The 71,659-nt window shown below is 44.9% G+C and overlaps 2 protein-coding genes across 2 annotated transcripts; both read right to left on the bottom strand.

Annotated features, from left to right (window-relative positions):
- Nucleotides 1–19,728: 19,728 nt before the first annotated feature.
- LOC144328553 (phospholipase A2 inhibitor gamma subunit B-like) lies at nucleotides 19,729–30,366 on the bottom strand. Its single transcript, XM_077932513.1, has 5 exons — nucleotides 30,345–30,366; nucleotides 29,008–29,130; nucleotides 26,133–26,285; nucleotides 20,835–20,981; nucleotides 19,729–19,934 (listed from the first exon to the last, which is right to left on the bottom strand). The coding sequence occupies exons 1-5, from the start codon at nucleotides 30,364–30,366 to the stop codon at nucleotides 19,729–19,731; spliced, it is 651 nt and encodes a 216-aa protein (XP_077788639.1).
- A 9,116-nt stretch (nucleotides 30,367–39,482) lies between these two features.
- LOC114602190 (phospholipase A2 inhibitor NAI-like) lies at nucleotides 39,483–46,443 on the bottom strand. Its single transcript, XM_077932512.1, has 5 exons — nucleotides 46,395–46,443; nucleotides 45,235–45,357; nucleotides 41,810–41,962; nucleotides 40,160–40,306; nucleotides 39,483–39,661 (listed from the first exon to the last, which is right to left on the bottom strand). The coding sequence occupies exons 1-5, from the start codon at nucleotides 46,441–46,443 to the stop codon at nucleotides 39,483–39,485; spliced, it is 651 nt and encodes a 216-aa protein (XP_077788638.1).
- Nucleotides 46,444–71,659: the final 25,216 nt, after the last annotated feature.

Below are 71,659 nucleotides of genomic sequence, written 5' to 3'. Positions count from 1 at the left end.
CAGCTGGAAAGTTCTGAGAATACCCTGAAGTAAGGTCTTAACCTGAGGTACCACTGTATTATGTATATATTTGTGTAATATATAATGCTGCTATATAATTTAATGTAAGCTTAGATTCTTCACATTGTTTCTTCTAAGAAGAATGGGACTCCCAGATGTTGGTAATCACAATGGAGGGGGTGGGGAGAGTGACATTGGGCTCATGTCCTCTTCCTTCACCATCTTCTTCATATTATAAGAGGGAATTATTATAAGATGATGTACCGATGTTATTTCACTCTGAAGAGCTTAGATCGAATAAATAAGAATGTACCAAAAAAAGTTGGAAATGTAAGAATTGCATGGGACCATTCTGTCACATGTGGTAGACCTGTAGGAAGGCTAAGGTCTTTTGGGGCATGATATATAATGGTGGTGGTGGGGAATCAAACTGACTTTTCCAAGAGTCCAGAACCCTTCTGGCAGGAGATATTGGTCAGCAAAATTCCAAACTCTGTTTATGTATGCAGCGACAGTGGCAAGGGATCTTTATGCTCAGAGGTGAAAAGTTGTGAGAATACCCTGAAAGGAAGAATGGATGGTGAAAGCCTTAGAATATGCAGAGATGGCAAAGGTAAAGCAGGAGAGGCTGCTAAAACTGAGGCTCTTCCCCACATAATGCATTGCATCTGAGGGGCAAGCAGAGGGCAAAGTCTCCCAGGGCGGCATGGAGGGGGGAGTGCAAAGAGTCTAGATTTCCCTTCTACCCCAAAAATCTTTTATGTTTGTGTCTAATCTTGCCACTTTCTAAAATTTATTTATTGGTGCATGCTTTTCTCTCATAAATGTACCAAACATGAAATAAAATAAAACTGGGATTATGGGGTATTCTCAGGTGAGTGGAAGATGTACGTGCTGTGTCCTGTTCGTGATGTGGTTGTGGAACTTGCCATTCTTCTGATAGCAAATGCTGAATGGGGGCATGGGGTGGGGGACCAAAATGGGTGTGTGTCAGTTGTGGGGAGTGAGAAATGTCCATGTTTTCATCTGAGGCATGTTGGAGGGTGTGCAGTGGCTCTTGAACATCAATATGAAGCTGTTGGGAAGAGTCAATTGGAGTTTTGGAGTGAAACTCTGGATTGGTGCTTGGATGCCATGGTGCATGACAGCCAACAAACTGAGCTTGAACCGTGAAAAACTGGAGGCCTTATGAATGAATGATTTCTGGGTCAATTGCTTGGCAGCCTGGACACAGTGGTTCATGCACTGGTAACTTCAATACTTGATTATGCCAGCATGCAGTGGGACAGTGGGACTGTCTTTGTATCAGGTCCAGAAGCTGCAGCTATTGCAGAACACAACAGCCAGAGTGCTCATAGCAGCAGACTACTGCCTACGTGTCACTCTGTTGCTGAGACAGTGGCACTGGTTGCCAATTTGCTGCCACGTCACATTCAAAGTGCTTATGTTTATTTCCACTGATCCCTGAGCAATGTGAGCCAAAAGTGCCTTGAGGAATGCACTAACCCTTATGCTACACCTCAAGCACTGAGATCCTTTAACTGGGACAATTCTTGTAGCTCCCTACACACCTGAGGTTTAGTCAGCTTTCAATTCACAGGAAGCCTTTAGTGCAACAGGAGAGAGAAAAGCTTTTATTCCTTTCTCACACTACTAGAATTTGTGGGCAGCCAAGGACAGTGAATGTTGGAAGCTTTGAGAAAGATGGAAGAAAGTACAGTGGTACCTCTGGTTACGAATGGGATTTGTACCGGAGGCCTGGCCGTATCCCAAAATCTTCGTAACCTGAGGTGCCTGGTCTCCGCATGTGTGCAGCGCCGTGGAGCACTTCTGCGCATTTGTGAGGTGCGTAGAGCGCTTCTGCGTGAGCTTGAGTGGCAAACCCACTTCCTGGTTTGCTACGTCCTCAACCCAAAAGTAACGTAACCCGAGGGTCCACTGTACTGTTTGAAATAGCATATGGTTAAACTCTGGAATTTGCTCTCAGGAAGAAAAGATGGGCAACAACGTGGATGTGTTTGATTGAGGATTAGAAGAAACTGATGGAGGATAAGGCTATCAATGGCTACTAACCAAGTTGGCTATGTTCTTCCTCAAGTGTTGGAGACAGTATTCCTGTGAATGTCAGTTGGTGGGAATCAAAACCGGGGGACAGGATGGGACCAACTTGTGTTGCTGTCCAGTCCTGCTTTGAGGCTTTGCACAGGCATCTTGCTGGCCATTGGGACAACAGAGTTCTGGAACAGCTGGACTGGTTCAGCAGGCTGATGGAAGCTGTGCCAGTTGAAGCTTGTGAGAAATCTAACATTAGCCCAAATTTTGATTGCCTCAAAGTGGTGCTCACCCAGTGTACCTGCTGAAGACGAGGGGATTCGCAATGTACCTGCTGAAGAAACATGGTTTCACAATTTCTTTCTAAAATCGCCAAGCTGTTCATTTGGCTGAATAAGGGAAGCCAAAGGAGAATGAAAATCGGGAAACTCTGGAGGCCTTGAGTAATCTATACCAGGAGTGGGGAACCGCTGACCTGGGGGCCAAATGCAGCCACTGCGTGCCCCTCCACAGGGCCTATGGGGCGGGGGAGGTAGTACATCGTTCTTCTGTTTGGGATCACAAGGGGGACATCAGAAAATGTTTGCCTATATTGTGTGAAGACTAGCATTTATATTTTTGTAAGACTACATAGAATGCTTTGGTGGGGGTTGGCGAAATGGGATAGACCACTCTTGACAGCAAGCCAGCCCAAAGGCTGCCATTCTCCTCCGGTAGGGACTTTATCTTCCTTCCATTTCTTTTTTCTCCCCATTTTACCTTAAGTGGAGAAATGGGATGCACCACCCAAAGTCGACTAAAATTCATTGATTAAAATTGGACCTGAAAGTCCGGCCAGGGATTTCACCCCTCCCAGCTGCCAAAGCTATCTCCCATCCACAAGCACTATTATTTTGCCCAACAAATGTTGCTTTTGGTAAAATGATACAACACACATGATTTGCCATATATATTTATTTTGGGCATGATTCAATGACCTCATTTGTGCATGAAAGTCAAATACAGCCTGTCTTTGAGGAGGAGCTTCTAGACTACTGGAAAGAAAGCCTGGGAGTCCTCAGGCTGAGACCACCCCTGCTTCAACCCCTAGGCGAAACGGTGGTGTCTTCTGTGGCATCCTCGTCCATTGCTTCAGTGCAGTCTAATTGAGTGATCTCAATTCCTAATGATTCTAGATCAGTCTCCATCAACCCCTGTGTGTAGTCACACAAACTAGCTGTTCCACAGCCTCGGATAGCGCCCGGGATCCTGCTTCCCCCTGTTGGAAAAAACACACACATATATTTTTGGAATCCAAAACCCACTCCCTCAAACGGAAGGGTGGGCAACTTTTCTCAGACCAAGAGCCTTTTTCCAGTCTGGGTGACCTTCTGGGAGGTCCACATGCCATTGGAAACATATGTAAAATTCACCTTTACACGGCAGGCTATTTTATACATACATTCAAACTCCCCTTTCTGTACTCCCTCCAGGTAACCAAGATTCAGGGGCAACAATCAAGCCAGGCCAAACCATACAGGTAGGCTATGAAGTGAGGGCTTGTGAGGGGTGTGGCTATGGAGAGGAGGTGTGGCTAAGGTGGATCCGAAAGGCCAGAGAGAGAGAGTCCTAGAGGAATGCCTATGGTCCCTGGGCCTGTGGGTCTCCATCCTACCCCTCCCCCCCAATTTAAAGTGCAAATTTAAAGATGTATTTTTATTTAACAAAATCTATGCTTTAAATGTTTAGTACAGATGGGGCACTAGCTGCACTCCATCATGCAAGACTCACCGAAGTTCATGCGAGCCCCAATGTGGAAGCATTGATCCTCCTCATTTCTGCAGCTGACGTTCTTCCTGCCCTCACACTTGTCTGAAAAGATGGAGATGCAACTCGGGCACTGCAGCCCATTGGGCTCCCTTGTCTCACTCTCAGGCACTGGAAAACAATCACCACACCAACATTGCAGTTAGTCAATGTATTTCTTTTGCAGATGCAAACCACAACTTGCTGTATGTGAGGGGTGGGAATTGTACTCCTTCCAAGATGGATGCCTACCACCTTCTAGCACTTCTGCAAGTGGAGTGCTTCAGCCATGTTCCATTCATCCAGGGCTACATTAAGGCATGGTGCAAGAGATTTCTGACGGGGCCACATTCACAGCATACATTTCAAGCACAGGGATACCACTTTAAGCAATTGGGCTTAGCACTGAGCACCACTGGGGGACATTCTGAGAGACAAAATGGTAGCCACAGATGCACACAAATGATGATAAAATTCTACAAAATGGCCCTCTTTCAGAGAGCGGGAAAGAGAAAGAAAGCTCTTAGTAGTTTTATCCTTAAAAAACACTTCTGGGAAAACATGTGCTTAGTTTTGGTAAAATCATGCTTTCACCTAAGAAAAAATGCCAGCTAATAAGAGCTATTGTGTGGGGTTTGTTTGCTAATCTATAGCTCTGTGAGGGGAATACGGGTTTTCCAATTAACCCTCAGCACCTTTAAGAAACTACCACTCCCAGAATTCTTTGTCCTAGTGTTGTTATAGTGTTTACAAGAAAAGCTTACACTAGGGTGTTGGGAATGCTAAGGTGAACCACAAAATTGTGCCTCCTCCCACCAAGGAAGGAGTGGTGAGTGAAGATCTACATCAGGAACATGGGAATGTGAACATCTACATCAGGAACAAGGGTGGGAGGAGACCAGAGGTCAAATCTGTACTTGAGCCACAACACTTGCTGGGTGACCTGGGGCCAGATACTGCCCCTTAGCCTGACTTATTTTACATGGGTGTTTGAGGCTAAAATGGAGAGCATGAGGGCTCTTTGAAGGAAAGAGTAGGGTTGTAAATATCAGAAGCTGCTGCAGGAGAGGGACTGTGAGTAACATCATGTGAGGAATGTTTCTAGGACTAAGGTAGAACTGTGAAGCTTCCTTGTAATATTTGCTCATGAATGCTGCATGCTGTTCAAGTAATCTTGTTATTGATACATGGTTTTTGGTTTTGTTCTATCTGCAGTTTGTCTTTTACTATTCTATGTTGTTAAATAATGCAAATATCCTCTTAGAAAGCACTCTTCTGTTGGCGAAGGCAGGAGCCCATTTTGCGGATATTTGTAGAAGGCCTGGCCAATCCAGAGGTATCCTACTGCCTTCTCACTTGCTGGATTATCACCTTGTCATGGTGAGTGGGTTTGCACGCTATCAAAAATGATCTTGTGAAGCTCCTGTCAGAAGTCTCTGATGGTAATAATGAGTGACTCTCAACCCCCCAAATAAAGCTCACCAAAAACCAGCAGGCTGCTATTATAAGTGCTTATGCACCAACACTGGATGCCAATGAAGGCATTAAAGAAAAATTTTGCTCTCAGCTGGATACAGTCCTATCAGAAACGCTTAAGGAAAATAAACTTATCCTCCTGGGTGATTTTAACTTTTGACAATATGTGCAGCGCACAACCTTGTTATTACCAACACACTCTTTTGACAGAAAAATAAATTAAAAACTTCATGGTGGCATCCTTGATCAAACCACTGGCACCTCTTAGACTACGTCATCGTCTGTGCTAAAGATCGCTATGATGTGCTCCTTACCAGAGCGATGATGAGTGCCAACAACTGCTGGACAGATCACCGACTAATACGCTCCACGATGGCTATCAAATTTTACCTCAACGCCGGCTTCAAGGAAGGAAACCAAGGCGCAAAATGAACACTCAAGCCCTTCAAGATCCCATTAAGTGGGATTGGTTCCAAATGACTCTTAAGGACCATCTGCTTTCAGAATTCCCTGATAAGATCGAGGTACACTGGATCAAGCTAAAAACATTCATTATTGTAGCCTGTGAACAAACTATTGGATACCAAGCAAAGAGCAGGACTGGTGTGCTGTTACTCCTATCTTCCTCCGCACCTGAGGGTCTCAGTTTGCAATTCATGGTAGCTCACTAAGCCAGGCTCCAGCTCAGCGCAGCTTCCAGCTTTGGGGTTCTTGGTTCAAATCCCAACTCTAGCTTCTGGCTCTAGTTTGAAAAGGATGGTGATACAGGCCTGCGTCAGCAACTGGTGTACGCCAGGAGCCTAGCCGGGGCTTAAAGATGGAACCTTCATATTAATTGTTTCAGTGAGGGCCACATTTCCTTCAGTGAAAGCTTTTCAGGGCCACATGCCAGGCAGGGCCTGTTGCGAAAGTGAGTGGAGCAACAAATGTATTTTTTTTTTAAAAAAATATTCTTTGCACCACCTGGTTCTCCCCTTTGTGTAGATAGTGTTCCTCTATAGCTTAGTAATTAGGTGGCAGTGGAGCCCATTGCATCAACTATATCTTAGCATTTGCTTTAACCTGAAGGTATCAATTCCCTGAATGCAAACCTAAAAGAAATCAGTTCCTTCCCATACAAGAAGGACAGGGGCCTGTCCCACTAAAAATATCTCTGCAAATGCAAATGCATCAAAAAAATGGGTCACTCTAGGTTTGGGGGCCAGAACTCCGAGAAACCAAGGAACCAGTGAAGTGTAGTGGTTTGAGGGTTGGACTAGAATCTAGGAGACCAGGGTTCAAATTCCACTGTAGTCATGACACTTGCTGAGTGGCCTGGGGCCAGGAACCATCTCTCAGCTTAACCTATTTCACTGGATATTTTGAGGCTAAAAAGGTGAGCAGGAGCTCAAGCGTTTTGGAGGAAAGCATAGGATGTAAATACCAGAAGCTGCTACAGGAGAGGAACTGTGCGTAACATTATGGGAGGGGTGTTTCTAGCACTAAGGTAAAACTGTGATGCTCCCTTGTAATTTTTGCTAATAGATGCTGCATGTTGTTAAGGTAATCTTCTTATTGGGATTTTGGGTTTTGTTCTATTAGTTCCCACCACCCCCATACTATGGCTCCAATGCTTCCCTGCTTGTTCCATCTGTCAGTGGCTCCTCCCTGTCCCACCAGTCTGAATCAGGTTTGAAATCTTCTTTCCTAGTGTCACCCTCAGGCACCTCCTGGAGTGACTGGCTGCCACCACTCCTCCTTGTCTAGCCAGTCCCTGACATCAGGATACTGCCAAAAACTTGTTTGTCTTTCTTTGACCTCTCTCATTACTTGAGTTTTGTGAGACCAGCTTTCCTGATGATGATACTTACTTTCTGGAGGTCCGCTGTTGCACATATCTGTCTTGCAGCAGGAGACCTTGATCTGGGTGTACAGTGATGAGCTTACGGAGACACTGGCATAGTCTGCATCACACAACTCTGTATTGATGCAGGACTTGACAACAATTCTTGACCCAAAAAGTGCTATAAAAGAAAGAATTGGAATAGGAAATAACTAGACCTGGAGATAGGGCTGGCCCACCCATGAGGCAAGGATTGATGATCACCTTATGTGGCAGGATCCAGAGGGGCAGGGGATCGGACCAACAAGAAAAGCATCGCCTGATGCTGCTGCCTTTGAAGCTGTGGTGTGATCCTTGGAGGCAAGATCTGCCACCTCCTCGTCAGTTCCTCTCCCCCATTTGAGCCACCCCATGTCCCTGTTGTTCGTGACAGGGACCTTGGAGCTCCTTCCTTTTTCTTTTTTAATATAATGTTTATTAAAATTTCTTTTTTCCTTTATAACAACAAAATAAAATTTCTACATCACATATATGTTTGCTCAAATTGAGCATTGACTTCCTCCCATCCCCCTCCCTGACTTCCTTATGCAATCACTTTTATTTCGCATTTCTAAATCACCCTATTTACTTTATCTCCATACTCAAAAGACTTACTTCTAATATTTATAAACAGGTATCAAATCATAACCTAACAAAATATTTTAAATCAATCCTGCAAATGTTTTAAAATGTTTGCAATGTCTATTCATATATGGTTCAAATTTACTCCAGTCCTTTTCAAACAGTTCGTTTCGCTGGTTTCAGATTTCCCCCACCGCAAGTTTAAAAGGTAAAGGGACCCCTGACCATTAGGTCCAGTCGTGACCGACTCTGGGGTTGAAACGCTCATCTCGCTTTATTGGCCGAGGGAGCCGGCGTACAGCTTCTGGGTCATGTGCCAGCATGACTAAGCCACTTCTGGCGAACTAGAGTAGCGCACGGAAGCGCCATTTACCTTAACGCCAGAGCGGTACCTATTTATCTACTTGCACTTTGATTTGCTTTCGAACTGCCAGGTTGGCTGGAGAAGGGACCGAGCAACGGGAGCTCACCCCGCCACGGGGATCCGAACCACTGACATTCTGATTGGGAAGTCCTAGGCTCTGTGGTTTAACCCACAGCACCACCTGCCTCAAATACCACCTCGAAGCTCCTTTCTGAGGCTCCATCCGCCTCGCTGGTGCCCGTGCAGCACACTGCCTCTTTCTTTGTGGGGTGGTCATTCGCAAAGCGCAGGCTGCAAAGCCACCCTACCTGTGCCTTGCAGGGCTACCTGCACTGCGTGGCTGCCTTCGACTGGCAGAGTGGCTTCCGTCTTTCCTTCTGTGCTGAAAAAGCAGCCAGGTGGCAGCCAAGGCTGCCTCTCGCCAGAGCCTGCACTCCACCCAGGCTCTTGCAGCTGGAGAGGAGGAGCACTTTAACTGAGCCCCTGCCCCACTACTGGCTCATTTGGGGTTTCCGCAAAATTGCTTGGCTGAGGAGAGGGCAGCGGTGTGCTCTTAACCCAAGCAGTTTAAGGAGGGAGGGAGGAATAATCTTTCTAAGCCTTGTCATACAGCTTGTTTCTCCCACTGCCGGTAGGAAGGACAGAGCACGATGGTGATTTCACTCAGCGATATATCTTTCATGAAACTGCCACCCCTCCTGAGTCCCTCTGCCTCCAGCTCCAGGCTGCAGCTTGTTTTCTTTTTCCTCAGTGTGCTGGGTGCTGGAGGCAGAGGGAATCAGGATAAGGCGAGGTTTCCCCCACTGATTTACTGCTGAGTAAATCTGTCATCACGGTCTGCCCCTCATACCGGTCCTGGGGCGAAATATCAATAAATCGCCCAGGCCGAATCTTCAGTTCACCCTTTCTTCCCGGTCTGCGGGGTGGGGAACATTTTATGGTTTGCCTCAGGTATCCAATTGTCTTGAGCAGGCCCTGCTTGGAGCAGAAAGAGATTTCTCCAGTTTTATCTATTTGTTGAATGTGAGTCAGGAATGGAGAACATTTGGCTGTTTGGAGAACCCATTTAAGTTACATTATAGTCCAAAGGCTATCCTTATCAGGAAATAAGGATTTGTTTTAAGTTTTTCTTGTGTGCTATAACTCCCTCCAGGGACGCAGGTGGCACTGTGGGTAAAACCTCAGTGCCTAGGACTTGCTGATCGTATGGTCAGCGGTTCGAATCCCCACGGCGGGGTGAGCTCCCGTCGTTCAGTCCCAGCTCCTGCCCACCTAGCAGTTCGAAAGCACTCTTAAGTGCAAGTAGATAAATAGGTACCGCTTTATAGCGGGAAGGTAAATGGCGTTTCCATGTGCTGCGCTGGTGCTAGCTCACCAGCTGCAGCTTCGTCACGCTGGCCAGGTGACCCGGAAGTGACTGCGGAGGGCGCCGGCTCACAGCCTCTAGAGCGAGATGAGCACGTAACCCTAGAGTCGGACACGACTGGCCTGTACGGGCAGGGGTACCTTTACCTTTACCTTTATAACTCCCTCCAAGGTATTTCTTAAAAAATCATTTAACCACATCAGTTAAGAAACAAGGATACATATGCTATAATGTTATTGTTTTAGTTAAATAAATTGTTTAAATTGTTATTAATGAAATGATTATTTTTTCCTTCCAATAAAGTACAGCAGAAAAGAAGTCCAAATATAAACAGTTAATTTATTAAACCTCACAAAAATTTCATAATTATCTGTCAATGTATTTCTAATAGTATAACCAAATCAGTAATTTTGGATATAACTGTAAAAACCACTCTGAAAATTTATTATTCCAAAAACAAAACCTTCATCTCGCTGTAAATATTACGATTATTAAAAAAAATAATTAAATCAAGTCTTACTGACTTGTGATTTAAATTGTGATTGAAACCAAATCCACCCTGTAACTGGAGCAATGAGAGTCGATGCTGGAGCTCATAAAGGGAGCATGTACCACAGGCAATTAGGAAGGGGCAATATGTCAGTGTCAGTTTCTCTTGGTTTCTTATTTTAAATTCATTTCTCCACATTTTCATATCAGTTTCCAACTCCTCATCCTCACCATCAACATTTAGTGTGAATGTAATTTTTACTCTTAGGCCCTATCTGCAGGGTCATACTGATTTAAGCAGTCATGGTTTCCCCCTGGGGGGGGGGGGGGCAGGATGTTTGTTGACTATATTGGCTGTGAATCCTGGCAGACTAGCTCTCTCCCTTGCAGGTCATTTTTCACTTGGCCTGGGAGATGGGAACCTGACAGACTCCAACTACAAAAGCTGTTGTAGGTTATTGTATGCACACTTTACCCTAGTATGTGCATTTGTCTATTGATTACATGGCTGGACAACTGAATTGCAAAAATGGGAGAAGGGCAGATTCTGAAGGATGGCTTTGTTTTGCTCTGCCAATTGAGTAAACGCACCTTTAAATATGAACTGACTTGAATTTCTTCCCTGCTCCTACAGGAAATGCAGAACCTTTAACACTACTTTATGAAAAGTCATGTTCCGTGGCTTGTGGCTAAGATTAGAAAGTGAGTCTGGGGGTTTACGTTTTGGTAATCAAAGCGGTTGAAAATTCTTCTCACTTACACAGTTTGCCTTCTCCACTGGCAGACAAGCAGGACTGGTCACTGGAATCGTCACACTCCTCAGTGGAGGGATTTCTGCAATCTTTTCCTTGACCGAAACAAGACTCACATATCAGAGATGCCACTGCAGACAGGGGAAAAATGGGTTTGGAAAACTTTAGTAACTGTGTAGGAGGAATAGGTCTGCATCAAGGTACATGAACACAACACTTTCTGCTACAAACTTCATCTTACGAGAGGCAGCAAAGGCCACCGACTTGGATAGCTTCAAAAGCGAACTAGATGCATACATGGTTACCATCCTCAATTGATATATTTTTTCTGCAATATTGTAGGCACTATTTGTCTGAATACTAGTTACTGGAAACCACAGAAAGTGAGCTGTTGCACTCAGATCTTTCTTAGGGGCTTCCCATAGGACCCATGGCAAGAACAAGAGGCTAGACTAGATGGACCATTGTTCATCTACATAATGCTTTCTATTTATATTCCTTCTGTAGTTCTTAAACTCTGAATGGGGGTGGGAAATGAATAGACCAGAAATTGATTGTCCAAGATGGCTCCTGCAGTCTGAGGGAGAGGACCAGTAGAGAAGGTGTGGGGAAACCGTTAACCCTCCCAAAGTTGTTGTACTACAACTCCCATCAGCACCAGCAAACATGACAGACTCTGGTAAGCACATCTGGTACCCCTGTGACCTGACTCCACTCAGAGATTGGAGTGGCATTTAACACCAGGAAACTTAAAGTTTGCAGGGGGGGGGCAGGGTAATTCTGCTCCAAAATATGAGAAGAATAGTGCCTATACATTGTCTCCCATCATAAATTTCTACAAATGCAAGAAACTTACTCTTTGCTTTAAATATGAGCTAGGATTCTGGTTCATTGAAGAGTGAACTGCTGCCTTTCTCGCTCCCCCAATTTACTTGGGGATGCCACAGCTCTCTATCCGCATTTGGTTAAATAAAAATTGAATATTGGGAACAAAAACAATATATCATAGAGGATCCTTTGTAATCTGGCCTTGTGCTTTATTCCTCTCCCTTTCAAAGGAACCACAAGTTCTGGTTCCTTCCTTATCCTGCTTTAATGGCTGACCCCCACCCTGCTTCGTTCCTTCCTGGAAACATGATGAACAGCACAGCGGCTGTGGGTCTGCTCACCTGGAGGAAGCAGGGCCAAGAGGAGGCAGGAGATCAGGAGTGTCTTCATCATTCTAGAGAGCTGAAGAGCCAGGAAGGAGTTTGAGAACAGCACTGGGCCAAGCAAGGAACTGATGCATGAAGAGGCTTAGTTGGAGGAATTTATAGAGGATTGCAAGGAGTACTTTGCCAGCACCCAGGAACAATGGATTCAGGACAGTGTCATAAATTGCTAGAATTCTAATTATGCTATACCATAATGTAAAGCACAGTGTTGAAAACCAATGAAATCTCTTCCCCCTTCCAATAATTCCAAGGACACGTCCCTCCTAATCTGTTCCAGCCTCAATTTCTCAACCCTGGATGTGGGGAAACGGGTCCCATCAGGTTACAGCACTGAAATTGGATTAGGCTTCTGGAAGCCAAGGCAGTTTCCCTGAGAGTATGAACTTTTTTGAAAGGGGGACAAATGTCTGTCCACAGTTTCCTTTGTGGTACAGTAATAAAATGCACAGCGACCTGGATCCCCTCCCTCCCATTAAATGCACTTGTTTGGGGTAAAGAATTGGTCCACTTGCTCTTTAAAATAAGTTGGTTAGAGTTAAGAGAGTCCCATGGACTGCAAAAAGATCCTATCCATTCTGAAGAAATCAGCCCTGAGTGCTCACTGGAAGGACAGATCCTGAAGCTGAGGCTCCAATACTTTGGCCACCTCATGAGAAGAGAAGACTCCCTGGAAAAGACCCTGATGCTGGGAAAGACTGAGGGCAGGAGAAGGGTACGACAGAAGACGAGATTGTTGGACAGTGTTCTCGAAGCCATTAACATGAACTTGACCAAACTGTGGGAGGCAGTGGGTGACAGGAGTGCCTGGGGTGCTCTGGTCCAGGGGGTCATGAAGAGTCGGACACGACTAAACGACTAAACAACAACAGAGTTAAGAGCAGGTGGGGGGGGGTGGTTTCCAGGTCTGTGTCCAGAGGAGATTGCAGATTTAAGGGACTATCTTTTACTGGGGTTGGATATATGCAAGCACAGCTCCACGTCCTTTGCTTTGATTTCTCTTGTGATACTGATGAAAGTCAAAGACATCGAGAATGATGTGGATTTGGCATTTGGACAATGAGAGATAGAGAGTGGCAGCACCACAGATGTCCTGGGAGAGTTTTCTTGGTGCAATGTTAGTACAGTGGTACCTCGGGTTACAGATGCTTCAGGTTACAGGCTCTGCTAACTCAGAAATAGTACCTCGGGTTAAGAACTTTGCTTCAGGATGAGAAATCAGGCGGCGGCAGCCCGGTGGCAGCGGGAGGCCCCATTAGCTAATGTGGTGCCTCAGGTTAAGAACAGTTTCAGGTTAAGAACGGACCTCCGGAACGAATTAAGTTCTTAACCAGAGGTACTACTGTATACTATATCCAATTGCTGACACAGCTTAATTAACACAACTTAACAGCATCTGCTATACTGTTTCACAGCTACAGATAGGTAGCCGTGTTGGTCTGCCATAGTCAAAACAAAAAAAATTCCTTCCAGTAGCACCTTAAAGACCAACTAAGTTAGTTCTTGGTATGAGCTTTCGTGTGCATGCACACTTCTTCAGATACACAGTATCTGTGTATCTGAAGAAGTGTGCATGCACACGAAAGCTCATACCAAGAATTAACTTAGTTGGTCTTTACGGTGCTACTGGAAGGAATTTTTTTTTGTTTCACAGCTGTAAAACTAGGTCATGATATTTACTCTGGCCTTTAAAGAGATATACACCTTGTAAAACAATAATGAACCTTAATATTTAAATAAACCATTCAACACAAAGAGGTTAGATCAAATGTATAAGAATGTACCTAATAAGTGTTGGAAATGTAAATATTGCAAGGGGTCATTCTGCCACATTGGGTGGACCTGCAAGGAGGGTAAGGTCTTTTTGGACATGTTATATAATGATTTTTAAAAAATGAAAAAATCAGACTGACTTTTCCAAGAGTCCAGAACCCTTCTGGCTGGGGATATTGATCAGCAAAATTCCAAATCAAGGGATCTTTATGCTCACAGCTGGAAAATTGTGAGAATACCCTGAAATAAGTTTTTAACCTGAGGTACCACTGTATTATGTATATATTTGTGTAATATATAATGTTGCTATATAATTTACTGTAAGCTTAGATTCTTCAAATTGTTTCTTCTAAGAAGAATGGGACTCCGAGATGTTGGTAATCACAATGGAGGGGGTGGGGAGAGTGACATTGGGCTCATGTCCTCTTCCTTCACCATCTTCTTCTTCATATTATAAGAGGGAATTATTATAAGATGATGTACCAATTTTATTTAACTTTGAAGAGCTTAGATCGAATATATAAGAATGTACCAAAAAATGTTGGAAATGTAAGAATTGCAAGGGGTCATTCTGTCACATGTGGTATACCTGTAGGAAGGCTAAGCTCTTTTGGGGCATGATATATAATGGGGAGGCAGGAGAATCAAACTGACTTTTCCAGGAGTCCAGAACCTTTCTGGCAGGCGATATTGGTCAGCAAAATTCCAAACTCTGTTTATGTATGCAGCTACAGTGGCAAGGGATCTTTTCTTTATGCTCAGAGGTGGAAAGTTGTGAGAATACCCCGAAAGGAAAAATGGATTGTGAAAGCCTTAAAATATGCAGAGATGGCAAAGGTTACAGCAGGAGAGGCTGATAAAACTGAAGCTCTTCCCCACATAATGCATTGCATCTGAGGAGCAAGCAGAGGGCAAGGCCTCGTTGGGCGGCATGGAGGGGGGAGTGCAAAGAGTCTAGATTTCGCTTCTACCCAAAAAATCTTTTATGTTTGTGTCTAATGTTGCCACTTTCTAAAATTTATTTATTGGTGCATGCTTTTCTCTCGTAAATGAAATAAAATAAATAAAATAAAACTGGGATTATGTGGTATTCTCAGGTGAGTGGAGGATGTACGTGCTGTGTCCTGTTCATGATGTGGTTGTGGAACTTGCCATTCTTCTGATAGAAAATGCTGTGGGGGGCATGGGGTGGGGGACAAAAATGGGGGGAGTGTCAGTTGTGGGGATCAATCAAAACGTTTATTCGGCTTTACGCCCATCATAAAACAGAACACAACACAACAAATCAAATAAAACAGCGGACTTGTACAAACCACAAGTAGTATAACACAGTTCACAACTCACAAGGACAGATATTAGCCATTCATAAGAAAAATTTAAGGTTAAGATTAAAAATTTTTGGCACTCACTCAGTTGTGGGGAGTGAGAAATGTCCATGTTTTCATCTGAGGAATGTTGGGGGGTATGCAGTGCCAATTGCTTGGCAGCCTGGGCACAGTGTTTCATGCACTGGTAACTTCAAGACTTGATTATGGCACCATGCAGTCTTTGTATCAAGTCCAGAAGCTGCAGCTATTGCAGAACACAACAGCCAGAGTGCTCATAGCAGCAGGCTACTGCCTACGTGTCACTCTGTTGCTGAGACAGTGGCACTGGTTGCCAATTTGCTGCCACGTCACATTCAAGGTGCTTATGTTTATTTCCACTGATCCCTGAGCAATGTGAGCCAAAAGTGCCTTGAGGAATGCACAAACCCTTATGCTACACCTCAAGCACTGAGATCCTTTGACTGGGGCAATTCTTGTAGCTCCCTACACACCTGAGGTTTAGTCAGCTTTCAATTCAGAGGAAGCCTTTAGTGCAACAGGAGAGAGAAAAGCTTTTACAGTGGTACCTCGCAAGACGAATGCCTCGCAAGACAAAAAACTCGCTAGACGAAAGGGTTTTTTGTTTTTTGAACTGCTTCGCAAGACGATTTTCCCTATGGGCTTGCTTCGCAAGACGGAAACGTCTTGCAAGTTTGTTTCCTTTTTCTTAACACCGTTAATACAGTTGCGACTTGACTTCGAGGAGCAACTCATAGAACGCGGTGTGGTAGCCTTTTTTGAGGTGATTTTTGAAGCTTTTCCAAAACTTTTCCGACACCGTGCTTCGCAAGACGAAGAAAATCGCAAGACGACAAAACTCGCAGAACGAATTGATTTCGTCTTGCGAGGCACCACTGTATTCCTTTCTCACAGTACTGGAATTTGTGGGCAGCCAATGCGCTCGAGTGGCAAACCCACTTCCTGGTTTGCTACGTCTTCAACCCAAAAGTTATGTTACCCAAAGGTAACGTAACCTGAGGGTCCACTGTACTGTTTGAAATAGCATATGATTAAACTCTGGAATTTGCTCTCAGGAAGTAAAGATGGGCAGCAACGTGGATGTGTTTGATTGAGGATTAGAAGAAACTGATGGAGGATAAGGCTATCAATGGCTACTAACCAATTTGGCCATGTTCTTCCTCAAATGTTGGAGACAGTATTCCTGTGAATGTCAGTTGGTGGGAATCACAAGCGGGGGGACAGGATGGGACCAACTTGTGTTGCTGTCCAGTCCTGCTTTTAGGCTTTGCACAGGCATCTTGCTGGCCATTGGGACAACAGAGTTCTGGAACAGCTGGACTGGTTCAGCAGGCTGATGCAAGCTGTGCCAGTTGAAGCTGGTGGGAAATCTAACATTAGCCTAAATTTTGATTGCCTCAAAGTGGTGCTCACCCAGTGTACCTGCTGAAGACGAGGGGATTCACAATGTACCTGCTGAAGAAACATGGTTTCACAATTTCTTTCTAAAATCGCCAAGCTGTTCATTTGGCTGAGGAAGGGAAGCCAAAGGAGAATGCAAATTGGGAAACTCTGGAGGCCTTGAGTAATCTATACCAGGAGTGGGGAACCGCTGACCTGGGGGCCAAATGCAGCCACTGCATGCCCCTCCACAGGGCCTATTGGGGGGGGGGTAGTACATAGTTCTTCTGTTTGGGATCACAAGGGGGACATCAGAAAATGTTTGCCTATATTGTGTGAAGACTAGCATTTATATTTTTTTAAGACTACATAGAATGCCACGAGGCCTCTTCCTCCGTCTGCTTCCTCATCTGCTAACATGCCCCTGCCTACTTCTCCCCATGGATCTAGAGACGTGGCGCTGAGGTCCTGGTAAAAGATAGCGTGAGTGCTCAGGGTGAGAGGTGAATGAGAAGGTGGACTTTCCTTGCCTCTCCTGCGGGTGATGTGCTCCGCCTTCTGAGGGGACTGCCACCCACCTGTGAAGTGTGGGATATTTACCATGCAACCAAACCAACAGTGCATGTTTGCTAGATAGGCAAATGACAGGAGCTGAAGCCCTCTGAGTTTCTTCCTGTCAGTTTTCAAGAATGAACTCTCACTGTTATGTACTGAGTTGAGTATGATCCAAAATAAAGCAGTCTGATTGGTCCTAGAACAATAGGAACCAGAATGCAGCAGTCTGTTTGGTCCGCAGGAGCCACCCAATCCAGCTCCAGGTGGAAGTGAATCCGCAACCTGATTGGCCTACAGGAGAATCCCGGAATGTATATAAAGCAGACAGTTGGGGGGAACTTCCAGTCCTCGCTACTATGAGTTCAGGATGAGGTAGTGGTGGGAGAAGGCAGGAACTCCCAGACCTTCGTGGCCCAGGACCCAGTGTATGCAAAGAATTTGCAGGCAGGCCCGGGTCACTGGCCCCGTGTCGTACGAGGTGCTAACAGAGGGGGGGGGGACAATGCTGGCACTTCTACTGCAACCAGCTATGGCAACGATTCCTGGGAGAAAACCAGGAGGAGGACAGGTCAGAGGGGTCCCAAGGGAACAGTGGGACAGTGAGGCCCTTAGAGCAGGAGGGGTTGCAGGGAAGGCAGAATCAGTAAATACAGAGAGGACCCGCGAGGCTGAAAGGACACCGGAACCAGAGCCATGACTGAGCGAGCCGGTTGCGCCAGACCAAATGTCCCCATCACAGCCAGCATCCTCGGAACATGAGCCAGAACCCAAACCCCAGACCAGGAAACACCCTAGGCTGCAACGCATACATAGGTGGCTAGCATACGTTGAGGACTATGAATGCAACCTCCCGGGCAGTACTGGAACTTAGAGGGGAGGGGTGTTATGTACTGAGTTGAATAGGATCCAAAATAAAGCAGTCTGATTGGTCCTAGAACAATAGGATTCAGAATGCAGCAGTCTGATTGGTCCACAGGAGCCACCCAATCCAGCTCCAGGTGATAGTGAATCCACAACCTGATAGGCCTACAGGTGAATCCCGGAATAAGCCAATCATGTGGGGCCCATTGTGTAAATAATGTATATAAGGCAGACAGTTGGGGGGAACTTCCAGTCCTCGCTACTATGAGCTGAATAAAGAGCATGAAATCCACACTCGACTCCAAGTATATTTCACCCACTGTGCCCCATTTTGTTGAGGGTTTGGGCACTTTGCTCTCTCATCATTCTTCCAGCAATGTAGAACCATCTGTTTGTCTGAGCTCCAAAGCTCAGACTCCATCATAAGCTTGACCAAAGTATGTCTTTGTAACTGGATCACCATTTTAAGCCCCTCTGGACAAAGCTGCTGTATCGGTTACTCTTCAACAAGTATTCTGAATGAGTATATGTTATCTTTACCTTTTTCAAGCAAGAATCTGTGTGATTATTGTTTTAGGGGGGGGGGGGAGGAAAGACTTTTTAAGCAGCAAAGGGATACACTCTGCTGAACTTACAAACATGAGGGAGGGAGGATAATATCTAAAAACTACAACTTTTCCAAGCATCAATACACATCTCTACTTGAAGGGCAGCAGGTGATGGCCTGACGTGATGTCATACCATCATGTTGTGCTTGTGTGTGGTGGGCACCCACATACTGGGGCTCAGGTTGATGCCTCTGGTCACAGGTGTCTCCTCCTCCTCCTGCAACAGGCTACTCCCCATCTCCTCCCCCCCCAAAAAAAAACCCCTAGGAAGGGCATGAAAGGGGTAGAGGTGAGATCAGCTGCACACAGCTTCAGTCACGGAAAAAGCCCTGGAGAGGAGACTTAGACAGATGCGAGGTGTTTGGGGATCTTTCGTCTTGGTAACCGATTTCATGGAGTAAAACCCACAGGAAATGAGCTGTTGTATTCATTCGGCCTGGCACTCTGTGAAAATTGTGTTTTTACTAAGAAAGAGTTAACTCAAACTTTCGTGGAACCAGAAGAAACCCCCGAGTCCCCCTAAAAAATGGAGGCAAAGCTTGCTGGCTCTCTTTAACAGTGAGACCAAATTGTCTGCCTCAACATTCAGTCTGAGCTGTTACATGACTGAAATGTGTCCCAGTATAGGACTGTCATTGATTAATCTCCCCCAGGAACTTCAAAATGACACTTTAAGAAGTATCTGAATTTGTGCAAGAGGGACAGGCCACAACAAAAGTAAATACCTTAGAATATTTACATGATTTTGCAGAAGAGAATATGCTGTACTCATTGATTGATTCTTAAAGAAATTACTGAAGTATTAGCTTTGGTGGGGGTTGCGCAGCACATCTGCTGTGGCACTCCCCATTTTACCTCTAGTGGCGAAATGAGATAGACCACTCTTGACAGCAAGGCAGCCCAAAGGCTGCCATTCTCCTCTGGTAGGGACTTTATCTTCCTTCCATTTCTTTTTTCTCCCCATTTTACCTTAAGTGGAGAAATGGGATGCACCACCCAAAGTCGACTAAAATTCATTGATTAAAATTGGACCTGAAAGTCCGGCCAGGGATTTCACCCCTGCCCGCTGCCAAAGCTATCTCACATCTCCAAGCACTATTATTTTGCCCAACAAATGTTGCTTTTGGTAAAATGATACAACACACATGATTTGCCATATATATTTATTTTGGACATGATTCAATGACCTCATTTGTGCATGAAAGTCAAATACAGCCTGTCTTTCAGGAGGAGCTTCTAGACTTCTGGAAAGAAAGCCTGGGAGTCCTCAGGCTGAGACCACCCCTGCTTCAACCACTAGGCCGTCATAAATGGTGGTGTCTTCTGTGGAATCCTCGTCCATTGCTTCAGTGCACTCAAATTGAGTGATCTCAATTCCTAATGATTCAAGATCAGTCTCCAGCAATCCCTCATAGTAGTCACACAAACTAGCTGTTCCACAGCCTCGGATAGCGCCCATCAGGCTGCTTCCCCCTGTTGGGAAAAAGACACATATATTTTTGGAATCCAAAACCCTCTCCCTCAAAATGAAGGGTGGGCAACCTATTTCAGCCCAAGAGCCTTTTTCCAGTCTGGGTGACCTTCTGGGAGGTCCACATGCCAATGGAAACATATGTAGAATTCACCTTTACACGGCAGTCTATTTTATACATACATTCAAACACCCCTCTCTGTTCTCCCTCCTGGTTAAGAAGAGTTCAGGGGCAACAATCCAGCCAGGCCAAAGCATACAGGTAGGCTATGAAGTGGGGCTTGTGAGGGGCGTGGCCTAGGGAGAGGAGGTGTGGCTAAGTAGGATCTGAAGGGCCAGAGAGAAAGAGTCCAAGAGGAATGCCTTTGCCCCCTGGGCCTGTGGGTCTCCATCCTGCCCCCCCTCCAATTTAAAGTGCAAATTTTAAGATGTATTTTTATTGAACAAAATCTATATATTGCTTGATTGCAGTAAAAACTGCTAGGGGTTTACAAGAAATATTTATATTAGCAATAAAAGCAGTTAAAACTATTAAAACATTTTAAACTCATTGGAATGAACAGCAAAAGGGAATTGAGAATGTGCCTATCTGAATGGGCTTTTAAGGTGTTGCTGGGGAAAAAATTGATTCCAGACAAGAACCGCAGAAATCACTAGCCCCTTCCCTGTATTCTCCTCCTCCTCCCACATCCCTGCACACACATCCCTCCTCCTTGGGCTCCTGCCCATCCCAGACACTCTGTGAGGGCAACGTGGGTCTCCTAATAACTTTCAGCACCCTTAATAAACAAAGTATCCTAGCATCCTTTAGAGGAAGCCATGACTGCTCAAAGTGGCATGATACTGCTTTAACTGCCTAGTACAGATGGGGCTCTAGCTGCACTCCATCATACAAGACTCACCGAACTTCATGCGACCCCCAATGTAGAAGCATTGATCCTCCTCATTTCTGCAGCTGATGGTCTTCAAGCCCTCACATTTGTCTGACAAGATGTTGATGCAACTCGGGCACTTCAGCCCATTGGGCTCCCTCGTCTCACTCTCAGGCACTGGAAAACAATCACCACACCAACATTGCAGTTAGTCAATGTATTTCTTTTGCAGATGCAAACCACAACTTGCTGTATGTGAGGGGTAGGAATTGTACTCCTTCCAAGATGGATGCCTACTACCTTCCAGCACTTCAGCCATGCTCCATTCATTCAGGGCTACATTAATGCATGGTGCAAGAGATTTCTGACTGGGGCCACATTCACAGCATACATTTCAAGCACAGGGATACCACTTTAAGCAACTGAGCTTAGCACTAAGCAGCATTGGGGGACATTCTGAGAGACAAAATGGCAGCCACAGATGCACACAAACAATGATAAAATTCTACAAAATGGCCCTCTTCCTTAGAGCGGGAAAGAGAAAGAAAGCTCTTAGTAGTTTTATCCTTAAAAAACACTTCTGGGAAAACATGTGCTTAGTTTTGGTAAAATCATGATTTCACCTAAGGAAAAATGCCAGCTAATAAGAGCTATTGTGTGGGGTTTGTTTGTTGATCCATAGGTCTGTGAGGGGAATAGGGGTTTTCCAATTAACTCTCAACACCCTTAAAAATTTAACACTCCCAGAATTCTTTGTTCTAGTGTTGTTATAGTTTTTACAATAAAAGCTTACACCAGGGTGGGACTTCCGGGTTAGCGCCATCGTCAAGCTCCAGAGGGAATCTGCTCAGCAGGGGTCGGGTCCTCCCGCGCCGGCGACACGGGGACCCTTAAAAACCACGGGCCTGGAAGCCCGTGGACTTGGTGACTCGGCGGGCACCGTTTGTGCCCCCCGACCCGCGAAGGAGCCTTTTTAAAGGCTACGGAACGGGGGACAGGGAGCGGCGTGGTGCTGAGAGTCCTCTGCTTCCCCTGCTGACTGAAGCCGCATGCCATGGATGGAGAGCGCTGACTTCTTCCTTTGAACATTTGGATTAAAAGCAACAGCCCGTGAGTAATACGGAAATTGGACTTAAAAGGAAAATTTTCTATTTTTAATTTGGCATGATCGGGGAAGGCGCAAAGAGGAAGTCCATCTCCCCGCCTTGTAAACAATTTAAAGCAAGGACTAGACAACTAAGGTTGAGAGAATATTCTTTTCTTTATTGGACAAAAGGTATTAATTTCACGATTGGAAAGTACAAGTAATTTTGCTGGAGGATAAGAGTTGATTTTGAGAGCTGAAGTGCAACCCCCCGGGAACCGGGAGTGATCCGCGAGAGAGCCTGGTGAAGAGATACAGAAGATTTTGACAGCTGTCAAAGTAGCTGTCAAAGTTGGGGAATAAAAAGAGAACATTGTTTCTGGTGCCTTTGCTGGCTAGATTTGATACAATTTGAATATAAATTGTTGAAAACAAGGAAACAAGTTAGTTTGACTTTTGGGTTGGAACTGGAAGGATATTAAGTAACCATAATCCCTCTAGAGGGGGTTTTGGGACATTACAAGAATGGCTGTAAGTGGAAAAATACTCATTGAGTTGAACAGGACTTTTTATCTCCCGGGAAAGCTTCAAGAACAAAGCAATATTTTGACTACAGGAGTTTCTACACTGAAGGAGATAGTAAACATATCTATTGAAAATGGAAGGGACTTGACTCAAGTTTCTGTTCCTGAACAAAAAGCCCCTGTAGTGGAACTAGAAGTTTTTGCAGCTGAGCAGGAAAAGAAACCTGAGAAATGTGATGAAAGGGAACAAGAGATATATGATGATCTGGAAGGGAATGATGGAGGAGTCACATCGTCACAGAAGATTAAGGAAGGCCAAAGGCCTGTCAGGAAGGACATAAAGGAAAACAAGAATTGGATCATGAAAATTTGGTTTGAATTGGACAATGAAGATTGGAGAGATCTCCTGATGTGGAGATCTGAAGACCTATGGATTATAAATTTGAGCAAGATGGAAGTTGGAGCACTTGGGACATTCAGACTTAAAAGGATTAAGAAACAAGATTTGAGTTCCACTTTTAAATATAGAGGTCTGGATGGAAGAAAAATGAACATTTTTGAGATAGAGCTTCTCCGAGACTTGGTGCTTGATATAAAGGACTACCAAAAAAACCGGCAAAGAGGAACTGAGAGAGAATTAAGGGCCTCGGATGTGAGGTCTCCAGGCTGATAGCAGATAGACAGATGGACATTGGGGATCAAAACCGGGAAAGGGGGGTTGGAGTTTGGGAATCCAAAGGATGTACAATTATATTTTGAACTTTTCTTCTTTCTTTCTTTTGTTTTGTTACGTGTATAAAAAAAGGGAATTCGTGGAAGGGAATTGGGGTCGACCTTAGGAAAAGATCTTAATGCTTAAAGATTGTGGATTATAAAGGGAAAGTGGCTATATAAAATGAACTAAATTGAATAATGGGCTAAATACAATAAGGTCAAAAACTTGGGATAAGAACTTGTTGAACGAAACAAATGGAAATGGAATACAAGAAGGGGAGGTGTGGGGAAGTCCTGGAAAGATGTTATTGAAAGTAAGGTTTAAATGTAAAGGTTTTCTTTTTTCTTTTTCTTTTTTCTTTTCTGGATTTTTTTGGAAATTTCAATAAATATGATATTAACAAAGCTTACACCAGGGTGTTGAGAATACTAAGGCGAACCACAAAATGGTGCCTCCTCCCACCAAGGAAGGAGGGGTGAGTGAAGATCTACATCAGGAACAAGGGAATGTGAACATATACACCAGGAACAAGGGTGGGAGGAGACCAGAGTTCAAATCTGTACTTGAGCCACAAAACTTGCTGGGTGACCTGGGGCCAGATACTGCCCCTTAGCCTGACTTATTTCACATGGGTGTTTGAGGCTAAAATGGTGAGCAGGAGAGCCAGAAATGCCACCTCAAGCTCTTTGAAGGAAAGAGTAGGGTTGTAAATATCAGAAGCTGCTGCAGGAGAGGGACTGTGAGTAACATCATGTGAGGAATGTTTCTAGGACTAAGGTAGAACTGTGAAGCTTCCTTGTAATATTTGCTCATGAATGCTGCATGCTGTTAAAATAATCTTGTTACTGATACATGGTTTTTGGTTTTGTTCTATCTGCAGTTTTTCTTTTACTATGCTATGTTGTTAAATAATGCGAATATCCTCTTAGAAAGCACTGCTCTGTTGGCGAAGGCAGGAGCCCATGTTGCGGATATTTGTAGAAGGCCTGGCCAATCCAGAGGTATCCTACTGCCTTCGCACTTGCTGGATCATCACCTTGTCATGGTGAGTGGGTTTGAACGCTATCAAAAACGATCTTGTGAAGCTCCTTTCAGAAGTCTCTGATGGTAATAATGAGTGACTCTCAACCCCCCAAATAAAGCTCACCAAAAACCAGCAGGCTGCTATTATAAGTGCTTATGCACCAACACTGGATGCCAATGAAGGCATTAAAGAAAAATTTTGCTCTCAGCTGGATACCGTCTATCAGAAACACCTAAGGAAAAATAAAATCATCCTCCTGGGTGATTTTAATGCAGGAGTTGGGCAAGATCTCGATCTGTGGACTGGCACTATTGGCAAAGAAGGAATTGGCAACAGGAACCAGAACGGAATCTTACTTTTGACGATACGTGCAGTGCACAACCTTGTTATTACCAACACACTCTTTCAACAGAAAAATAAATATAAAACTTCATGGAGGCATCCTTGGTCAAACCACTGGCACCTCTTAGACTATGTCATTGTCTGTGCTAAAGATCGCCATGATGTGGTCCTTACCAGAGCTATGACAAGTGCCGACAACTGCTGGACAGATCAGCAACTAATACACTCCACAATGGCTATCATGATTATACCTCAACGCTGGCTTCAAGGAAGGAAACCAAGGCGCAAAATGAACACTCAAGCCCTTCAAGATCCCGTTAAGCAGGATTGCTTCCAAACGACTCTTAAGGAGCCTGTTAACAAACTACTGAATACCAAGGAACACCAGGACTGGTGTGCTGTTATTCCAATCTTCCTCTGCACCTGAGGGTCTCAGTTTGCAATTCATGGTAGCTGACTAAACTAGGCTCCAGCTCAGCACAGCTTCCAGCTTTGGGGTTCTTGGTTCAAATCCCAACTCTAGCTTCTGTCCCTAGTTTGAAAAGGATGGTGATACAGGCCTGCATCAGCAGCTGGTGTATGCCAGGGGCCTAGCCGGGGCTTACAGTTTGAACCTTCGTATTAACTGTTTTCATTGAGGGCCACATTTCCTTCAGGGCAAGCTTCTCAGGGCCACATGCCAGGCAGGGCCTGTTGCGAAAGTGAGTGGAGCAACAAATGTATTTTTTAAAAAACCTTTTATTCTTTGCAGCACCTTTGCATTCCCTTTGTGTAGATAGTGTTCCTCTATAGCTGAGTAATTAGGTGGCACTGGAGTCCATTGAATTGACTATATCTTTCTTAGCATTTGCTTTAACCTGAAGATATTAATTCCTTGAATGCAAAGAAATCAGTTCCTTCCCATACAAGAAGGGCAGGGGCCTGTCCCACTCAAAATATCTCTACAAATGCAAATGCATCAAAGAAAATGGCTCACTCTAGGTCTGGGGGCTAGAACTCTGGGAAACCAATGAAACCAGTGAAGTGTAGTGGTTAGGGGGCTGGACTAGAATCTAGGAGACCAGGGTTCAAATTCCACTGTAGCCATGACACTTGCTGAGTGGCCTGGGGCAGGAACCATCTCTCAGCTTAACCTATTTAACTGCATATTTTGAGGCTAAAATGGTGAGCGGGAGCTAAAGCGTTTTGGAGGAAAGCAGGGGATGCAAATACCAGAAGCTGCTGTAGGAGAGGAACTGTGAGTAAAATTACGGGAGGGGTGTTTCTAGGACTAAGGTAAAACTGTGATGCTCCCTTGTAATTTTTGCTAATAGATGCTGCATGTTGTTCAAGTAATCTTCTTATTGGGATTTTGAGTTTTATTCTATTAGTTCCCACCACCCCCATACTATGGCTCCAATGCTTCCCTTCTGGTTCCCTCTGTCAGTGGCTCCTCCCTGTCCCACCAGTCTGAATCAGATTTGGAATCTTCTTTCCTATTTTTACCCTCAGGCACCTCCTGGAGCAACTGGCTGCCACCACTCCTCCTTGTCTAGCCAGTCCCTGACATCAGGATACTGCCCAAAACTTGTTTGTCTTTCTTTGACCTCTCTCATTGCTTGAGTTTTGTGAGATCATCTTTCCTGATGATGATACTTACTTTCAGGAGGTCCGCTGTTGCACATATCTGTCTTGCAGCAGGAGATCTTGCTCTGGATGTACATTGATGAGGTTATGGAGGAACTGGCATAGTCTGCATCGCACAACTCTGTATTGATGCAGGACTTGATAACCATTTTTGACCCCAAAATTGCTATAAAAGAAAAAATTGGAAAAGGAAATAACTAGACCTGGAGATAGGGCTGGCCCACCCATGAGACTCCTGCCCACCTAGCAGTTTGAAAGCACATCAAAGTGCAATTATATAAATAGGTACCACTCCGGTGGGAAGGTAAACGGCGTTTCTGTGTGCTGCTCTGGTACGCCAGAAGCGGCTTAGTCATGATGGCACATGACCCGGAATCTGTACGCCGGCTCCCTCGGCCAATAAAGCGAGTTGAGCGCTGCAACCCCAGAGTCAGTCACAACTGGACCTAATGGTCAGGGGTCCCTTTACCTTTATGTGGCAGGATCCACAGGGGCATGCGATGTGACCACCAATAAAAGCATCGCCTGATGCTGCTGCCTTTGAAGCTGTGGTGTGATCCTTGGAGGCAAGATCTGCCACCTCCTCGTCAGTTCATCTCCCCCATTTGAGCCACCCCATGTCCCTGTTGTTCGTTGCAGGGACCTTGGAGCTTCTTCCTTTTTCTTTTTTAATATGTTTATTAAAATTTCTTTTTTCCTTTATAACAACCAAATAAAATTTCCTCATCACATATATCTATGCTCACATTGAGCATTGACTTCCTCCCGTCCCCCTCCCTGACTTCCACATGCAATCACTTTTATCTTCTCATGTCTAAATCACCCTGTTTACTTTATCTCCATACTTAAAAGAACTACTTCTAATATTTATATCCAGGTATCAAATCATAACCTAACAAAATATTTTAAATCAATCCTGTAAATGTTTTAAAAAGTTTGTAATGTTCATTCATATATTGTACAAATTTACTCCAGTCCTTTTCAAACACTTGTTTCGCTGGTTTCGGATTTCGCTGGTTTCTTTTGGGGAATTTTTTCACCTATTATCCCTAATAAAAAAGCCTCTAGTTTTTTTACTAAAAATATTTTTGAAAATCTTTTTCAGTTCATTATATATCACATCCCAGTAGGCTTTGATCTTAGGATGCATCCACCACATTTGAAAGAAGTTCCCTTCCCTCTCCTTACATTTTCAACATACCTTATCTTGAATTCTATACATTTAAGCAAATACCACCTCAGAGTTCCTTTCTGAGGCTCCCTCCGCCTCGCTGGTGCCCGTGCAGGCACACTGCCTCTTTCCTTGTGGGGTGGTCATTCGCAAAGCGCAGGCTGCAAAGCCACCCTACCTATCCCTTGCAGGGCTGCCTGCACTGCTTGGCTGCCTTCGACTGGCAGAGTGGGCTCTGTCTTTCCTCCTGTGCTGAAAAAGGCAGCCAGGTGGCAGCCAAGGCTGTCTCTGCCTGGAGCCTGCACTCCACCCAGGCTCTTGCAGCTGGGGAAGGAGAGCACTTTAACTGAGTCCCCGCCCCACTACTGGCTCATGTGAGCCAGTGGTCATTTGTGGTTTTTGCAAAATTGCTTGGCTGAGGCGAGGGTAGCGGTGTGCTCTTAACCCAAGCGGTTTAAGGAGGGAGGGAGGGAGGGAGGGAGTAATAACCTTTATAAGCCTCGTCATGCAGCTTCTTTCTCCCACTTCTGGTATGAGAGACAGACCATGATGGTGATTTCACTTAGCGATATATCTTTCATGAAACTGCCACCCCTCCTGAGTCCCTCTGCCTCCAGCTCCAGGCTGCAGCTTGTTTTGTTTTTCCTTAGCGTGCTGGGTGCTGGAGGCAGAGGGACTCAGGATAGGTGGGGTGTCCCCTACCGATTTATTGCTGAGTGAATCTGTCATCACGGTCTGCCCCTCATACCCGTCCTGGGGTGATATAGCAATAAATCGCCCAGGCCTAATCTTCAGTCACTCTTTCTTCCAGGTCTGCGGGGTGGGGAGCATTTTATGGTTTGCCTCAGGTTTCCAGTTGTGTTGAGCAGGCCCTGCTTGGAGCAGAAAGAGATTTCTCCAGTTTTATCTATTTGTTGAATGTGAGTCAGGAATGGAGAACATTTGGCCCTCCAGAGGTTTCTACCACCCTTCTCCTTCTTGAATGGGATCAGTTCAGGAGGTTTCATGGGAAGTTCATTTCTCCACATTTTCACATCAGTTTCCAACCCCCCCCCCCATCAACATTTCGTGTGAATGTTATTTTCACTCTTAGGCCCTATCTGCAGGGTCATATTGATTTAAGCAGTCATGGTTTCCCCCATGGGGGTGGGGGGATGTTTGTTGACCATATTGGCTGTGAATCCTGGCGGACTAGCTCTCTGCCTTGCAGGTCATTTTTCACTTGGCCTGGGAGATGGGAACCTGGCAGACTGACTCCAACTACAAAAGCTGAGGCTGCTGAACGGAAACTTGGGTTGGGGTATTGTTTGGCTTGTTTTGTTGCTGTTACTGATATCCATCTTTTCTATCTTTATTTTTAGCTCTTCTTATGAATTAGGCGACTGTTCCTTGATTTTGTTTTAGTTTCTTATATACACACTTTACCCTAGTATGTGCATTTGTCTATTGATTACATGGTTGGACAAGTGAATTGCAAAAATGGGAGAAGGGCAGATTCTGAAGGATGGCTTTGTTTTGCTCTGCCAATTGAGTAAATGCACCTTTAAATATGAACTGACTTGAATTTCTTCCCTGCTCCTACAGGAAATGCAGAACCTAGAACACTACTTTATGAAAAGTCATGTTCCATGGCTTGGGGCGAAGATATGGCCTTAGAAAATGAGTCAGGGGGTTTACGTTTTGGTGCTCAAAGAGGTTGAAAGTTCTTCTCACTTACACAGTTTGCCTACTCCAAGGGCAGACATGCAGGACTGATCACTGGAATCGTCACACTCCTCAGTAGTGGCGTTTTTGCAATCTTTTCCTTCATTCCAACAAGACTCACATGTCAGAGATGCCACTGCAGACAGGGGGAAAATGGGTTTGGAAAACTTTAGTAACTGTGCAGGAGGACTAGGTCTGCGTCAAGGTACATGAACACAACACTTTCTGCTACAAACTCAATCTTGCGAGAGGCAGCAAGGGCCACCGACTTGGATAGCTTCAAAAGTGGACTAGATGCATACATGGTTACCATCCTCAATTGATACATTTTTTCTGCAACATTGGAGGCACTATTTGTCTGAATACTAGTTACTGGAAACCACAGAAAATGAGCTGTTGCACTCAGATCTTTCTTACGGGATTCCCATAGGACCCATGGCAAGAACAAGAGGCTAGACTAGATGGATCATTGTTCAGCTACATAATGCTTTCTATATATGTTCCCTCTGTAGTTCTTAAACTCTGAATGGGGGTGGGAAATGAATAGACCAGAGAATGATTGTCCAAGATGGCTCCTGCAGTCTGAGGGAGAGGACCAGTAGAGAAGGTGTGGGGAAACCTTTAACCCTCCTGAAGTTGTTGTACTACAACTCCCATCAGCACCAGCAAACATGACAGACTCTGGTAAGCACATCTGGTACCCCTGGGACCTGACTCCACTCAGAGATTGGGGTGGTGTGTAACACCAGCAAACTAAAAGATTGCATGGGGTGGGGGCAGGATAATTCCACTCCGAAATAAAAGGTTAACAACTTGGGTTGGCCCTTTGGTCAGCCCCCATGGTTTTTCTCTTCATCAAATCTGGCCCTCTTTGATAAATTTTGCACACCACTGCTTTAAATTTAAGCTAGGATTCTGGTTTATTGAAGAGTGAACTACTGCCTCTTTTGCTCCCCCAATGTACTTGGGGATGCCACACCTCTGTATGCATTTGGTAAAATTTGATATTGAGAACAAAGTTTCAGGAGGAAAGGGTAGAATTTATGTGGATGATGAGGTAAGCAAACAGGAAAAAATTTCAAGAAACATACTCTTTGTTGTAGATGAAACCTAGGATTCTGGTTTATCCAAGAGTGGGCAACTGCTCCCATTGCTCCCCCAATGGACTCCGGGATACTGCACCTCTCAGTATGTATTTGGTTAAATAAGAACAAATATTTGGAACAAACTATCCTGATTGAAGATCCCTTGTAGCTTGACCATATGCTTTATTCCTCTCCCTTTCAAAGGAAGCACAAGTCCTTGTTCCTTTCTTCTCCTGCTTTAATGGCTGACCCACCCCCCACTTACCATAATTCCTTCCTGGAAACATGATGAACAGCCCAGCAGCTGTGGTTCTGCTCACCTGGATTCAGAAGGGTCAAGAGAAGGCAGGAGATCAGCAGTGTGTTCAACATTTCTGAGAACTGAAGAGCCAAGAAGCAGTTCGAGAACAGCATGGAACTGAGTTTGAGAACAAGCAAGGAACTGAGGCTTAGTTGAAGGAATTTGTAGAGGAATGCAAGAAGCACTTTGCCAGCACCCAGGAACAATGGATTCAGGGCAGTGCAACAAATTGCTAGAATTCTAATTGTGCTATACCATAATATAAAGCACAGTGTTGAAAAGCAATTAAATCTCTTCCCCCTTCCAATAACTCCAAGGACACGTCCTTCCTAATCTGTGCCAGCCTCAATTTCTCAATCCTGCATGTGGGGAAACGAGTTCCATCAGGTTACAGCACTGAAATTGGATTAGGCTTCAGGAAGCCAAGGCAGTATCCCTGACAGCATGTGGGGAAACAAGTCCCATCAGGTTACAGCACTGAAATTGGATTAGGTTTCTGGAAGCCAAGGCGGTTTCCCTGACAGCATGAACTTTTTTGAAAGGGGGACAAATGTCTGTCAACAGTTTCCTTTTTGGTACAGTAATAAAATGCACTCAGATCCCCTCACTCCCATTAAATTCAGTTGCATTTGCGGTAAATCAATCTCTTTCCCCTTCCAAGAGCTCCAAGGACATGTCCCTCCTTTAACCTGTGGCACCCTCAATTTCACCACCCAGGAAGTGAAGCCCCATCAGGTTACACCATAATCCATACCTCAGCAGTGAAATTGGATTAGATTTCCAGAAGTCCAGGCAATTTTGCCAGATTTCTCTGATAGTCAGAATCACAAATTTATTTATTTTTGGTAAGTGTCTTTCCAGTTTCCTTTGTTGTACAGTAATAAAATGCACAGTGACTCACAATCTAGATTTCCTCTGTCCGACAAGTGGTGCCCCGTGTGAGGCTGAATAAAAGAATACGTCTGAGGCTGAATAAAAGAAAACCGTGTGAGGCAACTTAAAGAAAACAGTCTGAGGCAGACTAAGAGGATTTTAAAAGAAAACCGTGTGAGGTTTTCCGATCCATGCAAAGGATATCATCGGCTCACCACGCAAGGGTTGCAAGCGCAAATCATCTTAAAAAGATCCTAGTGAGTTCGATCTCTTTTTTCTATCTTGATTTTAGAAAAATGGGCAGCTCTTTGTCTACTCCCCAACAGAAATTTTTAAAAGACTTAAAATTTCTCCTCTCCTCCAACAAATTGGAAGTTCCGGAGGGTGATTTGATACAGCTCATTCTGGCCATCGAAGAGCATTCCCCCTGGTTTCCTGCAGATGGAACTTGGGAATTAAAACTTTGGGACAAGATTGGGGCACATTTTCATGGGCACCCCAGCATTGGTCTTCGGATTCTAAATGCATGGTGCAAGGTTCCTTACGCCATGGGCTCTTTATCACCAAAAAATATCTCCCTGGCTGCATTGCCAATACAACCTCCAGCTTCCTTAGTCCAGCCTGCTGTGTTAGAGTCTGTTCCGATACTTGCCTTACCAGCACCTCCAGACCCCAAACCTCCGGACTACAGTTCCTCACCAGAGGACCCAATCCTGCAAAAATACCATGGTCTGGCTGGCAATGATCCTAATCTTTCAGCGGCAGAACCAGCTACCCCTTTTCAACGTGCAGTCCTTGCCTGTTCCTTAATTCAGGATACTATGGCATTCCCTGTTATTGTGCCCCCTGCTGGTGCCCCGGCAGGCACCCAAGCCCAACACCAACCTTTTGACTTTAAGATTTTGAAAGAGCCGCAACAGTCAGTAAAGGCCAATGGACTCCAAGCCCCATATACGCAGGCGCTTTTAGAAGCCACATTAGCCCAGCTCTTGGTTCCAGAGGACATCAAGCTTTTGGCCCATACAGTGTTACCCCCATCAGCTGGTGTTTTGTTTGCCCACGAATGGGAAACTGCCCGCCGTGCTTATGCTCCAGCCTTGTTACAACAAGTCAGAGGAAATAATCCAAATGTTACCCTCGCAGACGTCATAGATGCCATGATGGGGCGTGGTCCCTTCGCTCAAGCTTCAGTGCAAGCCACACTGCTGCAAATCTTATTGAGGGACACTGCTCTTGCTGCTAAACAAGCAATGAGAAAAATCCCAGAACCCCGTATTCAATCAAGGTGGGGTTCAATCAGGCAAGAGGCAAGAGAATCATATTCTTCCTTTATGGACAGACTGCTTACAGCAGTGAGTCGCCAAATTGAAAACCCTGAAGCCAAACAAATAATTATCAAACAATTGGCCTTTGAAAATGCCAATGAGGATTGTAAGGTTGTGTTACGACCAATAATACACAATCCTGCCACAGACACAGCAGCCATGCTTCGCATTTGTCAGTCTGTAGGTACAGCCACCCACAAGGCTCATCTGCTGGCAGCAGTGCTAAATGAAAACCAGCCTGTAGCCACCGATACAACTTGTTTCCAGTGTGGCAAACCAGGATCACTGATACCCCAGTGGGGGGTAGAACAGTGGCCTCTACCAAAAGAAAAATCCGCAGCAGCGGCACCAGCTATCTCTGAACAGCCTATTTCTGAACAATTGACTTTCGGCCACATTGAACCATCTTCATTCCACTGGCTCCAGCAGACAGGGAACGGTTTGCTTTTACATTGCCAGTATATAACAATTCGCAGCCCACCCAGCGATATCAGTGGGTTGTCCTACCTCACAGCATGCGGAACTCCCCTACAATTTGTCAACATTTTGTGGGTGAAGCATTGAAACCTTTCTGCATGCGCCACCTAGAGGTGCTGCACATGAGCTGCATCTGGCAGTGTTTGCCTTCCTAACCATTTGCCTTGCCATCCTTTGCTGCACCGTTATACAAGGAAGAGAAGCCGACGACCCAGTCCAGTTGAAACCACCATATTTCACCTCATCGGCTGGCAAGCAGCTGTTGTCAGCTTCCTACTCTGGCTGGCTCAGCCACTTTCGAACTAGAAGAACAGCATTGTTGAATAAGACTTTTAGGGGAGAAAATTATCATAAGATATGGAGGGATGACATTTTTGTACAAGATATGATTATGTTTGCCAGTTTATTGCATGCTTCCAAATGTTGGGTGTGTATGCCAGTCATTCAGGCATAATGCTTCATGGTGTGTCTGTCAATGGATCTTTTCAATTTACTAATATTATATCCCCTAAGCAAACTTTTTGGCCTCCAGTACAATTGACCCTCCATGAGCCTGCCCCCATTTATTTTCAAATTAAAGAGGGGAAAGAATCATGGGGCATATATCCAAACTGTCAATATACATTGAATCTCACTTTTAATAGCTCTTGTTCTCTTACAGGAACATACAGTGACCAATCTCAGTGCTATAGGAGTGACACCAGTGCATGGCTAATAAACTAGAAAGGAAGCCTACCATGCAGCTTGGAATCAGAATTCTTATATTCTTGGGTTCCGGATGGAAGTTGGCTTCGACATTTATTGATTTTAGTGATCATTATAGTAGTTATTTGTGTTATTTTGTGTTGCTGTATACAATGTATTCCTTCTTTAATTTCTATATGTACTGCATGGTTCTCCAGTCCGCGGCCCGCTTCCGGTGCCACAAGAGTCGCTTATCGCACTCGATATAACCGTATTGGTACTGACATATATGACCCTGATTAATAAAATAAAGAAAGAGGGCATGTGGGAGTCATAAAGCCACGGCAAAGGCTTGTAATATTGCAGGGTGCCCCCTGACCCTGGCTGACCAGCACTCTGAGCTTTACAATGTATTGGAATGTATTGACCTTAAATGGAGTTGTGTTTCCTCTGGGCAATGATGACCTTATATGGTTTGTGGGTGGGTTAAAGCCATGACCGGATGTAGGTAATGTGAGACATTGGCAAACGGCCATGCGGCTGGAGAGAGACAAAGGATAATAAAAAAGCTACGGGAGGAGAGAGAAGTTCGAAAGGAGCTGCTCATACCATCCTGAAAATATTGCTGGCTCTGTGTGTCTTTATTTTATGCTAAACTGCACCATTTGTAATGGCTGGCTCCAACAGCAACACAAGGCAGGGCATCTTGCCCAAGCGGGGGCTGGCAAGCAATAGCTCAATACCTCTCGCCCATATTTCCATAAAATATCTCCCTTGAAAGCCTGGCTAAAAGGTTATCTAGATGGGTCAGTAGCTTTGTACTTGTGGGAAGGGTTTTTCCCAAGGTGTTGGATTCCTTTGGCTTTTCAGCCAGTGGCTCAGAATACAGCAACTCAAGAGCCAGTTAGAGAGCTACCTGTGGTAGCCAGAAAGAAGGTTAGGAAGCAGCTTGCATTGGGACGTATGGTGGGATCCCCTTGATTCTCCTTTGTCCTGATTTTCATTTATCCCCATTGGGGATCGCCCCTAAGAAAGCCCCATATAATTCCATCTGATCCATATTTATCGCATCCCAAAGGCACCTCAGTGAATGATGCTATCCCTCCGGAATTGTTCCGTGAAATATGCATCTTTGGATCACGCAGTTGAGCTTACCAACAAATTGGAGGAGGTGCCTTGTTGGCATTATGCGATATTGAATCGGCTGTTAGGCTGCTGCTGGTTCACCCTCAAGATTTTAAGTAGTTATGCTTTAATTGGATGGTCCTTATATTGATAAGGCGATGCCAGTGGGTTGCTCAATAGGCTGTGCAGCACTTGAGTCCTTTAGCATCTGCTTAGGCTTACTGGACGCCCCTTTATTCCCTGAGGAGCTGGATGTTCTGTTGGCAGTGGAGGACAGTGGGTCCTACTGCCCCTTTTAATGTATTTGGGGGCTAGCTGGATACCGTTGCTCAAACATCTGCTTGCCTGTGGAAAAGCTGTTTGCCTTGAAGGACGTTATTGTAATACTTCCTCTGAAGCAAGTGTTGCTTTGTCAGATCCTATCATTCCTAGGTCAGTTAAATTTTGCATGCAGGGTGGTTGCTCCAGGCTGCCCCTTCCATTCCTGCTTGGCCAGGTGGTCTCATGGCCTGGGGTCCCTTCATCATCATGTACAGTGGCCTTGAGCCTGGCAGGGCAAGGCAATCACATGTGACCTAACTTTTCTCGAGTTTTCCCCATTGTAGTGTCAGCGCACATCTGGACTGAGGAGTTTAGGGACCGTCGGGTCTGTCTTGGTCTGATAACCAGGCAGTGTGAGAGTCCTGGCAAAACGGTCCTCATGCTCTGACAGAGTCTTCACACTGCTTAAGGTTTAATATTGCGTTTCTGCTCGCTTTATTTCAGGATCATCTAATGTTTTCGCTGTCGCTCTATCCCGTTTTTTCAGTTGGAGAGCTTCAGATCCTGGGCTCTGGACGCCCAGCTATAGACGGATTTTTCTGGAGCTCCTGTGGCACTTGGCAACAATTCATAATTATGAGGAGTAGTAGCTTACGTTTCCCCATCCGCTTTCAGGTCTTATGAGAATGCCTGGACTGATTTCTTAAAATTTAGCTGGCAGTCCTCGGCCATTCAGAAGAACCTGCCCCCATCCTCTGAGCAGGACCTGCAGTAATTCGCCCACCTGCTGCAGATCGGATGCACTGTTAAAACTATCAGAATTCAGTCTGGTGCAATGTCTGCTAGAGTAAAGCTTTAATTTTTCAGAGACCCTTCTAAAAGTGTGTCGTGCGCAGGGTCTCGGAAGGTTGGAATAGGCTCCAACCTTCACAGGACAGCAGGCAGGAAGCTGGTCAATCTTTGACCTATGCAGTATCCGCAACAAGTTAAGACTTGTCGGCTGGTTCAAGATCAAGACGAGACTTCTTTCAGTATTCCATTGTAATTTTGGTGTACTGAGGGTTGGGGAAATTGTGTTGGAGCCAGCATGGGGCTGAGAGTTTGGAGGCTTATTGCCTCAGGACTTTTCCTTATCTGCTTTGGAGCTTGTCATAAGTGTCTGGAGCTCTAAGTCAGACCTAGTGAGCAGGGTTGCCACCATCAGGCTTCCAGTCACAGGTGAGGTGGGCCCTTGCCCTGTTATTGGATACCGGAAATATTTGGCTTTTGGTTCCCCTGGGGGCTGGCTTGATCCTAGTGCACAGAAATAAGTTCCGGTTCGACAGGCATCTAATTGCTCACGTTGTGCACCAGTTATTGCAGCCTGCAGCTTGCCTAGCGCTGAACACGCCTCATTCCTTCCAAATAGGTGCTGCTGCAAAGGCTGCACACTGGGGCCTGTTAGTAGACAGGATTGTGAATATGGGTCATTGGAAGTCTGACGCTGACAAAGGTTATGTCAGGAAGCATCGCCAATGATGCCTGTGCTGATGCCTGTCTGTTATTCCTTTTTTCATAGGAGCAGCTGTGCGCATTTGGATTGTCGGCCACAGCATCATGCACTGAGCTGGCAAGCACCCTGACGAGTCTGGACTGGGGGAGCCATCTCGGCCTTCCTGCCCATGTTTCTAGCTCCAGTCCGCATTTGGATTGTGGGGCACAGCATCGTTTACTGGGCTGGCATCAGAGCTAGGCAGTCTGGAAGGGGACTGGGTCTTGGCCGCCCGCAGCATGTGCAGGTGTTGTGGATGTCCAGGCGCAGAATGCAGTGGAGCGAATTCATCCCGCTAATTAAGCAGAGGGTGCTTTCGGATGGACCCCCCCATGGCAATTGTGGTTCAGCTGGGGGAGAACGATGTGGCAACTTATGATTGCTTTACTTTGCGCTCCACGATTCAGAGAGACTTGGGGGAATTGGTGACCTTAATACCCACAGTTAAAATATTTTGGTCACAATTGTTGCAAAGGCGCAATTGGCACGGCATTTCTTGACCTGAGGCTGCTGAAAGGGCCAGGAAGCGCATTAATTCCGCAGTGTGTAAGAAGGTGGCGGAATTGGGTGGGTTGGTTATTTCCCACCCGGATATTACCTTCAAGGCTCTGGCCCTTTACCGCAATGATGGAGTACATCTCTCTGTACTGGGGAATGATGTTTGATTGGATGCGGTAACTGCAAGGTTGAAGGTTGGGTTGGGATTGTGAGTGGTTGGCGGCGAGCGTAAAGGGCTCGATTGGCGGTTAGGCATTGGTTATAAATTGGTGGAGGAGGGGTTAGGATAGGCTGGGCCTGCCCCTCCATGGTTGCTGTGGAAAGGGAATTCCGTTAAAGGAATCCTGGGGCTTGCCATCTTTTCGTCCAATCCCTGGAATGGGACTAGGGCCAGCAAGCCTTCGGGGAGCATGCGGATGAGAATTGAGGGTCTGTGACTCAGCTCCATTTCTCTCCGACTTGTTTTCCCACACTGTCTTTCGGTGGTGCCCGGAAGTCAGTTCTGTCCCCAGGCGGGGGGACAGATAGTCTTAACCAATGCCTAAACAACCACTCACAGTTTTGTATTTAAATAAAGTTGTGGCCAAAATTGTGCCAAAAAACTTAAACAAAAATTAATTGTGCATTGTGAGTTATTTGGGGGGTGGCTTGGGGACCTCGACACGCAATGCATGTTTGCTAGATAGGCAAATGGGAGGAGCTGAAGCCCTGTGAGTATTTTCCTGTATGGTTCCTAGAAGGAACTCTGAAAGACACTCCCACTGTGCCCCATTTGTTGAGGGTGTGGGCACTTCCTCTTCCTTTTTGCTCTCTCATCATCATTCTTCCAGCAATGTAGAACCATCTGTTTGTCTGAGCTCCAAAGCTCAGACTCCATCATAAGCTTGACCAAAGTATGTCTTTGTAACTGGATCACCATTTTATGCCCCTCTGGACAAAGCTGCTGTATCTGTTACTCTTCAACAAGTATTCTGAATGATTATACGTTATCTTTACCTTTTTCAAGCAAGAATCTGTGTGATTATTGTTTTAAGGGGGAGAAAAAAGGAAAAACCTTTTAAGCAGCAAGGGGATACACTCTGCTGAACTTACAAACATGAGGGAGGATAATATCTAATAAATACAACTTTTCTGAGCATCAATACACATCTCTACTTGAAGGGCAGCAGGTGATGGCATGACGTGATGTCATACCATCATGTTGTGCTTGTGTGTGGTGGGCACCCACATACTGGGGCTCAGGTTAGTGCCTCTGGTCACAGGTGTCTCCTCCTCCTCCTGCAACAGGCTACTCTCCCCCCCCCCCCAAAAAAAAAAACAACCCAGGAGGGGCATGAAAAGAGTAGAGGTGAGATCAGCTGCACACAGTCTCAGTCAAGGAAAAAGCCCTGGAGAGGAGACTTAGGCAGATGCGAGGTGTTTGGGGATCTTTCGTCTTGGTAACTGATTTCATGGAGTAAAACCCACAGGAAATGAGCTGTTGTATTCATTAGGCCTGACACTCTGTGAAAATTGTGTTTTTACTAAGAAAGAGTTAACTCAAACTTTTGTGGAACCAGAAGAAACCCGAGTCCCCCTAAAAAATGGAGGCAAAGCTTGCTGGCTCCCTTTAACTGTGAGACCGAATTGTCTGCCTCAACATTCAGTCTGAGCTGTTACATGACTGAAATGTGTCCCAGTATAGGACTGTGATTGATTAATCTCCCCCAGGAATTTCAAAACGACCCTTTAAGAAGTATCTGAATTTGTACAAGAGGGACAGGGCACAACAAACTTCAAAGTAAATACCTTAGATTATTTACATGGTTTTGCAGAAGAAAATATGCTGTACTCATTTGATTGATTGAGCTTTGGTGGGCGTTGCGCTGCACATCTGCTGTGGCACTCCCCATTTTACCTCTAGTGGCGAAATAGGATAGACCACTCTTGACAGCAAGGCAGCCCAAAGTCTGCCATTCTTCTCTGGTAGGGACTTGATCTTCCTTCCATTTCTTTTTTCTCCCCATTTTACCTTAAGTGGAGAAATGGGATGCACCACCCAAAGTCGACTAATTATTGATTAAAATTTGACCTGAACGTCTGGCCAGGGATTTCACCCCTCCCCGCTGCCAAAGCTATCTCCCATCTCCAAGCACTATTATTTTCCCCAAGAAATGTTGCTTTTGGTAAAATGATACAACACACATGATTTGCCATATATATTTATTTTGGGCATGATTCAATGACCTCATTTGTACATGAAAGTCAAATACAGCCTGTCTTTGAGGAGGAGCTTCTAGACTTCTAGAAAGAAAGCTTGGGAGTCCTCAAGCTGAGACCACCCCTTCTTCAACCCCTAGGCGAAACGGTGGTGTCTTCTGTGGCATCCTCGTCCATTGCTTCAGTGCAGTCTGTTTGAATGATGTCAAATCCCAATGATCCAAGATCAGTCTCCAGCAACCCATCCATGTAGTCACACACACTAGCTGTTGCACAGCCTCGGAAAGCGCCCAGGATCCTGCTTCCCCCTGTTGGGAAAAACACACACATATATTTTTGGAATCCAAAACCCACTCCCTGAAACAGAAGGGTAGGCAACTTTTCTCAGACCAAGAGCCTTTTTCCAGTCTGGGTGACCTTCTGGGAGGTCCACATGCCATTGGAAACATATGTAAAATTCACCTTTACACGGCAGGCTATTTTCTAGATACATTCAAACCCCCTTCTCTGTTCTCCCTCAAGGTAACCAAGATTCAGGGGCAACAATCCAGCCAGGCCAAAGCATACAGGTAGGGTATGAAGTGGGGCTTGTGAGGGGTGTGGCCTAGGGAGAGGAGGTGTGGCTAAGGTGGATCCAAAGGGCCAGAGAGAGAGAGAGTCCTAGAGGAATGCCTTTGGCTCCTGGACCTGTGGGTCTCCATCCTGCCCCCTCCAATTTAAAGTGCAAATTTTAAGATGTATTTTTATTTAACAAAATCTATGTTTACAGATGGGGCCGTAGCTGCACTCCATAATACAAGACTCACCAAAGTCCATGCCAGCCGCAAGGTAGAAGCATTGATCCTCATCATTTCTGCAGCTGACGGTCTTATTGCTCTCACACTCATCTGAAAAGATGTTGATGCAACTCGGGCACTTCAGCCCATTGGGCTCCCTTGTCTCAGTCTCAGGCACTGGAAAACAATCACCACACCACACCAACATTGCAATTAGTCAATGTATTTCTTTTGCAGATGCAAACCACAAATTGCTGTACGTGAGGGGTGGGAATTGTGCTTCCCCTTCCAAGATGGATGCATACCACCTTCTAGCACTTCTGCAAGTGGAGTGCTTCAGCCATGCTTCATTCATCCAGGGCTACATTAAGGCATGGTGCAAGAGATTTCTGACTGGGGCCACATTCACAGCAAACATTTCAAGCACAGGGATATCACTTTAAGCAATTGGGCTTAGCACTGAGCACCACTGGGGGGCATTCTGAGAGACAAAATGGTAGCCATGAATGCACACAAACAATGATAAAATTCTACAAAATGGCCCTCTTCCTTAGAGTGGTAAAGAGAAAGAAAGCTCTTAGTAGCTTTATCCTTAAAAATCACTTCTGGAAAAACATGTGCTTAGTTTTGGTAAATGATTTCACCTAAGAAAAAATGCCAGCTAATAAGAGCTATTGTGTGGGGTTTGTTTGTTAATCCATAGCTCTGTGAGGGGAATAGGGGTTTTCCAATTAACCCTCAAGCACCCTTAAGAAACTACCACTCCCAGAATTCTTTGTCCTAGTGTTGTTATAGTGTTTACAATAAAAGCTTACACTAGGATGTTGGGAATGCTAAGGTGAATCACCAAGGAAGGAGGGGTGAGTCAAGATCTACATCAGGAACAAGGGTGGGAGGAGACCAGAGTTTAAATCTGTACTTGAGCCACGACACTTGCTGTGTGACCTGGGACCAGACACTGCCCCTTAGCCTGACTTACTTTACACGGGTGTTTGAGGCTAAAATGGTGAGCAGGAGAGCCAGACACGACACCTTAAGCTCTTTGAAGGAAAGAGTAGGGTTGTAAATATCAGAAGCTGCTGCAGGAGAGGGACTGTGAGTAACATCATGTGAGGAATGTTTCTAGGACTAAGGTAGAACTGTGAAGCTTCCTTATAATATTTGCTCATGAATGCTGCATGCTGTTCAAGTAATCTTGTTATTGATACATGGTTTTTGGTTTTGTTCTATCTGCAGTCTTTCTTTTACTATTCTATGTTGTTAAATAATGCAAATAACCTCTTAGAAAGCACTGTTCTGTTGGCGAAGACAGGAGCCCATGTTGCGGATGTTTGTAGAAGGCCTGGCCAATCCAGAGGTATCATACTGCTTTCTCACTCGCTGGATCATCACCTTGTCATGGTGAGTGGGTTTGCACGCTTTCAAAAATGATCTTGTGAAGCTCCTGTCAGAAGTCTCTAACGGTAATAATGAATGACTTTCAACCCCCCAAATAAAGCTCAAATTAATCGTTTTTCCTAGTGTCACCCTCAGGCATCTCCTGGAGTGACTGGCTGCCACCATTCCTCCTTGTCTAGCCAGTCCCTGACATCAGGACACTGCCAAAAACTTGTTTGTCTTTCTTTGACATCTCTCATTGTTTGAGTTTGTGAGATCATCTTTCCTGATGATGATACTTACTTTCAGGAGGTCCGCTGTTGCACATATCTGTATTGCAGCAGGTTGACTTGCTCTGGATGTACAGTGCTGAGGTTATGGAGACACTGGTATGGTTTTCCTCACACAACTCTCTATCGATGCAGGACTTGAGAACCACTCTTGACCCCAAAAGTGCTATAAAAGAAAGAATTGGAATAGGAAACAACTAGATCTGGAGATAGGGCTGGTCCACCCATGAGGCAAGGATTGATGGTCACCTTATGTGGCAGGATCCAGAGGGGCAGGGGATCTGACCACCAAGAAAAGCATCGCCTGATGCTGCTGCCTTTGAAGCTGTGGTGTGATCCTTGGAGGCAATATCTGCCACCTCCTCGTCAGTTCCTCTCCCCCAGCTGAGCCACCCCATGTCCCTGTTGTTCGTGACAGGGACCTTGGAGCTCCTTCCTTTTTCTTTTTTAATATAATGTTTATTAAAATTTCTTTTTTCCTTTATAACAACCAAATAAAATTTCTACATCACATATATTTTGCTCAAGTTGAGCATTCACTTCCTCCCATCCCCCTCCCTGACTTCCATATGCAATCACTTTTATTTCGCATTTCTAAATCACCCTATTTACTTTATCTCCATCCTTAAAAGACTTACTTCTAATATTTATAAATAGGTATCAAATCATAACCTAACAAAATATTTTAAATCAATCCTGCAAATGTTTTAAAATGTTTGCAATGTCTATTCATATATGGTACAAATTTACTCCAGTCGTTTTCAAACAGTTCGTCTCACTGGTTTCAGATTTCCCCCATCGCAAGTTTAAAAGGTAAAGGGACCCCTGACCATTAGGTCCAGTCGTGACCAACTCTGGGGTTGAAATGCTCATCTCGCTTTATTGGCCAAGGGAGGCGGCGTACAGCTTCCGGGTCATGTACCAGCCAGAATAAGCCACTTCTGGCGAACTAGAGTAGCGCACGGAAACACAGTTTACCTTAATGCCAGAGCGGTACCTATTTATCTACTTGCACTTTGATGTGCTTTTGAACTGCCAGGTTGGCAGGAGAAGGGACCGAGCAATGGGAGCTCACCCCGTTGCGGGGATTCGAACCACTGACATTCTGATTTGCAAGTCCTAGGCTCTGTGGTTTAACCCACAGCGCCACCCGCATCAAATACCACCTCGGAGCTCCTTTCTGAGGCTCACTCCACCTCTCTGGTGCCCATGCAGGCACACTGCCTCTTTCCTTGTGGGGTGGTCATTCGCAAAGCGCAGGCTGCAAAGCCACCCTACCTATCCCTTGCAGGGCTGCCTGCAGTGCCTGGCTGCCTTCGACTGTCAGAGTGGCTTCCGTCTTTCCTCCTGTGCTGAAAAAGGCAGCCAGGTGGCAGCCAAGGCTGTCTCCGCCCGGAGCCTGCACTCCACACAGGCTCTTGCAGCTGGGGAGGGGGAGCACTTTAACTGAGCCCCCGCCCTACTACTAGCTCATTTGGGGTTTCCGCAAAATCGCTTGGCTGTGGCGAGGGCAGCGGTGTGCTCTTAACTCAAGCAGTTTAAGGAGGGAGGGAGGAATAATCTTTATAAGCCTCGTCATGCAGCTTGTTTCTCCCACTGCCGGTATGAAGGACAGAACACGATGGTGATTTCACTCAGCGATATATCTTTCATGAAACTGCCACCCCTCCTGAGTCCCTCTGCCTCCAGCTCCAGGCTGCTGCTTGTTTTGTTTTTCCTCAGTGTGCTGGAGGCAGAGGGACTCAGGATAGGCAGGGTTTCCCCCACCGATTTACTGCTGAGTGAAGCTGTCATCACGGTCTGCCCCTCATACCCAAATATCAATAAATCGCCCAGGACTAATCTTCAGTCACCCTTTCTTCCCGGTCTGCAGGGTGGGGAACATTTCATGATTTGCCTCTGGTATCCAATTGTGTTGAGCAGGCCCTGCTTGGAGCAGAAAGAGATTTCTCCAGTTTTATTTATTTATTTGTTGTACGTGAGTCAGGAATGGAGAACCTTTGGCTGTCCAGAGGTTTCTACCACCCTTCTCCTTAATGAATGGGACCAGTTCAGGAGGCTTCATGGGAAGGAATTCATCAATGAAATAAGTTTTGTGGCTGCCCAGGTAACTGGACAGGGTGGATTAAAATCAATTATTTTTTTAAAAATCAAAACAATCAGATTTTAAAATTTAAATCAGAATTTTTAAAATTTATATTGGACTTTTAAAATTTAAATTGTATTTTTTTTTAAAAAAATGCTTTAGGTGGAAAAATCTTTCTAAAGATAGTTTTCTATTTAAGTTACAATATAGTCCAAAGGCTATCCTCATCAGGAAATAAGGATTTGTTTTAAGTTTTTCATGTGTGCTATAACTCCCTCCAATGTATTTCTTAAAAAATCATTTAACCACATCAGTTAACAAACATGGATACATATGCTATAATGTTATTGTTTTAGTTAAATAAATTGTTTAAATTGTTATTAATTAAATGATTATTTTCCCCTTCCAATAAAGTACAGCAGAAAAATTGTCCAAATATAAACAGTTAATTTATTAAACCCCACAAATTTCATAATTATCTGTCAATGTATTTCTAATAGTATAACCAAATCAGTAATTTTGGATATAACTGTAAAAACTACTCTGAAAATTTATTACTCCAAAAATGAAACCTTCATCTCATTGTAAATATTAAGATTATACCAGCAAGAATGAGTCTTTCTGTAATAAATAAATAAATTAAATCAAGTCTTACTGACTAGTAATTTAAATCATTATTGAAATCAAATCCACCCTGTAACTGGACCAATGAGAGTCGATGCTGGAGCTCCTAAAGGGAGCATGTACTACAGGCAATTATGTCAGTTTCTCTTGGTTTCTTATTTTAAGTTCATTTCTCCACATTTTCATATCAGCCCCATCAACATTTAGTGTGAATGTAATTTTTACTCTTAGGCCCTATCTGCAGGGTCATACTGATTTAAGCAGTCATGGTTTCCCCCTTGGGGGGGGGGGCAGGATGTTTGTTGACTATATTGGCTGTGAATCCTGGCAGACTAGCTCTCTCCCTTGCAGGTCATTTTTCACTTGGCCTGGGAGATGGGAACCTGACAGACTCCAACTACAAAAGCTGTTGTAGGTTATTGTATGCACACTTTACCCTAGTATGTGCATTTGTCTATTGATTACATGGCTGGACAACTGAATTGCAAAATTGGGAGAAGGGCAGATTCTGAAGGATGGCTTTGTTTTGCTCTGCCAATTGAGTAAACGCACCTTTAAATATGAACTGACTTGAATTTCTTCCCTGCTCCTACAGGCAATGCAGAACCTAGAACACTACTTTATGAAAAGTCATGTTCCGTGGCTTGTGGCGAAGATATGGCCTTAGAAAATGAGTCAGGGGGTTTACGTTTTGGTGATCAAAGAGGTTGAAAGTTCTTCTCACTTACACAGTTTGCCAACTCCACTGGCAGACAAGCAGGACTGGTCACTGGAATCGTCACACTCCTCAGTGCTGGCATTTCTGCAATCTTTTCCTTGACTGAAACAAGACTCACATATCAGAGATGCCACTGCAGACAGGGGAGAAATGGGTTTGGAAAACTTTAGTAACTGTGTAGGAGGAATAGGTCTGCGTCAAGGTACATGAACACAACACTTTCTGCTACAAACACCATCTTACGAGAGGCAGCAAAGGCCACCGACTTTGATAGCTTCAAAAGTGGACTGGATAAATTCATGTTTACCATCCTCAATTGATACATTTTTTCCTGCAATATTGTAGGCACTATTTGTCTGAATACTTGTTACTGGAAACTGCAGAAAGGGAGCTGTTGCACTCAGATCTTTCTTAGGGGCTTCCCATAGGACCCATGGCAAGAACAAGAGGCTAGGCTAGATGGACCATTGTTCATCTACATAATGCTTTCTATATATATTCCTTCTGTAGTTCTTAAACTCTGAATGGGGGTGGGAAATGAATAGACCAGAGAATGATTGTCCAAGATGGCTCCTGCAGTCTGAGGGAGAGGACCAGTAGAGAAGGTGTGGGGAAACCGTTAACCCTCCCAAAGTTGTTGCACTACAACTCCCATCAGCACCAGCAAACATGACAGACTCTGGTAAGCACATCTGGTACCCCTGTGACCCGACTCCACTCAGAGATTGGAGTGGCATTTAACACCAGGAAACTTAAAGTTTGCATGGGGGGGCAGGGTAATTCCGCTCCAAAATATGAGAAGAATAGTGCCTATACATTGTCTCCTATCATAAATTTCTACAAATGCAAGAAACTTACTCTTTGCTTTAAATATGAGCTAGGATTCTCGTTCATTGAAGAGTGAACTACTGCCTTTCTCGCTCCCCCAATGTACTTGGGGATGCCACAGCTCTCTGTACGCATTTGGTTAAATAAAAATTGAATATTGGGAATGAAACAATATAGCATTGAGGATCCTTTGTAATCTGGCCTTGTGCTTTATTCCTCTCCCTTTCAAAGGAACCACAAGTCCTGGTTCCTTCCTCATCCTGCTTTAATTGCTGACCCCCCCCCCACCTCGTTCCTTCCTGGAAACATGATGAACAGCACGGGGGCTGTCCTTCTGCTCACCTGGAGGAAGCAGGGCCAAGAGGAGGCAGGAGATCAGGAGTGTCTTCATCATTCTAGAGAGCTGAAGAGGCAGGAAGGAGTTCGAGAACAGCAGTGGGCCAAGCAAGGAACTGATGCATGAAGATGCTTAGTTGGAGGAATTTATAGAGGATTGCAAGGAATACTTTGCCAGCACCCAGGAACAATGGATTCAGAACAGTGTCACAAATTATTAGAATTCTAATTATGCTATACCATAATGTAAAGCACAGTGTTGAAAACCAATCAAACCTCTTCCCCCTTCCAGTAACTCCAAGGACACGTCCCTCCTAATCTGTGCCAGCCTCAATTTCTCAACCCTGGATGTGGGGAAACGGGTCCCATCAGGTTACAGCACTGAAATTGGATTAGGCTTCTGGAAGCCAAGGCAGTTTCCCTGACAGTATGAACTTATTTGAAAGGGGGACAAATGTCTCTCCACAGTTTCCTTTGTGGTACAGTAATAAAATGCACAGCGACCTGGATCCCCTCCCTCCCATTAAATGCACTTGTTTGGGGTAAAGAATTGGTCCACTTGCTCTTTAAAATAAGTTGGTTAGAGTTAAGAGAGTCCCATGGACTGCAAAAAAATCAAACCTATCCATTCTGAAGAAATCAGCCCCGAGTGCTCACTGGAAGGACAGATCCTGAAGCTGAGGCTCCGATACTTTGGCCACCTCATGAGAAGAGAAGACTCCCTGGAATAGACCCTGATGCTGGGAAAGATTGAGGGCAGGAGAAGAGTACGCCAGAAGACGAGATTGTTGGGCAGTGTTCTCGAAGCCATTAACATGAATTTGACCAAACTGTGGGAGGCAGTGGGTGACAGGAGTGCCTGGGGTGCTCTGGTCCAGGGGGTCACGAAGAGTTGGACACGACTAAACGACTAAACAACAACAGAGTTAAGAGCAGCTGGGGGGGGATTGCAGGTCTGTGTCCAGAGGAGATTGCAGATTTAAGGGACTATCTTTTACTGGGGTTGGATATACACAAGCACAGCTCCACATCCTTTCCTTTGGTTTCTCTTGTGATGCTGATGAAACTCAAAGACATTGTGAATGATGTGGATTTGGCATTTGGTCAATGAGAGATTGAGAGTGGCAGCACCACAGATGTCCTGGGAGAGTTTTCTTGCTGCAAAGTTAGTACAGTGGTACCTCGGGTTACAGATGCTTCAGGTTACAGACTCTGCTAACCCAGAAATAGTACCTCGGGTTAAGAACTTTGCTTCAGGATGAGAACAAAAATCAGGCGGCAGCAGCTCGGTGGCAGAGGGTTAAGCTAAAGTGGTACCTCAGGTTAAGAACAGTTTCTGGTTAAGAACGGACCTCCGGAATGAATTAAGTTCTTAACCAGAGGTACCACTGTATACTATATCCAATTGCTGACACAGCTTAATTAACACAACTTAACAGCATCTGCTATACTGTTTCACAGCTGTAAAACTAGGTCATGATATTTACTCTGGGCTTTAAAGAGATACACATCTTGTAAAACAATAATGAACCTTAATATTTAAATAAACCATTCAGCACAAAGGTTGGCTCAAATGTATAAGAATGTACCTAATAAGTTTTGGAAATGTAAATATTGCAAGGGGTCATTCTGTCACATGGGGTGGACCTGCAAGGAGGGTAAGGTCTTTTTGGACATGTTATATAATGATTTTTTAAAAATCAAAAATCAGACTGACTTTCCCAAGAGTCCAGAACCCTTCTGGGTGGGGATATTGATCAGCAAAATTCCAAATCAAGGGATCTTTATGCTAACAGCTGGAAAGTTGTGAGAATGCCCTGAAGTAAGGTCTTAACCTGAGGTATCACTGTAATGTATATATTTGTGTAATATATAATACTGCTATATAATTTACTGTAAGCTTAGATTCTTCACATTGTTTATTCTAAGAATGGGACTCCCAGATGCTGGTAATCAGAATGGAGGGGGTGGGGAGAAGAAGAAGAAGAAGAGTTTGGATTTGATATCCCGCCTTTCACTCCCCTTCAGGAGTCTCAAAGCGGCTAACAATCTCCTTTCCCTTCCTCCCCCACAACAAACACTCTGTGAGGTGAGTGGGGCTGAGAGACTTCAAAGAAGTGTGACTGGCCCAAGGTCACCCAGCAGCTGCATGTGGAGAAGCGGAGACGCGAACCCGGTTACCCAGATTACGTGACTACCGCTCTTAACCACTACACCACAGAGGCTCATGTCCTCTTCCTTCACCACCTTCTTCTTCATATTATAAGAAGGAATTATTATAAGATGATGTACCGATGTTATTTAACTCTGAAGAGCTTAGATCGAATATATAAGAATGTACCAAAAAATGTTGGAAATGTAAGAATTGCATGGGGCCATTCTGTCACATGTGGTAGACCTGTAGGAAGGCTAAGGTCTTTTGGGGCATGATATATAATGATGGGGGGGGGATCAAACTGACTTTTCCAATAGTCCAGAACCCTTCTGGCAGGTGATATTGCCAGCAAAATTCCAAACTCTGTTTATGTATGCAGCGACAGTGGCAAGGGATCTTTATGCTCAGAGGTGGAAAGTTGTGAGAATACCCTGAAAGGAAGAATGGATGGTGAAAGCCTTAGAATATGCAGAGATGGCAAAGGTAAAGCAGGAGAGACTGCTAAAACTGAGGCCCTTCTCCACATAATGCATTGCATCTGAGGGGCAAGCAGAGGGCAAGGTCTCCCTGGGCGGCATGGAGGGGGGAGTGCAAAGAGTCTAGATTTCCCTTCTACCCCAAAGATCTTTTATGTTTGTGTCTAATCTTGCCACTTTCTAAAATTTATTTATTGGTGCATGCTTTTCTCTCGTAAATGAAATAAAATAAATAAAATAAAACTGGGATTATGTGGTATTCTCAGGTGAGTGGAGGATGTACGTGCTGTGTCCTGTTCGTGATGTGGCTGTGGAACTTGCCATTCTTTTGATAGAAAATGCTGTGTGCGGGCATGGGGTGGGGGACAAAAATGGGGGGAGTGTCAGTTGTGGGGAGTGAGAAATGTCCATGTTTTCATCTGAGGAATGTTGGAGGGTATGCAGTGGAGTGTATTGAACAGCAATATGAAGCTGTTGGGAAGAGTCAACTGGAGTTTTGGAGTGAAACTCTGGATTCGTGCTTGGATGCCATGCTGCATGACAACAAACTGAGCTTGAACCATGAAAAACTGGAGGCCTTGTGAATTAGTGATTTCTGGGTCTTGGAGATAGGTCAGTTGCTTGGGAGCCTGGACACAGTGGTTCATGCACTGGTAACTTCAAGACTTGATTATGGCAGCATGCAGTCTTTGTATCAGGTCCAGAAGCTGCAGCTAGGGCATAACATAACAGCCAGAGTGCTCATGGCAGCAAGCTACTGCCTACGTGTCACTCTGTTGCTGAGACAGTGGCACTGGTTGCCAATTTGCTGCCAGGTCACATTCAAGGTGCTTATGTTTATTTCCACTGATTCCTGAGCAATGTGAGCCCAAAGTGCCTTGAGGAGTGCACAAACCCCTATGCTACACCTCAAGCACTGAGATCCTTTGGCTGGGGCAATTCTTGTAGCTCCTTACACACTTGAGGTTTAGTCAGCTTTCAATTCACAGGAAGCCTTTAGTGCAACAGGAGAGAGAAAAGCTTTTATTCCTTTCTCACAGTAATGGAATTTGTGGGCAGCCAATGGCAGTGAATGTTGGAAGCTTTGAGAAAGGTGGAAGAAAGTACAGTGGTACCTCTGGTTACGAATGGGATCTGTTCTGGAGGCCTGGCCGTATCCCAAAATCTTCGTAACCTGAGGCGCCTGTTCTCCTCATGTGTGCAGCGCCGTGGAGCACTTCTGGGCATGCGTGAGGTGAGCAGAGCGCTTCTGTGTGTGCTCGAGTGGCAAACTCACTTCCTGGTTTGCTACGTCCTCAACCCAAAAGTTATGTTACCCAAAGGCAATGTAACCCGAGGGTCCACTGTAGTGTTTGGAATAGCATATGGTTAAACTCTGGAATTTGCTCTCAGGAAGAAAAGATGGGCAGCAACGTGGATGTGTTTGATTGAGGATTAGAAGAAACTGATGGAGGATAAGGCTATCAATGGCTACTAACCAAGTTCGCTATGTTCTTCCTCAAGTGTTGGAGACAGTATTCCTGTGAATGTCAGTTGGTGGGAATCACAAGCGGGGGGACGGGATGGGAACAACTGGTGTTGCTGTCCAGTCCTGCTTTGAGGCTTTGCACAGGCATCTTGCTGGCCATTGCGACAACAGGGTTCTGGAACAGCTGGACTGGTTCAGCAGGCGGATGCAAGCAGTGCCAGTTGAAGCTGGTGGGAAATCTAACATTAGCCTAAATTTTGATTGCCTCAAAGTGGTGCTCACCCAATGTTCCTGCTGAAGACGAGGGTATTCACAATGTACCTGCTGAAGAAACATGGTTTCACAATTTCTTTCTAAAATCACCAAGCTGTTCATTTGGCTGAGTAAGGGAAGAAAAAGGAGAGAGAAAATTGGGAAACTATGGAGGCCTTTAGTAATCTATACCAGGAGTGGGGAACTGCTCACCTGGGGGCCAAATGCAGCCTCTGCATGTCCCTCTCCAGGGCCTAGGAGAGGGGGGTGCAGGTAGTACATCGTTCTTTGGGATCAGAAGGGGGGCATCAGAAAATGTTTGCACATATTTTGTGAAGACTAGCATTTATATTTTGACTACATAAAATGCCATGAGGCCTCTTCCTCCGTCTGCTTCCTCTTCTGCCGACATGCCTCTGTCTACTTCTCCCCATGAATCCAGAGAGGTGGCGCTGAAGTCCTGATGAAAGATAGCATGAGTGGGCAAGGTGAGAGGTGAAGGAGAAGGTGGACTTTCCTTGCCTCTCTTGTGGGCAGTGTGCTCCAATACAACACACATAATTTGCCATATATATTTATTTTGGACATGATTCAATGACCTCATTTGCACCTGAAAGTCAAATACAGCCTAAACAAAAAAATTTCCTTCCAGTAGCACCTTAAAGACCAACTAAGTTAGTTCTTGGTATAAGCTTTCGTGTGCATGCACACTTCTTCAGATATACCAAGAACTAACTTAGTTGGTCTTTAAGGTGCTACTGGATGGAATTTTTTTTGTTTTGACTATGGCAGACCAACACGGCTACCTATCTGTAACTCAAATACAGCCTGTCTTTGAGGAGGAGCTTCTAGACTTCTGGAAAGAAAAGCCTGGGAGTCCTCAGGCTGAGACCAACCCTCTTCAACCACTAGGCCGTCAATTTCCATAAATGGTGGGTTCTTCTGGGCGGTGGTGGTTTGCCTTCCCTCAGCTACAGCTCATTGGCATCATTGTCTATTGCTTCGGTGCACTTTGCTTGAGTGACCTCAACTCCTAATGATTCAAGTTCAGTCTCTATCAACCCCTCAGTGTAGCCACACATATTAGCTGTTGCACAGCCTCAGACAGCACCCATTAGGGCGCTTTCACCTGTTGGAAAACAACAACAACAACATGCTTTTGGAATCCAAAACCTCTCCCTCAGACAGAAGGGTGGGCAACCTATTTCAACCCAAGAGCTGTTTTCCAGTCTGGGTGACCTTCTGGGAGGGCCAGATGCCAATGGAAACATGTAAAATTCACCTTTACATGGTAGGCTATTTTCTAGATACATTCACACCCCACTCTCTGTCTTCCCTTCAGGCAACCAAGAGTTTAGGGTCCACAATCCAGCCAGGCCAAAGCATTCAGGTAGAGTTTGAAGTGGAGATTGTGAGGGGTGTGGCCTAGGGAGAGGAGGTGTGGCTAAGGAGGATCCCAAGGACCATAGAGAGAGAGATTCCAGGATGGGTGCCTTTGGCCCCTGGGCCTGTGGGTCTCCATTCTGGCCCCCACAAAATTAATGTGCATTTTTTAAGATTATTTTTATTAAACAAAATTTATATGCCTTTTGATTGCAGTAAAAACTGCTGGGGTTTACAAGAAATATTAACATTAGGATGCTTTTAGCACGGGGATGGAAAGATGATAAGGTCCCTACCAGAGTGGATTGGCGATGACTGGGAAAATCAGAAACCAGGAAGATCAAAATTTTAACAAAGAATGGGGGAAATTCATATTATATTTGGGAGACCACTGTAAACAATTGAACTCTTTAGTAGGACTTACCATATTTTTCGCCCTATAGGACACACCGTCCCATAAGGCGCACCTAGTTTTTAGGGGGGGAAATAAAGGGGAAAATAATTATTCCCCCCCCCCCGGCGTGGGGCTGGGGCGGTGGAAGCCCGAGCTTCCCCCAACCCTAGCCCCCAAACAGGCAGCTCTCTGCAAGCCGTGGGACCCCAGCGCCGGCTCCCGCTGCTTGTGGAGAGGTGCGCGAAGCCTGGATGTGCTGAGCTCAGCGCGTGCAGGCTTCAGCATGCAGGCAACTCTCCGCAAGCGGCGGGAGCCCAGCACTGGGTTCCCACTGCTTGCGGAGAGGTCCGCGAAGCTTAGACGTGCTGAGCTCAGCGCGCGCAGGCTTCAGCATGCAGGCAACTCTCCGCAAGCGGCGGGAGCCCAGCACTGGGCTCCCACTGCTTGCGGAGAGGTCCGCGAAGCTTAGACGTGCTGAGCTCAGCGCGCGCAGGCTTCAGCATGCAGGCAATTCTCCGCAAGCGGCGGGAGCCCAGCGCTGGGCTCCCGCTGCTTGCGGAGAGCTGCGCGAAGCCTGGAGAGCGAGAGGGGTCAGTGCGCACTGACCCCTCTCGCTCTCCAGGCTTCAGCGAAAGCCTGCATTCGCCCCATAGGACGCACACACATTTCCCCTTCATTTTTGGAAGGGAAAAAGTGCGTCCTATAGGGCGAAAAATACAGTAAATAACACTTGTAAGGTAACAAGGACTTTGTATATAATTGATAATCTAATAATAATAATAATAATAATAATAATAATAATAATAATAATAATTTATTATTTGTACCCCGCCCATCTGGCTGCGTTTCCCCAGCCACTCTGGGCGGCTTCCATAGAAACCAAAAATACACTAAAATATCACACATTAAAAACTTCCCTGAACAGGGCTGCCTTAAGATGTCTTCTGAATGTCAGGTAATTGTTTATCACTTTGACATCTGATGGGAGGGCGTTCCACAGGGCGGGATTTTTAAATGAGACGCCGCCATACTATGAGCTTTAGGGTTTATTTTTTTATTTACAGTAGGAGGTCTCACAGGCATTATCCTAGCTAACTCCTCATTAGACATTGTCCTTCATGATACTTACTACGTAGTTGCTCATTTCCACTATGTTCTATCGATAGGCGCTGTATTTGCAATTATAGGCGGATTTGTTCACTGATTTCCCCTCTTTACGGGCTATACTTTACACTCTTCATGAACAAAAGTTCAATTTGGCGTAATATTTACTGGAGTTAACATAACATAACCACTACTGAGAAGGCCCTCTGCCTGGTTCCCTGTAGCTTTGCTTCTCGCAATGAGGGAACCGCCAGAAGGCCCTCTGTGCTGGACCTCAGCGTCCGGGCAGAACGATGGGGGTGGAGACGCTCCTTCAGGTATACTGGGCCGAGGCCGTTTAGGGCTTTAAAGCACTTTGAATTGTGCTCGGAAACGTACTGGGTTATTATTTGATTATATAGAATTGGCAAAAATGACACAGAAAATAAGAAACCAAAAAGGTACAAAGTTTAATAATGAATGGAATAAATTTATGACATATATTGAAACAGATGTAAAAAACTTAAAAATCACAGTAGGCCTGATATAATGCTTGTGACGTAAAGAGTTTTAAGAAAACGAAACTGCAGACAGAAAACTTCTTGTAACATATTGTGAAACCGAGTTGAAGGGAAGTCAATTATTGTTGTGTGATTTAGTTATTAGTTATCGTAAGTTTAAATTGTTGGTGTCTTGTGTTATGTAATGTTTTTCTTTTTTTGTTGTTTTTCTGTGTTTTGTTTGTCTTTTTTTGCTGTTTTAATGTTTGGTGTTGTATAATGAATTGAAACTAATAAAAATTAAAAAAAAGAAAGAAACGTACTGGGAGCCAATGTAGGTCTTTCAAGACCGGTGTTATGTGGTCTCGGCGGCCGCCCCCAGTCACCAGTCTAGCTGCCACATTCTGGATTAGTTGTAGTTTCCGAGTCACCTTCAAAGGTAGCCCCACGTAGAGCGCATAATTGGACTTAAAATATGCAGTAGAAAAGGACAAGTATGGAACCCATGGAGGGGTGGAGGCAAGTAAAAAGATTCAGGAGAATCTTGTGTATTTTTATTTATTTATGATTTTGAATGTAAAGATTACTTTGTAATACCAAATAAAAATTAATATAAAAATATTAATATTAGCAATAAAACCCCTTAAAGCCATTAAAATATTTAAAACTCATTAGATTCAACAGCAAAAGAGAATAGAGTGTATCCATATCTGAATGGGCTTGTATAAACAAAAACCTTTTAAGGTGTTCCTTGGAAAAAATGGAATAAATAGGCACAGGGTTCCAGACAAGAACCCCATAAATCACTAGCCCCTTTCTCCTATATCATCCTTTGCCCACCTCCCTGCCAATACACCCGTCCTCCTTGGTCTCCTTCCCATCCCTGACACTGTGAGGGCATCGTAGGTCTCCTAATAACTTTCAGCACCCTTAATAAACTAAGTATCCTAGCATCTTTTGTGGGAAGCCATGACTCTTCAAAGTGGCGTGATACTGCTTTAAATGCATAGTACAAATGGGGCCCTAGCTGCACTCCATTATACAAGACTCACCGAAATTCATGTGACCCTAAAGAGGTCTTACAGGTTGTGTCCATGTTTAATGTTGCCGCTTTAAAAAAATTCTTTATTGGGGCATGCTTTTCTTTTTGTAAATCTACAAAAGAATAAATGAAATGAAATCAGGATTAAGGGGCTTTCTGAGGACAGTGGAGGATGTATATGTGTATCCTGTTGGTGAATTGGTGGTCGCAGTTGCCCATCTTCTGATAGAAACTGCTATGGGTTGGGTTGGGGGGGGACAAAAATGGGTGTGTGTGTTGCGGAGTGTCAGTTGTGGGGAGTGAGAAATGTCCCTATTTTCATCTGAGGAATGCTGGAGGGTTTGCAGTGGATATTCAACATCAAGCTGTTGGGAACAGTCTTTTGGAGTTTTGGAGTGAAGTCTCATCCATATGTTGAAGATACCTGTCAGGGAACTGACATCGGAGCTAGAGGTGGAGGGAAGGCTCTCAAATGATGCTGGAGAAGGGCCCAGCAGGGAGAGAGGCAGCTCAGCAGAGGGGGAAGCGAATCAGCGCAACACCAGGGATAAAGGGGGGCAGATGGGGGAATCGGCGAGAGGGCTCCAGGACCCTTCACTGGACACCAGCGGGGAGAGCACAGGTCCTCCGCTGCCCACGCCCTCCCTGCGCAGAAGACTTCTGCGCAGGGAAAGTAGGAGGAGACTGGGCGTCAAACAACTTTTATGTTGGAAAAGGTTTAAGAAACGCCCACTGACGGATTCTGCTAGCGACTGAGGCAGCCACGAAGAGAAGGGCTGTCCAGACAGAAAGGTTTAACAAGGCAATTTAGTCTGGAGAGGCGGCAGCTTACGCACGAGCAACCCCATACTCATTACAATACCCAACCCTAGAATCTCCATTCTGCAAACTCTGGATTGCTGCTTGGATGAAAATTCCTGAACAATGTGAGCCCAAAGAACCTTAAGGAGTGAGCAACCTCTTATTTTCCACCTCAAGCACTGAGATCCTTTGATGGAACAATTCTTGTAGCTCCCTACACCCCTGATTCAGCTGTCAATTCAGACCAAGCCTAAAATTAGGACCTGACTGCAAAAGCAGGCTGTCCCCACCTATGATTCCCAGCAGCTGATAGAAGCATACTGCCTCCAACAATGTGAGAAAAACTTAGCCTTTCTGACTAGCATCCCTGCTTTTAGGCTTTTCACAGGCACCTGGTTGGCCATTGTAAGAACAGGGCCTGGTTCAGCAGGCTGATGAGAGCCAGTGTGGTGTAGTGGTTAAGAGCAGTAGTCACGTAATCTGGGGAACCGGGTTCGCGTCTCCGCTCCTCCACATGCAGCTGCTGGGTGACCTTGGGCCAGTCACACTTCTTTGAAGTCTCTCAGCCCCACTCACCTCACAGAGTGTTTGTTGTGGGGGAGGAAGGGAAAGGAGATTGTTAGCTGCTTTGAGACTCCTGAAGGGGAGTGAAAGGCGGGATATCAAATCCAAACTCTTCTTCTTCTTCTTCTCTGGCCAGTTGAAGCTCATGGGAAATCTAACATTAGCCAAAATCTTGATTGCTTCAAAATGGTGCTCACCCAGTGTACCTGCTGAAGACGACTGGATTCATAATGTACTTGCTAAAGAAACATGGTTTCACAACCCCCCCCCCCCCTAAAATCACCAAGCTGTTCATTTGGCTGAGTAAGGAAAGGCAAAAGAGAGAGAAAATTGGAAGACTATGGAGCCCTTTAGTAATCTATACCAGGGGCGTGAAACCTCTGGCCTGGGGGCCAAATGCAGCCACTGCATGCCTCTCCACAGGGCCCAGGAGAGGGGGGTCAGATGGTACATCATACCTCTGCTTGGGGTCAATAATATAATAATTTTTATATACCCCACCCATCTGGCTGGGTTTCCCCAACCACTCTGGGTGGCTTCCATCAGAATATTAAAAACAGAATAAAATCTTCAAACATTAAAAACTTCCCTAAACAGGGCTGCCTTCAGATACAGTGGTACCTCGGGTTACAGACGCTTCAGGTTACAGATGTTTCAGGTTACAGACTCCGCTAACCCAGAAATAGTACCTCGGGTTAAGAACTTTGCTTCAGGATGAGAACAGAAATCGTGTGGTGGCAGTGCGGCAGCAGCGGGAGGCCCCATTAGCTAACATGGTATCTCAGGTTAAGAACAGTTTCAGGTTAAGAACAGACCTCCACAACGAATTAAGTTCATAACTAGAGGTACCACTGTAGTTGTTTATTTCCTTGACATCTGATGGGAGGGTGTTCCACAGGGCGGGCGCCACTAGTGTAAGACTATATAAGACTATATATTCCTTTGCTCACTTTCTCTTCTGTCAACATGCACCCACTTACTTCTTCTAGGCAATCCAGAGAGCCTGCCTTCAGTCAGAGAAGGGTGATCCAAAGAGGTGGTGCTGGAGTCCCAGTTAAAGAGTTGAGAAGGAGGGCTTGTCTTGGCTCTCCTGCAGGTGACATGCGCCACCGACTGAGGGGGTTGCCATTGGTATGTGAAGGGCAGCAGGTGCTGGCACTGACAGTGATCTGTCTTCAAGCAGAGGAGGACGAAGCAGCTCATTGCTGCCATTATCATCATGAACAGACAAAGAACTGACTACATCTGGTAAATTTAGGAGAGTTGTTGTTTGCATGGATTCAAATTATATTGGTAAAAGTATAATAAAAGTAAAACACAAAAAGAACCACTCAACCAAAAATCTTCTCACGGAAGATATTTCCCAGTGCTCTGTTTTAATGATACTGTCAATAGAAAATAGCATAATTATTCAATGCCGTGTTTTTTAATTTGGGCCTTTTCTGACCCCTGAGCACAACTCAAATTATTTTGGGAGCTCTTGTTGCATTGAAAATCACGTTTTGCCAAGAAAGAGTTAACTTCAACTTTGAACTACAATGGTGCCTCGCAAGACGAAAATAATCCGTTCCGCGAGTCTCTTCGTCTAGCGGTTTTTTCGTCTTGCGAAGCAACCCTATTAGTGGCTTAGCGGCTTAGCGCTATTAGCGGTTTAGCGGCTTAGCGGCTATTAAAGGCTTAGCGGCTTAGCGGCTAAAAGGCTATTAGCGGCTTAGCGGCTTAGAAAAAGGGGGGGAAGCGGGGAAAAATCGCAAGACTCGCAAGACGTTTTCGTCTTGCGAAGCAAGCCCATAGGGAAAATCGTCTTGCGAAGCAACTCAAAAACGGAAAACCCTTTCGTCTAGCGGGTTTTTCGTCTTGCGAGGCATTCGTCTTGCGGGGCACCACTGTATTTAATTAAGTGACCGGCAGGCTCTATGACACAGACATATGTGGAAGTGAATATAGAAGGTGAGAAGAGTAGACTTTGCGATGGGAAGTATCACAGGCAAGTTTCCATCTCAAAAGGAAATAGAAACATATATTATGAATGGTCACTTCTTTCTGCCTCAAACATTCCCCAAAGATACCTGCATTCTGAAATTTCAAAGCAGTAATGGAGAACTACAGGTAAGAGGCTGGTTTGTGTGGTTCATCATATCGAATTGATGATTCAAACAATGGAAACTTTTAAGGACTCAGTGAACTACTCTCCAGGCAGGACCCCATCCTTTAGGGACATGTGCCAAGTGTAGAGGAGTCACAGAAAAGGAGTGAGTGGCTTCAAGTTCATTATCTGTCCCCTGACTCACAAAATGATTTATTACAGAACGCTTGAATTTTGTGAAACAGCACATTTTGCTTGAAAGGCAATCTGCAAAGTACTTTGCATTAATATTATTCCACACCAGATTCTTCCCATATTGAACAAACAACAGTTCTTTTGAGATATGTACTTTTGAAAGAAACACAGTATGCAATTCAAGAGAAATTTCTCAAGTTTGCAGACAGTAGCAACAAAAAGGGGGGGGGGGGAGAAATTGCTCAGTTGATAACAATGAATGAAACACTGAAAGAACATGCTATTACTCTCCCTGATTGTGGAACTCAAGCCTATGATAATGGGTCAAATATGACATTCAACAGATGTGGAAATGATGCAGTTGAATGCATACCTGAAACAATTACCTTTTTTTGGAACAATTCAAACACTGTGCCACCTGTTCAATTCCAGTCCAAAGTGGAGGGAATTTCAGGAACAGTAGCTTCTTCAGAGAGGTCATTTAGCAAATCTAAGTTAATTAAGATAACTAAGTTAATTAAGAATTATTAAAAGTCTACAATGTCTCAGGAACATCTTGTGGATTTGACAAGGCTAAGTATTCAATGAAACATTGCCAGAACAATTAGCTTCCATGCTGTGATTCAAAAGTTTTTACAAAGAAGGCTCAACAAATTATTTTTCTAAAGTAATTCCCCCCATAAGTCTGTGTGTCAGACTATCTATCATCTATCTATCTATCTATCTATCTATCTATCTATCTATCTATCTATCTATCATCTATCTATCTATCTATCTATCTATCATCTATCTATCTATCATCTATCTATATCTATCTATCTATCTATCTATCTATCTATCTATCTATCTATCATCTATCTATCTATCTATCTATCTATCTATCTATCTATCATCTATCATCTATCTATCTATCTATCTATCTATCTATCATCTATCATCTATCTATCTATCTATCTATCTATCTTGCATCTATCTATCTATTTATCATCTTTCTGTGGCTCCTTATGCCTCTGTATCTGGAGTTTCATGAAATCAAAAGTGGGGAAACTTTGACAAACTTTGCAGCCCCTTTATTATCTTCATGGACTATATATATTTCATTTTTAAAATTTATATCCCACCATTCCTAGCAAAGGAGTGCAGGCTGAATGCTTAAATGCTTTTTCACAGTGTTCCGCATGGAAGATTCCTAGGCTTAGGTGTTACTGGATAAAGAAGTCAGATCTGGAACTCAGCTAGACTGATAAAGAAAAAGCAATTTATATGCGTTGTATGTGCAATATAACATTGTGCCACCAAACGGCAACGTGGGGTCCCATTTCCCCCCGACCTGTTTTCCTTCTTTAAATTTACAATGCTTTAAAGTGAAACACTTCTTTGATGTGTCTAGATCCAGCTCTGGTTATAGATCAGCAACTTGTTAAAGAGCAGAAAGCAGGATAAATAGATGGTACTCATAGGGAAGAGGTATTAGAAGTTGGATACAGAAAACAGTAACAAACCAACCCAGCTAATAAGTTCAAGCCTCCAAGGAGCAGTGATTCAGCCTTCAAATGCCTGGGTGAATAGGGATTTTAAAGATTCCTCCTGAAAATCAATAATGAGAGAGGAAGTTGCACTTCACCAGAGAGGGCATTCCTCATCATGGGTTTAGCCCTGATTTAGGCCTTCAGAAAACAGCCCCCTTTGGTTTGAAACAGTATGGTGTCTGTTTGGGCTGCAAAGTCAAACCTGATTTGGAAAAACAAGGCATTCTCCATTCACTCTTTTGTACAAATAAAACCTTTTTGTAACTAGTCTTTTGGCAGTTCTGTCCTCAAATAATGTTATATGTTTTGGGGAAAGACTCTCCTAAAGCATCTAGATCCAGTAAAGGTTTGGAATTTAGGCGAACCCCTAAATTCCTGGGTTAGTAGGGACTGGAAGTTTAAACTATTTTTTCCTGTGTGTAGGAAGCCAACTGACAGAAAAACCATAGAGGAGTAATCACTGGAATGGCTGAGCCATTAACCCATTAAGAAGGCCATGAATTCACTGGTCCACAGAAAAGCCCTCCCAGAGGTGAGAGATAGCAGAGACAAAAGGCCAGTGTTTCAGGAGGGAGAGACAAAATTCCAGTGGGAGATGAGGTAAGTGAACAGGAAAAAAGTGCCCCTTTTGCAAGCTGGAGTGGCAGGGGTGGCGAGCAGAGCACAAGGCAGGCAATCTGTATCATGCTGAAGAGCGGGTCAGACGTGATGTTTTCTGGGGTCTCTTGGGATCTGAGGTTACAGCAGTGGGAGGAACAGGACCCACGTGGGATGTGAATGCTCTGCACTCGCTCCATCTAGGCTCAGGTGGTATGCTGTATTTTTAACGTGCATAAGACGCCCCCATGTATAAGACGACCCCTATGTTTTTGAACCCAAAATTTAAAAATCAGGCTGGAACCCAAACCTAAGCCCAAACCCACAGGGAACTCGAGCCCAGGATGCCCGCTCCACAGCCTGAACCCGAACCCCTGTGCATTCACCATCCATGTGTAAAACAACCCCCAGGGAGAGGTTGGTGGTGGTGGTGGAACCGAGGTAGAAAAACACCTCCCATCACCTCAAGCGTCTGTGAGGCTGTGAAGAGCAACAAACAAACAAACAAACAAACAAACAAATGAATGAATGAATATTCAGCTTCATTGAACACTCCAACTTGACTGACTTTAGAGATACACGATATGTGGGGGGAAATAAATATGCAAGTGATGTACCAACTGATCATTTTGTGCCTGATTATTGAGATCATTCCCCAGAAGCATTGTGGTGAAATTGCGATGGAAATAAAGTAGAATGACATTTGGTGGAATTTCACGGAATTCCCCAAAGGTGTATCTGCTTGCAATAGCTGTTTCTTAAATATGCTAATGACATGGAATAGAAATGCCAGCTGGTAGAATCTCATTCCGGTTCCCAAAGCATATTTCATCAAATTTTCTGCCTCTCATTGGATTAGTTCTTCCCACCTCCACCCCCAGGCTCTGCTCCTTGGCCTATAAATACCCCAAAAGTCAGCCTCTTCCTCCACAGGTCACCTGCTGCTTTGCTCTGAGTCTTCTTCAGCTTTTGATCCCTCCATTGCTATGAAGGCTTTCCTCTTGGTGCTGCTTTTTCCGGGTGAGTAGGACGCTGAGATGATGCACCATGGGGGTTCCCACCAAACCTCTGTTTGAAGTTGCCCAATCGGGTGAAGCCTCATGGATGGGGCTTGGGCTTGGGAGTGGGCCAGACTACCTGCAGCCTTCACTCCAGTCAGCTTCCACTGCTTAAAAGGCAGCTAGCCCTCTCCCAGGCACCACATTTGGATAGAAATGCATGTTTTGCCTCCCCCATAGCAATAGTGTATGCTTTGGCAGATGAATGGCTGGGTGAAATGGTGTCTCACCCCCATCGTGGAGCAGTGTGTCTGCAGGGTATCCTGTTAAAGGGGTCTAGACTCTAGAGGAAGGTTTCTGTCCACGAGCCAGGCATCTGGCAAATGGGCCATAGTGCTTCCTTCAGCGGCGTAGGAAGGCCATTCGTGTAGACCTGTGTCTTGCAATGCACCCATATATCCTAGGATTGACCCTGTAATGCCCCAGTCCTCAACATGTAAGGGATACATGACCAAAGCCTATGTCAAAGCCTATCTACATTTGTGATCAATAAAGTTGTAGCCAATTTTAAATCCTGTCCCATTCTGTATACTGTTTACTTGGGGTCTTGCTCACTGAGGTGGAAGGCACTGGGAGTGGGACAGCAATGAGCAACCAAGTAGGGTAGCACTGAGTGTTTCCTCCTCTCTCCTCACAGCAGTGGCAGCTCTCCTCTGTTTTGACAATTCTTTGAATCAAACAGATGTAGTCCGTGATTGCAAAACTGATGAAATTTGCTTTTTGCATACAACTGAAAAGATTACAGGTAAGTATTAAAATTTTCTGTCTAATTCAAATAGTGTGTTGCCCCTCCATTTGCTCCCTGGAGTATCTTGGACTCACTTGCATATGTTCGTGTGAAATGGCCACAGTGTCCTGATCTCACCTTATGTTTAGAAACACAACCCTTTTTTTCATGCATTCATTTGAGTCACTAAGTGCTGAAAAATCAAAGAACTGGAGATGATATGAGGTGAGTGTATATCTGACACAGGCCTGTGATTCTGCCCAAAAGACCCTGTTGAATCTGTTGACATATAAGGGACTTGCTTTCTTCAAGGGATCGAGGGTGCATCTGGATGATTTCTCCTGCTGGAGCTCCAGAAATGCTGCTAGGACACATGCTGTGAAGAAAGGGCCTGAGCTGCCCAGCATTTCTCTTAGTCAAGTTGTCACGTCTCTCCTGCCAAGCCTCTTCTTTGCAAAAAGGAGATTTAAAAGGCCTGTTTAAGGGACCAGAGAAACTTGACCAGAAAGAGCCAAGTGGAGTGAGCCTTTTAAAAAACTGTGCAGCTTCTTGCACCTTGTTCCCCTCCCAACATTAGGGAATCCAGTTTCCTATCCAGCACTGGGGTTCTGAGATGGGATCTTCAAAGAATCAACCTTGATGATTCTTTGTGAGTAAACTTGACCAATGGGTGTTGTGTTTTTGCTAGGATTAGTTCAGTTTAGAGTCACAGTGCTTGGGTTGATTTTTATTCTGCTTTGACTTTCTGCCTGTTTCCCTGCTATCTTTACTCCCAATAGCATTTCTTAATCTGATTTCTGTCTACCTTTCATGTTTATTCTTTTCACTGATATACATTCAACAGGGGAGAGCCACCATGGTGTTTTACTTTCTAACAATTCCTTGTATCTGGACCAGACTTCATAAAGTGGCTTCCTTATTACAAGACTCTCTCAGTGAGGTGGGGGGTAGAATGTAACAGCAGGAACAGTGTCCAGTCGTATTCAGCCCCTTGCACAACCTAATCCGAATTTTATAAATCTTCTTTTGTGAAGAGGAAAGAGGCATGCAAAGCGTGATTTACTGCCTTTTCCCAGATTTCTAATTATTTCTAATTATTATTATTTTTTCTGCCGTAGTTACTGAAAATCACCAGCAGATGGCATTTATATGTTAAGTCACTGGAAGTACCTTCTCTGCTGCTTCTAAATTTCCTGGAATCACACTTAAATTGAGTAGAATGTAAGCAGACAAGCAGATAATTCAAACAGTCTTTCACCATACATAGTTCGATCCAGTCCCCCACATTCATTTAGCTCTCTCTTGCACAGCCTAATCCAAATATGGTAAATCTTCTTTTAATGGGAGCATTAAACCCAAAACCATTCTTTTTTTAAAAAATCAATTTTATTGATTTTCCAATAAAAACAGCCAATCAACATGTCCACATCATAATCCAATTAAAAACTAAAAACTAAAAAAAGAGAGACCAAATTGTATTCCAAATTGTAATTAATTTTTTTCGGGCTCCCCATAGTCTGGACCTCTGAAGCATATCTCCAAATCTTCAGTCCTTCCTCCTCTCGTTATTTTCATATTTTCCACATTCCGATCTTAACGCTTTAAAGTTATCCGTCCCTGGCTCTGCGATTCTCAGTCATGTCAAAAATCATATATCCTTTTGTCTGTCAAATACAGCTTTATTTGTGTGTGTGTGTGTGTGTGTGTGTGTGTGTGTGTATATATATATATATATATATATATATTCAACTATATATATATTCAACTGTCTATTTACCAGCGCAGCTTTCTCTGTCTCCATTCCAATCTTCCAATCCAGGCTGTTGTCCAAGTCTATCATATGAAGTTTAATGACGCAGCAACTCCCAAGTTGTTAAATCATTCCAATCTGGGCTGTTGTCAAAGCTTTTCGTTTGAGATTTAAGACATACCAAACACCTCTGTAATCCACACGCCATGATGAGAATCTCTTTGAAGTCCGAGCTTAAACACCAGGGACTGTACAGTTCTGCAGGTTTTTCCTTAGTCTTCTTTGGTCCAGACTATGTCTATTTATTGTCCAAATCCAATCATTTCATCAAACAGATATTTCTGGCTATGAGAATGACATCAGAGAGTGCCAGCTGGCTCGTGTTCTGGGTCATAGTGTCCTGCCGCTTGCACCTTGATGCAAGCTGACAATCTCGGACAATCTGCGGATCTGCAAGATAGTCCTTCCCCATCTTGGGGAGTCTGCCAGGGCTAATTACCTCCACATCAGCCCTGAATTACTGGCACGGCTGGGATCCGATCGTATGGGAGTCAGCCATTCCCACCACTGGAAACAGGAAGCTGAACCTGAAACAGTTCTAAAACTGAGGCGCGCTTTCGCTAATGGGGCCTCCTGCTGCTGCCACGCCACCGGCGTGCAATTTCTGTTCTCATCCTGGGGCAAAGTTCGTAACCCAAGGTGCTGTAGTTTGAGGCAGCTTCTTGACTTTGGCTCTCAATCAACTAACTGATTATCAGGTAGAGATGGCTGGTAGCTCAACCTGTTTTGGGCCCTTACTGTTTTGTTTGTGTAGAGATAAAGTCTGCCTTCTCCCATTTATGTGCAAATTTTAACAGAAATGACCTAGAATAAGTTTTTGTTGATTCTTAAAGAAAGTACTTGAAGGGATATCCTACTAAATTCAGTTGTTGCAATATTTGTTTTTCTTATTTGATCTGACACTAACTAAAAGCGAAACAAAAGAAGTGCCATGGTCAGATCACTTCCTGGTGCAACTGGACTTCTCCGCAACCCTTCCCCTCTGCAGGGAGGTGGGACCGATTCGGATGGTCCGCCCCCGCCACTTAATGGATCCAATTGGCTTCCAGAGAGTGGTAGGGGATGCTTTATCCCAAGTTGTTGGCCTTTCAGCTGATTCCCTGGTGGCACGCTGGAATGCGGAGTTAACCAGGGCTATTGACTGTCTGGCTCTGAAGCGCCCTCTCCGATTGCATGGAGCCTGGACAGCCCCGTGGTTTTCCCCGGAGCTGAGGGTGATGAAACAATCGTTGAGACGGCTAGAGCGCCGGTGGCGGAAAACTCATTCTGAATCAGACCAGACATGGGTTAGAGTTCAACGTCGAGCCTACCAAGTGGCAATGGTGACGGCGAAGAGGGCCTTCTTCGCCGCCTCCATTGCATCTGCAGAAAACAGCAGCAGGAGACTTTTTCAGGTGGTTCGCAATCTATCGGAACCACCTGTACCACCGGGGCCTGGTAGGGACCCCAAGATCTCCTGCAATGCTTTTGCAAAGTTTTTTGCAGATAAAATCGCTCAGATTCAGAAGGAGGTAGACTCCACTGTGGGAGCAGGGCCAGGGCGGGAGAGTGCTGGAGTTCTGTCTGGTCCTGTTACATGGGATCAATTCCAATCTGTTACCTCCGAGGATGTGGACAAGCTGCTTGGACAAGTGAAACCGACCACCTGTCTCCTTGATCCTTGCCCATCCTGGCTGATAAAAGCGAGCCGGGAAGGGCTGGGCGATGGGCTCTGCGGGGTGGTGAATGCTTCCCTCTGTGAGGGAGCCTTCCCAGACCCGCTGAAAGAGGCAGTCATTAAACCGCTTCTTAAAAAAACATCTTTAGACCCGGCCAGTTTGGCCAACTATTGCCCAGTCTCAAATCTGCCATTCTTGGGCAAGGTGATTGAGCGGGTGGTTGCTGAACAACTCCAAGCACACCTGGAGGAAACGGACCATTTGGATCCCTTCCAATCGGGATTCAGGCCTCACCATGGGACTGAAACTGCCTTGGTCGCGCTGGTTAATGATCTCCGGCGGGCTAGGGACAAAGGTGAGAGCTGTTTCCTAGTTCTGCTGGATCTCTCAGCGGCCTTTGATACCATCGACCATAACATCCTTCTGGACCGTCTAGAGGGGCTGGGAGCTGGGGGCATTGTCATACAGTGGTTCCGCTCCTTCCTCCTGGGCCGTGTCCAGAAAGTGGTGGTGGGGGATGAGTGTTCAGACCCCTGGGCTCTCACTTGTGGGGTGCTTCAGGGTTCTGTCCTCTCCCCCATGCTTTTTAATATCTATATGAAGCCGCTGGGAGAGATCATCAGGGGGTTTGGACTGGGTGTTCATCAGTATGCAGATGACACCCAGCTCTAGTAAGGTAAAGGTAAAGGTACCCCTGCCCGTACGGGCCAGTCTTGACAGACTCTGGGGTTGTGCGCCCATCTCACTCAAGAGGCCGGGGGCCAGCGCTGTCCAGAGACACTTCCGGGTCACGTGGCCAGCGTGACAAAGCTGCATCTGGCGAGCGAGCGCAGCACACGGAACGCCGTTTACCTTCCCGCTGGTAAGCGGTCCCTATTTATCTACTTGCACCCGGGGGTGCTTTCGAACTGCTAGGTTGGCAGGCGCTGGGACCGAGCAGCGGGAGCGCACCCCGCCGCGGGGATTTGAACCGCCAACCTTTCGATCGGCAAGCCCTAGGTGCTGAGGCTTTTACCCACAGCGCCACCCACGTCCCGACACCCAGCTCTACCTCTCCTTTAAATCAGAACCAGTGAAGGCGGTGAAGGTCCTGTGTGAGTGCCTGGAGGCGGTTGGAGGATGGATGGCGGCTAACAGATTGAGGTTGAATCCTGACAAGACAGAAGTACTGTTTTTGGGGGACAGGGAGCGGGTTGGTGTGGGGGATTCCCTGGTCTTGAATGGGGTAACTGTGCCCCTGAAGGACCAGGTGCGCAGCCTGGGAGTCATTTTGGACTCACAGCTGTCCATGGAGGCGCAGGTTAACTCTGTGTCCAGGGCAGCTGTCTACCAGCTCCACCTGGTACGCAGGCTAAGACCCTACCTGCCCGCGAACTGTCTCACCAGAGTGGTGCATGCTCTAGTTATCTCACGCTTGGACTACTGCAACGCGCTCTACGTGGGGCTACCTTTGAAGGTGACCCGGAAACTGCAATTAATCCAGAATGCGGCAGCTAGACTGGTGACTGGGAGTGGCCGCCGGGACCATATAACACCGGTTCTGAGAGATCTGCATTGGCTCCCATTACGTTTCTGAGCACGATTCAAAGTGTTGGTGCTGACCTTTAAAGCCCTAAACGGCCTCGGTCCTGTATACCTGAAGGAGCGTCTCCACCCCCATTGTTCAGCCCGGACACAGAGATCCAGTGCCGAGGGCCTTCTGGCGGTTCCCTCATTGCGAGAAGCAAAGCTACAGGGAACCAGGCAGAGGGCCTTCTCGGTAGTGGCGCCCGCCCTGTGGAACGCCCTCCCATCAGATGTCAAAGAGATAAATAATTACCTGACATTCAGAAGACATCTTAAGGCAGCCCTGTTCAGGGAAGTTTTTAATATGTAACGCTGTACTGTTTTTAACACTGATTGGGAGCCGCCCAGAGTGGCTGGGGAAACTCAGCCAGATGGGCGGGGTATAAATAATAAATTATTATTATTATTATTATTATTATTATTATTATTATTATTATTATTATTATTACCACCCATTTGAGCACCCCAAAATTAGAAAGCAGCATACATATTTCAATAAAAAGAATCTTGATTTGATTTTTTGCAGATGTAGTTATTCCTTTCCAATTTTATCTCACAGATCTTACTTTCGAAATGCAGTTTGAAAATGGATGTGCTACAAATTGTCCCTCAACAGATTACAGTTTCTCTACAATCGGTTATGCCTTAATTAGTATGACCAACTGCTGTGAAGATGACTACTGCAATTACTTTGACTGTAAGTAGCTGTATGCTTTTAGAATTATATATCTGTATATTTTCCAGAGCATTAATAGCAAATCTCTTTCTCAATTGCTTTTCTACAAATGACACTGCGCTAGTCAAAGATTCATTTCCCTAGTTTATCAGGGACATAGGTGGTGCTGTGGTGTAAATCACCGAGCCTCTTGGGCTTGCTGATCAGAAGGTCAGCAGTTTGCATCCCCACAACAGAGTGAGCTCCCGTTGCTCTGTCCCAGCTCTTGCCAACCTAGCAGTTCAAAAGCATGCCAGTGCAAGTAGATAAATAGGTACCACTGTGACAGGAAGGTAAATGGCATTTCTGTGTGCTCTGGTTTCCATCACAGTGTCCTGTTGTGCCAGGAGCAGTTTAGTCATGCTGGCCACATGACCCGGAAACCTGTTTGTGGAGAAACGCCAGCTCCCTCGGCCTGAAAGCGAGATGAGCGCCATGACCCCATAGTCTCCTTTGACTGGACTTAACCATCCAGGGGTCATTTACCTTTCAACCTTTCCTAGTTTACATAGGAGATGGTTAGAAACAGCATCACCACCTGTGTTTGAAAGAGAAAGCAGGTGTCCTGCCTGAAATACTTATTGACCACAACTTTTAGGAGCCACCTGGGTGTGTGGAAAACACTGCATATACTGGGAGATCGGCAAGAGAGAGAAGAATACATTTTCTCCTTGCTCCTTGCTATCCCACATAGCCCTGGGAGTTGTCCTGCTGGGAAGAACTGGGGAGGAAGTAAGTGGAGCCCTCAGTTGCTGCTGATGGCCCCCAGCCAGAGAACTACAAAAGCAGCACTGCTGAGGCAAAGGGTGCTGGGATTGTGATGAGGGTACCCTCAGTGAGGGCTTTAAAATGGCCCCTTGCATGAGTTGGATTGTCTGAGCACACTCCTTGGTAGAAGGAAGGAGTATCAGGGAATCAGGGTGGGCACTTCTGCCTATCCTCAGGTGAGAGTCTGGAGTGGGAGACAGCAACCTAGGAAGGAGCAAAATTGTTGTCAGGAATACCTGTGTGACTAATGGGTTGTAATTTGTACTATTATTTTATATGGTTCAGCCAGTGAACAGTTTATTTCTTTCCTTAGTTTTTGTATAACATTTTGTGTGTGAGGAAGGGGTGACTGGTGTGAGTGGTTGGTGGCTGAGTAAGAGATTCTTAAATGACTGGATGGAAGATGTATATGCGTGCATTTGTGGAGCAGAAGGATGTGTTGCGCTGATACCTTGGTTTTAAATAGATTTTATTGCATTGCATTGTAATTATTTTTAAAATAGCTTTTGATTTTATTGTAGTTTCTCAGTTTCATGTGTGTTTGCGTATGTGCAGGGGACCAACTTGTATAAAATATTGGGGAGGCCCAGGTAAGCCCTCCCCCACATAATAATAAGTACATACACAATTTGAAAGGCAATGGCCATCAACCGGGGGGGGGCAGTCACCTCCAACATTTTATTTGGGGGCAATGGGACCTCAACCCCTAGGAGTTGGCTCCTTGATTACCTCCTTGATTAATTCCAGAAGCATGGTACAGTGGAGAATATGAAACCCACCCCTGAGGATTATAGAATTGAGGCCTAGGGTTTTATGGAGAAATATGTGTTGGATCAATGAATTAACTGTAGTCATTGCTTTGGGCAGACCCATTTCGTGCTGACTTCAATGAGCTGAAGTGTGAGGCCTGTCATGTTTCTGGCTCACAAGCTTGTCCACACCTGGAAACTGTTCCTTGTCATGGTGCTGAGACTCAATGCATTTCGTTTGTTATTGTTCACAGTAAGTAAGCACTGCCAGCCAATGAATGGGAGAGGAGAAACACAGCCTGCTAGCGGTGGGTGGGTTGCTTTCCTGTTTTATTTGCGTGTTCATGCCAGAAAATAGATTGCATGTGTGTTGGGGGGAAGGTTTTATTTTTCTTGAAAATATCACATTGTTAAAGTCACTTTTGCTTTTTATTTATTTAGATTAGCCTGTATCTTCCAGGGGTGAGGGGGTGGGGGTGAGAAAGGGATAGAAATAATGGGTTTGTTAAATTACGTGCAAAACTGTTTTTTAAACTAGCCTTTTTTAAAAAAAGTAAAAGCAGACATTCAGCTCTGATCTAGAATGCAGTTTCCCCTAACAGTCTCTTCCCTGTAAGAGACTTTTATTATATCTAAATGTTAAACATGTGTATGATATTAAACCATATGACTTTTAGAAGACATCTGATGGCAGCTCTGTATAGAGAATTTTTTAATATTTGATGTTACTGTCTTTTATATTTTGTTGGAAGCTGCTCAGAGTGACTGGTGCTATCCTGGGAGATGGGCAGGGTACAAATAATAAAAAATATTACTACTACTACTACTAACAGCAGCAGCAGTTACTAAAATCATCTCATGATGTGATTCTGGCATGATTTCTATACTTGCACAATACAGTTAATAACAATGAAAATGCTCCTTTTCTGTATCTTCTGCACACACAAACACATCCCTTACTATCCAGGCACTCATCTGACCATGCCTCTTTCTCTTTACCAGATGACAGTTCCGTTCCTGATGAGATTTATAAAGGCTGTGCCACCCCATCTTTTTGTGACATGGCCAGGAATTCCCCGTATAATGAATACTTTTCGGGCACTATAACTGAATCACGATGCTGTGAAGCGCTGCGTTCATCAGAACAGCTCAACTTTGAAGGGTAGTTAGGAGATGTCTTCTTCCTTTTGGATTCCACCATTTGTTGCAGTAGTGGAGGTCGCTTGCCTGGTGGTGGGAGTGCAGAGCAAATGGGATTCAGAGGACTCCTGAGTCCTCTCTTTGCCATTTTGTGGAGGGTGAATGGAATGCACAGAATAGAAAAGCTAAAGTAGGAAAGGGGGCCTTGGGGCTGACTCGTGATTATATGGTATATGGGTTAAAATTTCCTTTGTTCATAATCAAAATAAATTGGTGTGGCAAATAAAAACTGTTGTGTGTCAGTATTTATCAAATTTAAGAATATTTAGCAGTGGCAGCAGCAAAGAACAGTGTCTTTAGAAGAAACAAATGGGTAATTTGTAAGTTATTTTAAATGCATATACCACTCCATATTTCAACAAAATCTCCAAGTGGCTAACAATATCAAAAAATTCAGACAAATACAATAAAAAAATTCCCACCAACTTATCCAGAGGCTCTTGAGTGAGATGGGCGCACAACCCTAGAGTCTGTCAAGACTGGCCCGTACGGGCA

This window comes from Podarcis muralis, chromosome 7 (genome assembly GCF_964188315.1).
Source record: "Podarcis muralis chromosome 7, rPodMur119.hap1.1, whole genome shotgun sequence".
NCBI classification, from domain to species: Eukaryota; Metazoa; Chordata; class Lepidosauria; order Squamata; family Lacertidae; genus Podarcis; species Podarcis muralis.
Note: the sequence above shows the minus strand (reverse complement) of the source record. Positions and strands in the feature narration are given on the sequence as shown.

Coding starts and splice junctions, on each gene's coding strand:
- LOC144328553 (XM_077932513.1), bottom strand. CDS start 30,366: ATGTTTCCAGGAAGGAATTATG. Junction 29,131..30,344: donor GTTTCCAGGAAGGAATTATG/GTAAGTGGGGGG, acceptor CCCTGTCTGCAG/TGGCATCTCTGACATGTGAG. Junction 26,286..29,007: donor CCTTGGAGTAGGCAAACTGT/GTAAGTGAGAAG, acceptor TTTCTTTTATAG/CAATTTTGGGGTCAAAAATG.
- LOC114602190 (XM_077932512.1), bottom strand. CDS start 46,443: ATGAAGACACTCCTGATCTCCTGCCTCCTCTTGGCCCTGCTTCCTCCA. Junction 41,963..45,234: donor CAGTGGAGTTGGCAAACTGT/GTAAGTGAGAAG, acceptor TTTCTTTTATAG/CACTTTTGGGGTCAAGAGTG. Junction 40,307..41,809: donor CAACAGCGGACCTCCTGAAA/GTAAGTATCATC, acceptor ATTGTTTTCCAG/TGCCTGAGACTGAGACAAGG.